Genomic DNA, 72,089 nt, shown 5'->3' on the forward strand with positions numbered 1-72,089 from the left:
CGTTCTGATTGGACAATGAAGAGAGTAGATGTCGCACGATGCCGACTGGTGGTACGGTAGAAGATTTCGACCTCAGCTCTTCGTCAACTTTATTGTCTGTTTATACCATATGGAATAGAGGTTTTCAGCATGACAAACCATTATATATATATATATATATATATATATATATATATATATATGTATATATATATATATATATATATATATATATATATATATTCATATTATATATATATCATATATATATATATATATATATATATATATATATATATATTACAAAAAATAAAAAAGCTGCATCGCTTCGGCGATCCTAGCTCGCATTTATGCCAAAGTTGATTTACATCCTTTGGGTTTATGTCAGGTTAATGTGTGGTTAATATATATATATATATATATATATATATATATATATATATATATATATATATATATGTGTGTGTGTGTGTGTGTGTGTGTGTGTGTGTGCGTGTGTGTGTGTAATATAGTTAGTTATGTGTATATATATATACACATACACACAGGAGAAAGTCAAGAGAATGTAAAGTCTAAGTAGGGGAAAAGGAGAGAAAATGAAGAAGAAAAAGAAGATGAAGATAAGGAAGAAGTTGAATTCAAATGATTTTTAAAATGTAATTTTGATTACTTATGATAATGAGAATAGTAGTGTTCGAAATTGTTAGTGCATAATTGTGTTTGTTTTTCTGTAAATGTGAATATTGCGCAAAAGTTAAGATGAATGTTTGATACTATTTTTTATTCTATGTATTTTTACTATCTTGTACATATTTTTGTCTAATTTTATAGTAATCGTTCAACCTCCGGGCTGCAATGGAGTAAAATACCCTTTCAATCAAATTAAATCAAATTAAATTCACACACACACACACAAACACACACACACACAAACACACAAGTATGAATATGAAAATGTATATCTAAAACATTTCGATACAATAATATACACACACACAAACACACTTTTTACACTTATACAAACTCTGAAAAACCGCTCTCCACAACGTCCATTCTCCGATAACTAACTCTGCTACTTGACCATAGCATGCTACTTGACCATAGCATATCTACCAAAAAGAAATACACAGAGTTGAGAATCGATTATGATGTTTTCAACAACCATTTTTTTTTGTCCACAAAATTGTACAGAATGCACTTTGAATGCACAGAAACAAACAAAAGAAAAACAATTTTTAGTGTACATATGAATAACGAAGTAAACATTCTCTTGTAAATATATAATATGGACAATATGAGTCACTTCATATAACAGGCAAGGTATAATATCACTTAAAAGACAGAGGGGGAGAGAGAGAGAGAGAGAGAGAGAGAGAGAGAGAAAGTAGAAAAAGCCAAAGATGTGCGAGACGATACAAGAGCTTCAATACAGATCTAGTGAAATACAGACTCGTCAAATATGAAACAAATCGTAAAATCCATCTTTATGGCGGCATGAAAGGCAAAAAGAAAAACAAAATGAAATCGACAGATCGAAGAAATGAGACCGAAGTAAGATACAGGCCACCGCACCCTACGCGATTCGTTTTGATGTGATGCTTTCACCAACGATACCTCCCTCCCATCCTAGATTCACAAACGATTTCTTGAATAGCGCCCCCGGTAGACGGAACTGTTCGCATATGAAACAATGTTCCATCGGGCGGGAATCCATAGCATGCGGTGGTCTGATGGCAAGGGTGCGACGCAAGAGGCTTGAGCCACCGTTTTGACACATAAACTGTACACCTCCCGGGATTAGTCAGCCAGAAATAGCTCTCAGATAATAACTCAACGTAATTATGACATTACGATAGCACATGTAGGAGTTGTTAGACCAAAATTTAAAGTCTTTTGACAATTAATGATCGTATGACGAATAAAATCCACACAAGTATTGACGTATAGTCGAAAGGGGTAAAAGTTTATCGACCGATCCTTTAAGCAAGCAGTCGTTTGTGAAGTATATTCTACAAATATTTCAAGAACTCGATCACAGAAGTATAACCATTCCCCGCAATTATATCCACAGCTATCAAGAAATAAACGAGCAGTACAAACGCCCACCTTCACCGACGTAAGATCGTGATAACGATACTGCATTTGCACAACATCAGACAGTCACTTGTCTTGTCTGTATTAAAGAGATATTACTCCAATGCCTTTATTGTTGTAGTTTTTTTCCTTCCCTTTCATAGCTTTTCATGTTTGGGACATGTCTAGGTTAAATTGGTATACCAGTAGGAATAGAAACATGCACACAAGAGCGATGATCATAATAATAACGGCTAGTCATCCTCACCAGAGAACGACTGGCACCCCGAACACACGGGGGTATGAGGAGTACACCAAGTCACTTACGCACTTACTTTTCTGACGCGTTACTTGGTCTGAGCGTCATGTTGTGGTATACGAGACCAAAACTACTCTAATATAATATAAAAAAATCATGGTTGAAAACGTAAAAGTACTTGTACTGACTACGTGATGTATTCTTATCTCTTACTTACGTTACCCTGTACAAGATCACACACAAGACAATGCCCGGATGTCAGATGACGTCATATAAAAAACAATTCTCTCTGCTTCCAGAATCTTCCCCCTACGAGAAAACAAGTTTTCCAAGTTGAAGAGTTAATGCTATCGCAGTTTCGGCAAGATCGATGTTTGCTTGAATTCCACCTCTCGAAGACAACACAGACGCGCGTTCAGTAAGTTGTGCGATGGACACTGGTTTAACATGAACATTTTCTGTTCCATTCTCCACATTTCAGACCGGGCAATAAATTTGAGCACTATTTTTTTTTTCTTTTTGCTTTGTACGTTTTAAGACGGCTTAACCGTCTTTGTTGACTGAGCATGATGGTGTCTGAATAAACTTTCTATATGGCACCAACAGAAGATTTACCTGGCATTAGTAGAGACACAACCTGTGTCGAAGGAGAATACCTATGAACAATTCATGTTAACAAACAATACACATTTAAAAACTTTCTTACAAGCATTCTAAACGCAAGAAACAGTTCATTGGCACTTTAAAGAACGGGTGCTAAATGAAATTGCAGATCAAATCGCATCACCTTGGTGATGAAGTCCCAAACTTGTGTAATTTGAGTCAGTAATTTTGACGTGGTTGTTGCATGATCAGCGACGTAGGGTTGCAATAATCAAGCCTATCACAAACAACAAAACAACTTCCACAGGTGAAAAGCATTAGTCATATCTAACTGACACGGTGCAACATCAAAATACGTTCAAGCCGAAAAAAAAAAACAGAACGGAACATTAAATGTCACTATCAACGTGATGACAAGAAAGAATTTTTGTTTTTAAACAATAAAGACTGCTTCTGAAGTCTACGATACTATAAGAGCTGTGACATTTTACATTTTATGGAAGGACGTGAAGTGTTATACGCTTTTGCAAAGAGCAGAGACAAAATAAGTGCTTGACGTTTTGCAATTACATGGAAAAAGGGGTAAAAATAATGGTCAAATACACTGTATATCCTTCTTGTAATAGGCAGTTGGCTTGATATAAATATAGTTTTTGTGCGATTTTTATTTTGTTTGAATTATTCAGCCTTGTCATACTACGATGAGCAGGGTTGCCGTATAGGACCCTTTGGGCCTCGAGTGTTACAAGCACGTTTTCATTCTTGCTTACCGCAAGAAATGTTTGACACAGCGATTGCGACTAAAAGAAAATATTAAGTTTGACGGACATTTTCTGGGAAAACCTTCAAAAGTTAAATAACACATTACTTTAGTACTTATTTCCACACTAAGAGGGTGTCATTTCAGAGATAGAATGGTACACAGGCGTAGCCGTCTGGACTTTTCATCACCTTGTAGGTTTTCCATGTTTTATCCACCACAAAGTAGAAAAAACAAAGCTCAAGATAATACGGTACAACAGAATTAATAATGGCATGCTCTGAGCATGAAGACGGTTAGATTAAGATCTTATATTTCATTTCAATCTACTATTTCATTCGGGACACGTAATCTGTCTCAACAGACAAGTTTTGATTTAAAAAGAAACACCATTTCATGGTTGTGCTGATTATTACAGCTACAGCAGAAACACTTAACAATTGTATAGTGAATATCTTAAAGCAACGACGCTGCACTATGGAACGAGTGTCACTCGGTGATAGGGTTTGACCTTGACGGTTCATTTAATGGCCCGCGTTCGAGACTCAGCTTAGCTGCACTGCCTCAACTTTCCTCACCTCTACTCCCAACTCTTCGAGAAATTTCCCTTAATCCCACTGAACATCCGAGCATAATTTGACCTTAAGAAGAGAGGGCCTGTCATTCAAAAGGTCATTTTGTAAAGAATAGTATCATATCCTATATCCACTAACGTGGACAGAGGCGTTCAAAGATTTGCACGATCGTTTTTTCCCCTTCCTTCTTTGCTGTTTTTATAAGGTGCATTCTGAGCTAGTTGGCCACGCTGCTCGCACTCTGCCACTTTTCAGCAGAGTACTGGGCCCCGTCTTATAAAACTAGCAATTGAAATCAATTCAAAATAATTATCATAAAACTTGCGACTGATTTCAACTTGCTATTAATCGAAAATATCCATTATAATATATAGATCAAACTGAAATTGCGATCAATCTGATATCTAAAGTATACGTTTAGTATATCTCGGTCTGACAAATCAAAATTTGCGGTGACCGTGAGACTACCTTCATGGTAAAGAGTCATATCTCCTCTATCTGATGATACCGTTTTTATAATTTTAATATCAGGGTTGAATGATTAATTGCAAATTCAATGGCAACCTCAACTTTGCGATTGATTTCGTATTTGCTGCAACTGACTTAGAATCAATCCCAACTTATGACAGATTTGCGATCAAGTCAGTCCGAAAAATATCGCGATTGATACGAAAATCGCAACTTTTCACGTTTGTTCTCAATCGCACAGTTGCAATTGATTGGGAGATTTATATGATTTGAATCAAATGCAAGTCTTTATAAGACGGAGCCCTGATCACACAACATAGTTTTGTTTGTTTGCTTCCATGATAAAATGTCACATAAGTATATTTATAGTATATACAGTCTTGTCCATTAACTCTTTGGTTTGCGTATTCAGCAATCTCATGCATATCAAAATGCTATGCGTACACCCCGCCTAACTTTGTCTGTCCCATGGGGTTAGCAGTACAGGGGAGGCGTACGCACAACTCCAGTCACACACTGATAGACCCCGCACAGACCCTTGGACTCCAGTGCCCCATTGTAGCTCTCTCCTCACCAACGTTAGCGTAGTTGGCTGCTGTTACCATGGAGACGGGCTCACCTCCCTGCTGTTCTCAAGGAAGCAAACCAACAATTGTAGGCGATATGCTACTGGTCACTCGCACATGATGTACCTTGGGCGCGACGGTGCGTTCTGTTTACGTGGTCCAAACAGTGTCATACACTTGCAAAAATGTTTCATCTCTTCATTCTCCTCCCCATTCTTAGTCTCTTCAGAAGTCTCCCCGCTGGGAAATAAACGTTTCAAATGTCTAAAAATCATTTCCGCTTGCTATGGAGCATCTCCATGAGGAGGCTGTTGTAAGGGACCTCGCCGTTGAGGTGCTTGTAGTACAGGTATTCCTCGGCGCGCTGGCTGATTTGCCTGATTTCTGGCAATAGTCTAAGCATCAGCCGGAACTTATCGCCAACCGTTGGGTACGAGGTCATGGTGTGTTCCAGCAGGGCGGCGCTGATTTGGTCTTGACAGCCGTCGATAATGTGCTTGTCATGAAGTGAGACTATACCTAGGCAGGGAAAACAACGGGGATGAATGCTATAAGAGAAATGGTCTTTGTGATATAAAATAATCAAAGACTAACCACATGAATTAAATGAACAGTATATGGAATGATACAGATGCGTTATCTTGTCAAACAAATCTCAAAACATCTGTGTCTCACAGGCAAAATGAAATTAGGGGAAAACAAATGCCTAAAGCACCGTTCGGGGAGAAGGCATAATGAATTATGCTTGCTGAACCACATCCTTTCCATAAAGAAAAACGAAGAAGTGAATACGTGAATTCATTTGTAAGACAATGCTTGCCATGTCGTTATGTTCGAAACATGACGAGAGAATTTTTTTTTTTGTATTTTGTTTCACACTAGGTCAGCAATTACTGAATACTTTCAGATACAGCAAGAATGGTTTTTTTTTTCGTGTGTGTGTAATAATGACAGGAGGACTCTGCCGACCCCTTCACGGATGTCCACTCACCAGGATTGAGCAGGATCATGAACTTCAAGCACACATACTCCTTGTGGTCGATCTTCAGCTCGCGCATGCGCATGACGATGCTGTTCATCTGGTCGAGCACGTCGCCGAGCCCCATGTGCGTGAGCGTCGACTGGTCCAGCGTCTGGCCGGTGATCATCAAGATGCCCTCGCCGTGGTGGTGTATTTGGCGGTAGAGGTGGTCGAAGAGGAGCAGCTCGCTCCACGAGTTCTGCAGGAGTTTCATCTGGTCTTCAACCTGATGGGAAGATGAGATAGAGTGAAAGGATGGACAGATAGAAACACAAAGGGGGAAGACAAAGAGGAAGAGAGCCAGAAAGAGAGAGAGGGAGAAAAGAATGGTTACTTATTTGTTGTGAAATCTATATCGCGACTTTTAACATCACTGTAACCTGCATCACTTCTTTCATGGACAAAAATTCAAATACTTATCCTAGTCAACAACACAACAGTCCCCAAAAGAAATGACTAGACATGTGTAGAAGTTGATCTACAAGAAAGAACATGAAACCAGGACCAAGTAAGGCACATTGGTTAACAGAAAAGAAATATATTATGTAACTGAACCAATTAAAAAGGCTTAATGATTTTGAATAGTTCTTGGGTACAACGGTATGGGTTTATATGTGATCAACAACATTACGAAATGAACTGCTGGCCGTCCCTGAAATTTCATTGTGTATGTCATATTACTGGGAGTGTTTTCATAATTTGGTTGCCTTTTCTCATGATTTTCGCCCATGCTGCAGCGCACAATGAAACGACTGAAAACTCGCTAGCTCACGAGAGAGTATAGAATCAGAACATGGAAAGTATTAGACATTTAGATGTGATGGAGGAAACGCAGTGGACATTATGACATGTGCCTCTTTTATTTGGCGAGTTGGGCAGGTGTGGTGAGATGCCACGTTCTAATGATGGCTGCCGTGAGATGGCACGATTTGACCAGTTCTCGTTTACACGAGGAAGCGGACACTTGCCCGCGTTGTGACTGTCACTTCCCCCTCCAGTCACGTGGCAGGCCTTGTCATGTGAATGGAACATGTGGGAGGTTTTCGTTTCATGTGGTTATGATATTGCTTCTGTGATTTTTAACCTACGTTGATGAACATTGTATGTTTTTGCTTCCATTGATAGAGCGAGACGCAGGGCAATTCGTGCTCTTGTAAGGCATTAGCCTCTCACCCCGTATGTGTAGAGAGGTTGAAATTCACATGATAAAGACCAGTCATACGGCTCAACAACCGATGTGACTATTTAGACTGCTATATTCCATTTCATAGAGCAAAATGCCTCCACAATAAACGGATAGCAGCCTCAAGCCAAGCATGAAATGAAGTGGACAAAGCTCCTTAAAAGATATCTTATCATCTTGCATATCGGATCCTCTACGACCAAGCTGTACAGTGGGACCATCTCTCCCTCTCTCTGATTTACTGGTTCTACATTATCTGCTGTTTCTTGCACAGAGATTATGAGCTCAAGTCGTATGTTTCGCAGTGATTCTCCAGTCAGCATTACATTAATGGCCCATCAAACCAGCAATCCGTACATAGATCCTCGCAGCCTACCACACGGTATGTCCGCGTGAATGACGTAACATTACGTAAGATTGTCTGGGTCGAGCTCTATTCGAGACATACGCGGTCACACGCTCACACATACCCTGGTATACACATATAAAACACATACACACAGTCATGTTTGGTGCAGCTACATGCATGGTCCAGCGAATCAATGGGCAACTTCATTCATTGGTGGGTGTTACATCGTCATCTTTTCTTTTTTTTTTTGTCTTTTCCGCCGACCACAAGAGGAAAAATGGTAAAGAAGGCGGCTCCCGCATATCGGAGCTTCGTATTGTCCGCTCAACGAGGTGGAGCAAAAAGAAATTTGAGACTTCTATCAGCATCCCAGACATGGTATTGTAATTCGGGTTATGCTCAATTGTTCCTGCTAAACATACTTCTCCCAGCCCCATTGATTGGGCTATTGATCAAACGTCTGCGGGTGCTATTACGTAATAGGTCTTAATAACAAATAACGGCAAACCGTTACGATAAGCCGGCGGAACGCCTGGGATTGAGGAGACGCTGGATGGCTAGCTGTACTGCTCCCAGCCAGATTATATCTTCCAGCGAATTTTAGACCACAAACCGGATAATGACGTACTTGAAAAGCATTCAAAGTGCATGCTAGCACAATGTGGTAGCAATAAACTACGTTTAAAATGTTCTTACACAGATCGCACCAGTAGTATGATTTGCTCATGCAAACTACTCCTCGGACAAAATATCGTAAGATTTAAGTGAAAGTGAAAACATTTATTCCATATATCTCCCTAAAAGGCAACAACAAAATATAAGTCGCGACGACCTACGACTTTGCAACATTCCTTATGCCCTGTCATCAATTTTGTCAACAGGACACCCACGCGCAAATTGAACATACGTTTTGTTAATGGGACACAAACACTAAAAGAAGCCTTCTAGAAAAATATCAACAGTGCGAGAAACGAGGGGCGGGGATGTGACAGCAACTGAAGGTTGCCTCTAAATAAGCAGTATATGGATAAATTCCCATCACTACTTCCAAACATTCGTTTTTCATAATATTCTGCAGAAAAAAAAGACAAATTACTGTTTAAACCAGTGTCATTGGCGATCTAAATTAGCTCAAATTTCTTTCTTCGCCGACTACGCTATCCGCCTACATTGGTTTGTCATGTAGTAAAATCGAATGTCAACTGTATAGGTAACTCGCTCCAATGAGTAATATTCTGTATTTCTCATATATACCTACCATCCGATCATGGAGCACCATAATCCGATCATTCACATTGGATTTACCACGCTTCCTGAAAGTGGTCGAAATACTAGTAAGCTGGAAATCGACATGGTACGGGATAGCACAAACAGGAGATTGCGTAAGAATGTTCCATCTCTGGATGGTAATCGGTCGGTGTTATGGCAACATCGTTAGTTTGGGGACAACCTACAGTGCCCCATCAATTCTCGCAACTAAATTGCATACTTCACCATTCAATAATTCTGTATCAACAATTCTTATACTTGTCTTCTTCGAATTATGTCCGCGTGATTGGGAGAAACGATGTGATTTTATATGACCGCATGTTTTTAAGCAACCTAGGAGATACCATGAAGTAGCTTCATGGAGTTACTAAGGGGGAGGGGGTATTGTGAAGGTATAGGTACTAATACATGAATCGGTCTGTTTCCCTTCCAAATTGATTCGATACGTAATCAGCGACAAGAGATCCAGGATGGGACAAGTAATATTTATACTAGCGTCACCAGCTGGCGAGGGGGCGTGATGGGGCGGGGATGAGCTGCGGGCGGCAGACAGGTATATGAGCCCCCGACTCAGGATGGACACATTTTTCTTCTCTTTTTGCTGACGATGTCAGATCGGCAGCAAGAGAAGCTGACAATCACCCCATATCTTCTCTGAAATTATCGCCATCTCACCATAAATTCCTTACCCAACCAGCCATTTCTTCCCACCCTCCTTCTTATCGGACTATTATCACAGCTGTTGCCTGTGATAGAAGCTGTTTTTCTGGAAAACCAAGAAACTCGTACACCTGGGAAACGTTCCCATTCGTTTCTTCCTTCCTATGCAATTCCTCAGATCCACTGTATAAGAAACAGTTGCCAAATATCCTGGCAAATACAGTCCGACTAAATTAATCAGTGAGAAATTTGTGCACTGGTTGCAACAAACTCTGCCAATCTCGAAGAATAGCATAATCGATTTCAGCTGCACCTATTCTTGCCCTCTTCCACAATACACTGTCTAAATCTAACCATGGCATTTTGAGTCTTTTGCGTAGAGAAAAATATTTGGAGAATGCAATGTGCAGATATGTCTTTCCGCTTTGCATACTACTAGTAGATAATACATTGCACTCTCCCCGCAAAAAAACAATTGGTTTGCAAATTTTACGCGACAATCATTTGTGATTAGGCTGAAGTGGGCCTTAGAGAGTATACGAGAAACAAAAACAAATTTGAATACTGCTTGAAGTGCATCTGGTCATCATTCTATTTCTATGAGCAGCATCAGCCACGGCTGTGTCTCTACTTCCGTATCTACATATTATCATCAATAACACCAGAAAAAAACCCCACCAAAATGCGTTCATTTGGCTCCATGCTCTCTTGCAATCAAATTCGTGTGAACAATGTAAAATTAGGAGGGGGAGGGGGGACACGCTTCGTAAATTAACGAACGAATAGCTGTAATTGTGAAGTCATTCACTCATTCATTCGCTCTTTCATTCACTTATTCATTCATTCATTCGTTCCCGGTTAGCCTTGACCTGTCCGCATATTGCCACTGAATAAGGCGGGCGACAAACGGATTTGCTGCTCAATAGGTGACGTTCAAACCACTGCAATGGCCCCAGAGAATATGTATAAGCGCGTGCATAATTTATGACGGTTGGATTTCTTGAAGATTTCGTTCAAGGGCATGTGTGTGTGTTGTGTGTGTGTGTGTGTGTGTGTGTGTGCGAGGGGGGGCTTTTAAACGTGTCTGAATGATTGTGACGATGGGTCATAGTGGATTATTGAAACGTGGGTTACGTAAGTATGCATCAGCATGCTCATGTATTTACATACACGTCAAACGAATAAATTTATATTTATAATATGTACACATCATACATAGCTATTATGTATTAAAGGTATTTATCTATAATGCAGCAGAGTATTGTAGAAGAAGAGATTTGATGAATGATGTTTGAGTTGAGGAAAACGATGAATTTTAGGTTCAAGCACAATTTTTGTTTTAAGAGACTTCTGTGCGAGCAACAGGGTTTTGAATCATTTCGAAATAGCTGGCGAAATGGCAGTGAGTTCACAGACAGAACATTACCTATCACGGCGAATGTCACGGCCGGGCTTCACCATATTAACAGTGAAGTATAACAGAAAATACAAACATTAAGAAGAAATGGTTTCTCTTTTGATAATTTCTCCTACACGATGCTTCAAACAAAATTTCTGTCTACCAAGCAAATTGTGTCTTAACTCCAACTTATACGATGAAAACGTAAACATATCAGCATGCAAAATTTATAAAAGCAGATACTATTGCTGACTACATGTAGAAGGCCATCTCTTCCATTGCCACCAGGTACCGGACGGCAGGTGACCCAACAAAAATCGTTTCAGACTCTCATTCCAACTTCAAAATCCCTGTTCCCTTGCAGTTTATCACAAAGCAAGTACGCAAATATTGCTGGAAAGGCTTGTGTAAGGTAAGCCATGCCATATCAGGTGGAAAAATTCTTGGCGTAGAAATAGGTGAATATTTAAATCTTTAATAAGACAGTCAGTGCATTTACTGTTAATATCCTATGACCACCTTGCTGATATTCGTTTCACGTAGATGCATGAAGGAATGGCTTATATCATAATGGTCAAGGGATAAAAAAGACACCATCAAACACAGCAAAACGAAACAAAACTAAACAAAACCATCTAAAAGGCACACAGAGAACCACGCAAACCATATAATTGACCTTACAATAATTTAGATACAAAATAACTATTAGCTAATGAATGAGGTTACTGCATGTTGCATTGTACGATATGGGAAATATCGAGTAACCTTTACCGTTCAGATTCTGAAAAATTGATGTCAGTTGGTTCTTGGACTAGTTCAAGATCGTCCAACATTTACATTAAGCTACCACTCAATTTGGTCTTGAAAAATGAGAGATGCAATACTTAAAATTTCCTCTTTATCTTACTTGCTCATGGGCGTCAGATACAGATTCCAAAAATAATATCGACATGGATCAAATGCCATGTGACATTTGCAAAGAAGGGAAGTTGATACCCGGGTATGAATGGGGCAAATATACACCAGTATGGACAAGAGGAAGGGGTGCAATGCCAGAGCAAATGGAGGTTACTCGAGAGAAGGAAGCTGGGAAGCTACGACAAAGTTGGGAGGGACGGGAAGAAGCAAGGAGCAATGAATACCTTCAGTTCTTTGAAGAAAAGACTATTTCTTGCCCAGTCCACAAATGCGAAGAGAGTCTGGTCTGCTAACTTGCATATCATGCTAAAGAAGTCCCCGGGCGCGGTCATGCCCATAGCTGTCTGGAGATAGGACGAGACCTTGGCTTGAAGCTGGACTTGGTCTGGCTCACTGCGCAGCAGTTCTAGGATCAATTTGGGCGTGTGGTCTGGCTCGGCCTTGACGGAGAGAGGGCTGGTGCTGGAACCCGAGGGCGGAGGACTTGATGTAGGGGGCTGGATGGGGCCCGTCGTTGTGTAGTTGATGGGCTGGATCTGCGGCGGCACCCCGTAGCCGTTCTGTTGAAGTGACATGGGCTGAGGGATGTTCATGATGGGTGGTTTGTTGAGTGGATCCCTAATGACCACCGCTGGGGGTGGATGGAGCGCCGAACTCCTGGAGGCCGCTGCGTGGATATTCTTGATGGCCATGGAAATGTCGGGATTCCCCGGAGTTGAGACAGCTCTTGCACTGGCTATTAGCCGGTTTCTCTGCTGCTGTTTCAAAGCTCGGTCTCGTTTGTACATCGGGCCGAACTTGTTCCGTCCACCCCTCATTCGGTCAGGCCGCACGGCTAGCGAGAAGAAAATTGAACGTGGCACATTTACAATGATTTCATAGGGAAGGGTTATTGTAAGCATACTGTTCCTAAGATGTTATAAAACCACTTCCTCATTATAATGTAAAACTAAAAGCAGGATTGCACAGTTGCATATATTAAACAGTTCTTTCCATAAAAAATCTAATCCCTGCATTAAGCACTATTCAAGTTTTGGTATGAGGAATATGTTATGTAGCCGAATTAAACAGTCTATTTAGGCATATATCCCGAATATCGTCTCGTCACATTACCCCTCCCCATGTTCACATACCATTTACTCAAGCTAGATGCTTATCTATGTCTCGGCACTTTGAGCAGGCTTCTATTTCCTGCAGGGTTACAATTTTCCTTTCATAAAGCAGAAGTGGCATTTCAGGCTGAAATGAATCTTTGCATCAAGAAATCTACCCGACTTTGAATTTCCCCAGTGATTCAATGTTCGTTGAACATATTTGTAACATAAACAAACAAAATTAAAAATACATTTGGAAGTTTGGAATATTATGGTATGATGAATGATTTTTGTTGTATATATATATATATATATATATACAATATGTGCTTTCATTTATCATCCTTAGTTCTTCTTCTCGACCAACCAACCTTCTAATTTCATCCCAACTTTGAGGCACTTCTGGAAGCGGCAGTAGGGACATCGCTTGCGCTGCGTCTTGTCGATAGCACAGTTCCTGTTCTCGATGCACGTGTAGACCTTCTTGTTCTGGACAGTCCGCTTGAAGAACCCCTTGCAACTCTCGCAGGTCAGCAGGCCGTAGTGGTAGCCGGACACCTTGTCGCCGCACACCGGACACTGCTCGTCGAACTCGGGCTTGACGTCCGACTGCTCGAAGTTGAAATCCATCCGCAGCGTGGGCGCTGCTGGCGACAGAAAGCAAAATAAAAGAGGCACATTGTGGAGACCACGTTAGTTGGCATAGTCAACGAATTTCATCTCTTCTTTATGTAGCTGGTATAAATTTATATGTATCCTGAGATTGCTCTGTGAAAGACTGCTCTGCATTTCGGGAACATGAAGTATCCCATAGACATTTTCAATTTTAGTAGCACAGGTCCTATAACATATGCTGTTTGAATGTTTACATGGTGATAGAAGTTTGCGGTAAAAACCAATGCATTACTTCTGTATACACTCATGTGTTGCCGGGAACCTCTCTCCTTTCTGATATTATCATACATAAATAAACATACATACACATGACTGCTATATCAACGTGTGCATATACACCAGTTTATAAATGAATATCTGTGTGAATACGCATACACTTTGGGTTACATTTTACTGATCGAAATTAGGTTAAGCATTTTTCCTTTTTTTCACTATTATGCGTGAGGGAATGTCTTCCTGTGAATATCATGCGTTTTATGTACGGCCAAAAGAATCGCCGTACGCCAGATAAGAAACACCCCGTGGCGTTCGTGGTTTCGCCCAGTGACGCCCCGGGCCCCGGCGGGTATGGCAACGATGGGTGTCGCCATCTCGGGCACACCGCGAGTGGCGCCCAAACGTCGCCAATGCGGCAATCATTCCACGTATTGGCACGAAACTGAGCGGAAAGACGCGTGTTGGATAGTTTTGTGCATGACTTGCTCCGAACCATTTTGCAAAACAACGTCTCGCAGAAGCGAAGATGTCTCCCTAGCTCTCCCCTGGTCGGCCTCCTCCAACCGAGTGGAGTGGCGTGAATTAGCGGTAATTGCTTGTAGCTCAATTCATGGACAAGTTGACAACAGGCATCGATAGTATAATTACGGTATTTGAACGCCTCTAGGAAATGTGAACATTAAAAGAGGGACAGTTAGTTACTTTACCTCTTTGTTCCCAATTTGAAGAACCAAATTTGATCTCAATAACTTAGGTAAAAATAAATGAAATATGAAAAAAAGAACACTTATCGAGCAATAATTATCATTTCCAAACGAGAAGATCTAAGAAACAGTGTTTTGACCAAATGAGAACCCTTCACCGAAGAACAATGGGAAAAGACATCTGAGGGATACCCTATCACACACACACACGCACACACACACAAAAAAAAAATACCGGGAAATAACACACATTCCCTGCCCTAAGGTCAAAAACCTCAATATCTTTTCACTGAGCGAATGATCTTGATCATAAACAATCTATCCCACTTTCCACATGATGTTATTTAGATCCTCACTTATGGTGGTGGTATACCACTTAACAATTTGATCTTTTAAAACTGTGTAAGTTGGAATGAAATAAAATTGCTATAGGCCAAATGAATAAAATTACAAACTTTCATCGAAATCTTCAACGGTAAAGTTGATACGATGTAATTGCAATCTCATTGACCTATTTCACAAGAAAGCTGGAAAAGCGCCAATCTAAATAGCTATACTAGAAATGGGCGCCACGAAATTGAAACTTTAAATACAGAGTCCAGTTTTGTAAGCAAAGGGAGAGATATGTCACCTCAAGACCAAACCTCTTACCTCTGACTGAAACTAGAAAGATAAACAGACAAAGACGAAGAGGAAGATGAAGAAGAAGAAGTAAAAAGAAACTAAGGAAAAAGCATGGTCCTATCGACTGAATGCAGATCATAAACAGCGGGACAGCGGGATGGTCATTAATCATGCCACACACAATGTGGTGGTGGGTTTGACATCTTCTTTTTTAAATTAATGTCTGCAGATTCAAAAGCACCAGCGGAATGATTTTGTCGTTTCTGTTTCTCCTTTTATTTACCAGTGGATTGCCTTTGTCTCTGTTGCATCACTGAAACAAGTCAGTGTAAGATTTTCCCCCATCATCTTATCTACGTCCAGCCTGATGCGCGGTCCGAATCCAGGAGAAAATGTACGTAGCTCGGTTGCATGATTAAGTGCGCGCTGCAACCAGGAGCAGCGTTGCTTGCTATAATCCGTTCAGAGCACGGTGTGTTGCTCATTATAATCGGGTGTGGCAAGAGAAAGAGAGAGAGAAAAGAGAAGAGAAGACAGACGTGGCTCAAAATATGGAGCAGGAATCTCAACCACGATGATAATTATGCTGATGACCACTTACCTATACAGAGCCATGCAACAATCACACACATTAAAGACGCGAGTCAAGAGAGAGAGATACAAGAAATAGAGCTAAAGGAATGGAAAGATGGTTAGAGAGGGGAGAGAAGCTATAGGCGAAGGGGAAAGAAGATGAATTGAAGAGCCTCAATAGAGAAGACGTACGAATGGTGTTTGTAGAGCTATGCATGTAGAGTTATGATTTGCGTTCTCCTACATGCCGCTTGGATGCAATTCTTATAAATTATTATATATGACGAATGGCGATAAACATATCCCTATACCTATAAGCATACTTATAGTCGATAAATGTCAGCTAGCATAAATAACCCTCTCACTTTAACAAAAAAAAAGGAAAATAAAAAAGTGAACAGTGGTAAAGTCAGGGCGATGTCAAGTACACTATGTATATCCTCCAAGCATGGAGCTGTAGATCCATACTCCAAGCCTGCTGTTCTGTATCGAATTGGTCGGGAGAGTAATACATGTTTACTATCAAATTTGTGCCAAATATAGAACGTTAGCAATGGTGACGTTACCACAACGCTTCCAACATTCTATAGGCCTACATACTGTATTGCTATATGACATTAGATGCATAAGTATTTTTCTTTTTTTGTGTGAATCTACGAATACAAATGTCTTCAGTATTCAAACAATAAAATTGGGCGGTTCTTTGTCGGGTGTGACTGTTTGTGTGGATATCATAGATGTGGCGTTCTATGAAATTGAATGTAGGAATAAAATCATTATTACGCAGGTGATTGTTCAAGGCAGACAACAATCTGCAAATGCCATGATGCCTACCCAAGATGAACACAAAAACACCCGTTTCTAAGCTACCTTTGATTGGATCTATAAGAGGGCAGGTAGCAGCCAGTAAATAGTCTGTTTTGTGCTGATACTTTCAACGTAGTATACGCCCACATCGCTGTGTTCTCTTTCTCATGACGGAGAAGCAAACAGTGGAATGCAATGCATGTTGTAATGATATGGCAATAAGACATGTTTTCTGGTTTCTGTGGATGATCATCATGAGAGCACATTCTGTACCCGAGGATCTATACGCTCAGCCCTTTTTGATTCACCGATGACGTGCTTAGCATTGAAAATATGAAACATGGCTGATTTTGTGACATCCCTTGTGTTCACGAACAGAGGTTGGCATTGAAAGTGTGCAAGGGGTGAGGGGTAGAGAGAGATGCATAGAAGAGGAAAAGAGGAGGAAGGAGAGAGCCGTACGCCGTACGATTTATTCAGTTCGGCAGACAGTGTAATTACCGTCTTGAGCCGAAGCGAAGAAAAACGGCAAGATGAATAGTTGGCATGTACAGCAGTCAAGCCCGACCGATAAACGTTGAGCTCCGAGATCAGTCAACAAAATGATGGTAAACTATCATGATCCATCATAAACATGCATGCCTTCGCTCCGAAAAGACTCTTCTTCTTCGCCATTGACCGAAAAACGAAAGAAAATAATCTCTGCAGTGACACGAGACCAAGTCTTTTGAAATATCTTTTTTGAACGTTTTACGCGTGGATACAGTCGACTGCGGATTGTTATGTACCCAATATCGTGTAGACTAGTCGCAGGGAGGTGGGATACCTCCCCGCTAGTTGGGTGTCTAAAGCGTGAAACGTGATCATACATCACTTTATACACAAATCATGACAACTTTCCACGAAATTTGACGATTTTACCAATACCATAATCCTCAGAATGATAGAAACCATCTGTATTTTTCTCAGTCATCCTTCCCGTGTTCAGAGGAGGATAGAGACTGTCGAGTGGAGAGAAGCAATGGGAAACGGTTTACATGTTAGAACGGCTCCGCCATGTTGTTCAAAACAAAGAAAGGCTATACATAATCATTGTGTCTGGAGGACTCTGCTCTGCTCTTCATGCAAAGCGAAATGCCAGCTGCAGCATCATGAGTGATTTATGCTGCTTTATCTTCTTCCTCATTGTGAAGGAATATTATCGTTCGCCTTCATCTACAAAAGTATCACAATTTGGGTTGTCTCAGCATTGTCCATCGGACCAAGCATGAGAGTGTATGGCCAGCAGCGCACGGTTTCGACCTCATGGGTCATATCAACCTGATGCGCCCCTCGTTAGGCAGCGGATAGTAAAGCGAAGATATTTGAGATTGGATGAGACAACTCAAGACAAGCTAAAACTGCAGCAAACCTTGCGATTGTGGCGCCATGACTCACGATAGAAAACGAGAGAGTCCGGCCTTTCCTGAGAGAAAAATCTCACATAGATTCTCTGTTGCATTTTCTCATAAGACTCATGCCACATGTCCAGAATGGGTCCTTGATTATAGAACCTTCGGGCAGGAGCGAGGACAGACGGGTCACCATCGTACACGTTCTTCAAGATAACAAGTGTGACGGATTTGTTGTTTTCATCACATTTTCGTTTTTAAAGTCAAAGTAATGAGAATTATGCGTGTGAGGGGAGAGTTAAAATGAACATTTGAGCTAAAAGTAACAACATTCGTGCATAACTGGACAAAAATGCCTTTAGTTACAGGTATCATGATAACGCCATTGACTCTTCTTAAAGGTAGGCCTTTGTGAGGCACCACGTTTCTCCGCTTTGTGGTCTATACCGACTTGGGCCTACATTTGGATCTTGCTAGAGCGGACATGGCGTGGCAACATGTGAAGGCAAAGCAAAGACTAGACAACTGAGTAGAAGATGGTAGGGGACACGCCTACCCGATAGCAGCGACCAAACGCTGTCTCACAAAGCATGATCGACTGGCCACTTTACACCAATCTCCCATGATGGAGGAGCAGATTGTGCCGAGGTGATGCACGTGGGTAAAGTGAGGGTCATCCGGTGACGATGAACCGAACTCGACGGTACACATATCGAGTTTCTCCTCTCAAGTTCTCGTCCAACCGTCCTGCTCGGCACGGCACGACTAAAATTAGTTCTCTGAGCTCCCGAGAACGAGAGAAGGGGGTGGGGGGGTATCGCTGAAAAGGAAAGTACAGTGAACTAAAACACAGCAAGGAACAGCCCTCCATGAAAAAAAATGAACGAAGACCCGAATTCTTTTCAAGAAAGAATTGTCAGTGTACCTGCTCACTAGAAGCAATTTGGTATCCGATGACGCTTTTGGATTCATCCGGCCATCCTCCCAAATGTTTTGCTCCTCATCATACTCGGCCATATCCTTAGATTATAGAGACCTTAATGATCTACAATCCTACAGGGTGCTAATGCAAACTGATGTGCCCAAGAACAAGCCGTGGGTTTCCGAATAAGAATAAGAGGAAAATGTTAGCTGGTCTTGCAGTTGACGAAGCGGAACGAGTCGTGGATTGTACATTTGCAAGAAAAGAATCCGATCACTTTAATTAATTCCATCAATGATTGCACCTAGTATTTTGAATAATACCCTCAAGATCAACGTCTTGCTAATACAAGTACCGTCAGGATAAAAATGTGACGTCATAATGTCCTGACAAAAACCCGGCAATCACTGACCTGAAGCAATATGGATGATTGGTAAAAATTGTGTTGAACCAAGTTGCATAGTTAAACATAAAGACTTTTTTCAACTTTTCCTCTGACCCGCTTCCCCTTTACTAGCACCAGTAAGCTCTCAAGGTCAAAGGTTTCAAGTCATAATTAAGTAGACCATTTTAGATATTTAAAGACTACATTTCCAGTCTCAGTAATAAATCAGGTGTCGTGAAGTTAAGAAGGGAGGAGTTTTTCTTTTTTGTTGTTGTTACTCCTTTTAATAATCATTGCAACGTCAGCGGTTCGTGTACAGTTTGTTGCGCATCTTTCTTATCTCGCCGCAGCAGTCTTAAAGTAAACATTTTGTGTATATCTATACTTCAAAATGCTGCGGTTTCTGGTTTTCATTGGCATAGGCAATAAAAACATATCCATCAACGACCGGAACACGACTACGAGTTTCTATTCAGTGGATGTAGGGTACCAACAAAGCAGCGCATACTCAGTATTGGAATTTACCTGACGGGTTCTTTAGTTTTGGTATCACACCGGAAGGTATGAACTTCCTCCTCAGGCAAACGAGAAAGCGTTAGGGAATAATGGCGGAAAAGGTATAGGCAATATCGTAACCAACGTTGCATTACCTGCAAATGCACTACCTTTTTGGGCAGAGTGAGACGACGAGAATTTCTCGATTCAAATAGAACAAGTAATTTGTATCATCAAATTCAACATTTATATCCAACTAGAAATAATGTATGCCACACTCACTAGCTCTCTTTAATTATACATTTATATACAAATATATACACACACATATAATATGAGTTGCTTGCATTGAATTGATCAGGAAACATTAAAAATGCTTGAAATCATCGCTTTGTGTTCAGTTGCCAAGAAGATCATGAGGCTTCTTTAATTGAAATATACACAAGCTTTAATATGGTACAGAAGAATGAGCTGATATATCATGCACGAAGAGCTAGTGATATTAACATGTCAATGGCGATTACAGTTCACGAAGATCCCCACTACGGGAGCTCGTCTATCGCTCGAAACGTGACACATTCAAATGGATCACGTGTATGGCTGTGCTCCTCGAATCTATGGACAAGAGGCATATACATGTACGTATATGTATGGAGATATTGAATAGATTAGCAAATCAAAACTCCTATATTATTCAAACAGAGAACAATGTCAAGAAATGTTCAGTTTAGTCGACATTCTCCTACCCTCTTTTCAGTCTACTTTTTTTCCTGGTAAAGTCCAAATGAAAATGGCTATTACTGTCTAGCATGCCCCAGTCTACTCATTAGATCACTACATCTTCAGAAGTCCTCATAGCTCATGAGAATACCTTCAGTTTTTGAAGAGAGTAGCTTGCCATCGCGTGTATACGTCAATGTGTTCGACAAAGGTTTCTCACAACCTTTAGCTTTAGCCCATATATAGAACATACAATCGATATAAACACCAAGCATGATTTCCACATGAAATGCGATTTCTCAGCTTCTCTAAGGCGTTAGGCAAAATTTGTGATATTTACAGAAAATGACCTTTGTCTGATCTGCGTCGACTATGGATAAGGACCAGAGAGGCGATGCAGCCTATACAGATAGAGTTATGTCGTCTACTTATAGAAATTTAGTATAGATGTTGTTAGTATCAACTCTGTTCGATTCCCCATCCTCATCCCTTCCAATGATGCAACACAGCGACGCATGTGATGTGACCACGGTCCACAGTGTTGCTTTTGCCTCAACCAGGATAACGTTTTCGAATTTTCCCATGTAGTCACTCCAAACAGCGCAATGATGCTTGTTTTTATTTCCCCTTTGTACAACCAAGGAGCTTCACTGAAATTCCTTGGTACAACGGTACGGTCGTCACGTTTCTGGTAGAGTGCTCCCTTCCTTGCCGTTATATGGCTCCATGAACTTGAATAGTATTGGACTGCATTGTCTTAGACAGATCACTATTAGTGGCTCTATCATTCAACTACACATATTTTTCCCCTATCAACACAGATCGGACCTGTAATGACGCTGTGTCAATTGCAATAATTAATGGATACAAAATTTGTATCTTATTATCTCTGTTTAAAGTGATTGATCGAAATTATTTAATAAGAAGTGACTGCGGGGGACTTGATATATCAATATATAATAGGAAAAATATCACACGAATGCCATGAAGATGTTCCTTTCAAAAGATGATGATGATGATGTGACCAAGTTACTCGACACAAACCATAAAGGTGCGCCAAATAAAATGAAAAATGAGTGCGGTAAAAAAAAATGAGTGTGGTATGTGTATATTATACACGTTTGGTCCAAGAGTAAACAAAAAACAAAAAACATTTCTATTGTTTAGCTGCATAATTATATGAACAAGTACAGAATGCATAAAAACATACGCATGCACACACATACATACATACACACACACACGCACACATACGGATACGTTGCGTACAAAGAGCATTATGTAAAGTGAGTACAGCACAGGCATCTAAATTCTAAAAGATACTTTTTTTTAAATTAAATACAGTATCTCGTTTAAGGTTTTAACTACGCCCGTACATGATTGATAATTTCAAGTAGCGCCAGCTGAAGTTATGGAAGGAATAGACCAGAGCAAATTCGGGAATTCGAGCGCTCATTTTAGACGATTCCCCTCAGCTCAGACAAACCTTCCGTCACATAAGTTTCAAAACAAAGCCAGAGAATAGTACGGGATGCTTAATTTTCTATAACAAGAACATTACTAGGTACACAGTAGGTTTGGTGATTTAACGCATGACAATGCAACATGAATTGGAAGGCAGATAAGCAGAAAATAGAATATATTGGTAGCGCATGGCATGGCGTTGGCGAGAACTCAGTCAAAACACTCAATGAGAATACACTGACCTTGACCCAAAGGCGAGGGCAACCCATCAGCGACGAATCCCCCAGACGGAGCCGCGTCTACCGCCATAGCTTTACGCGTTACGTGTTACTCGTAAGCGAGCGAACGAGCGGGCGAACACAAGTGCGTGAGCTCCCTGTCCACAGGCCAATCCCAAGCAGAAACACGCACACAAATTCGATAATCAATCGATAATTTCTGTGTGATTCCTTTTTGTCGGACACACATGACCTCAGAAATTTCTAGTAAAGTATACCCCTTACGGATCTCTTGGCATTAGAAACCCCTGGTTCCCCTCGAAAAGGTATAAAACTCCATGTGAAACGATGCTACCCCGTGGAATCGCGGGAGAGTGTAGGCTCTAGCGCGCAGAAATCGCCGGGTTCCCCGCATAGCTAAAAAAAAAAAGTATGCTAATCCGTGCGTTGCTGCGGTTGAACGTGATGAGAAAATCGCACTGCGCAAGTCCAAAAGTCAGCACTACATATTCATATATGTAAATTAACCTTAGTCACGTTCGCATACTTAACGAGTAGTACGGATGAAACCGCATGTGTGATTGGTCAATTACAGAACACTGAGGGTACTCAATAACAATAGCTAAACCAATCAACGATTAGGTTGGCGAGGTAGTTCAGACGGTGATACACAACAAACCCTGGAGGAACGCTGCCTTCCGGAATAAATACACTAGCACGCGTACGTGAAATCATGCCGTCGGGATTGTACACACGCGGAAGGAAAGTGCGAGCTAACTCTGAGTGTAGGCTGCTACGGCTTGGGAATAAGCAAGAATTCGCGCTGAACTTGAGATTATGTCAGCATTGGACGTAAATACTCAAAATCACATTGATGGACTCCCCCTTCCTAGCTGCACATTTGCTCCAGGAATGAAAATTAACAACGTAATATATGCAAACATCACAGGAATAATTAACATCTCATACCTGGCCTGCCCGGGAACCTACTCTGGTAATATTTTGGAACACTTCACATTAACTTTAAAACAATTCTGTTACAGAACTTTAAAATTGATTATTATATAGTACCGGCAACAGCAAACATCACAACATACATGGAACACACAATAACAACTTTTTTCAAGTAAAGAATAAGGTAAATATTCAATTCGATAACACTTCCTAAACTTACTTTTTATGTTGTCAATCGAAATATCCCCATATTCATCCATCGAATATGGTCCAGGAAATAGATATTCGGTGTGCTCCGGTAACATCGGCATGTTGTAGCGATGATACGCGTTGTAGTCCCGGTAATGCGCAATTTTTACTGCTTTTGGCAACGATTTAAGCGAGAAATTGTAAATTGTGGTATGGTCTACTGCCGTCACTGGTGCAGGAAATGGCACTTCGCAAGTATGAAATTTATCATGAGTTGCTCGATTTTCCAGAGAAAACGAAGAACTAACAACGGGCTGAGAATGATAAAATATAATATTTTTTCGTAGTGCAAGTTGGAGACAACGTATGCTGCAAGAGCGGAAAACGTGAGTCGAGTAGCATCGCGTATAAACACACACACACACACTTGCGGACCACTGTACGTGAATAAGGTAGTAATGTTCCACGGGGCATAGAATTCGCTTTATAGGTCGACATTCGACATCAGGCTAGGCAGCCGCATCCAAGGGTACGTGCGAAGAACAGACCAACTGCGCATGCGCCTAATGTCTTGGAGCTCGGAACGAGCCAGTCTTTTGCTTTTAGTCTTCTCTCCCTCTCTCTCCCTCCCTCTCTCTCTCTGTCTGTTGTTGCACCGTCAATGCGTAATATTACGTGTATGTGTGTGTATTATCGTGTGTACGACAGGATAGCCTGTTTATATCTCTCAGTGTGTGCGTTCGTGGGTGCGAGGGTGTATGCGAATATTTCTATAAATATGTTTATGAATGCCTCTCCGAAACAGGCATCACGTTCACATTTTCTTGAAGATTATGACACCCGACCAAGTCGTCGCAAGTCCCGTAAAGCTCGCAGAATGAAGCTGGGGGAAGAAAAGGTCCGCCCAGGAAAAACGTGGCGTGTGATCAGGGCAGACCATTTGAGATAGATCCGAAGAAATCACAGTGATGCGCCTCAGTGTCCCACGCCTGACAGTCCGCGACATGTAGAGGAATGGGGGAAGGGAGTCCAGTGTGTGTGTGTGAGTGGACGGACTGAGGGTGGGGTAGGAAGGAGATGAGATAGGGTGGGGGAGGGGGAGGGGGAGGGGGAAGCCGGGTGAGGGTGGGGGATGTGGATAAGGCTGGATGGGAAAAATGTGTTCCTCAGTCGGTGACTAGTGCAGTGCTGTTCTTGCAATGGTCACGTAAGAAAAATAATCTTCCATCCACTGAAACGGCCACCAGGCAAGATCGAAATTATCTTCCGGCTGCTGCCAGAAATACTTTCTTTTCATTCCTACGAATTGTCGAAGTTTGAATTCCACTATCATAATGTCTCGCTTACAATTACTCAAATGGGACTCATAATCATATAAGATGATGATGCTGGTGGTGGTGGTAATGATGATAATAAATGATGATTGTAGTGGTGGTGTTGGTGATGGTTATGATGATGGTGGTGGTGGTGGTGGTGGTGGTGGTGGTGGAGGTGATGATATTGATGATGATGATGATGATGATGATGATGATGATGATGATGATGATGATATTGATGGCAAATATGATGATGGAGGTAATCATCAACATCGTTGGCTCCATTGTCATCAGACATGGAAGCCATTAAATAACTTTTGTCTTTTTTGTAGTTTTGTTCTTCAGTTGCAAATGCAGCTTAGTTTTCAAGAGGGCTTGAAAACAACTGCATGGCTGCTTTTCAAGTTTCACTTCGGAGAAAAGAATAAAAGACTGACACTATATAGCAAGAACACTCAGGAAAATTCAGCCCGGCTGGCCCCCGCTGAAATATTTGCGTAAGCGCTTGGACATACGGTTCCACTACTTCATGAAAAGGATTGGTGTGCAGAGGTAGAAGTTTTAAGGAAACTATAACGGGCCTTGGTTTAAACCAACAAATGAAATGGTTATATAGACTATAAGAAATTATACTTTCGTATCTACTTGTGTGTATGTGTGTGTGTTTGTGTGAGTGTGTATGTGTCGGTCCACGAGCACCAAACTCCAAACACGCACGCACACACAAACACGCAGTCACAATCATCACAAGATTGAAAATGTAAAGTCTGAAAGCAAATAATATTCTCAGGCAAATAAATGCTCAATGAAATTATCTATATTTTAAATTTATCAAAATGCAAGCAGTACTAGATTCTTGTCAAATAAAATGAATGTTCAGTTTAACATGCGGCAGACCAGAAAATGGTTTCATAATGCCTTGTGTGCGATATTTGAGAAACAGGTAAGACCTGTAAGTTAACTAAACTTCGGCAGCAATTCATGAAAGTTTAACATGGTAACACGGTTAGAAAGCAATATCACATTAGATTGTGCTCTTCGATAAGACAATCTTCGATGTGTTGGTTGATATTTACACAATTGTTGATGATTGCGGTTTTCATCGCGGTTTGTTATTACAATGTACTGAAAACTGGTATGACATCGGCCAAAAGAGGGCGCTATTACTAAGTCTGCTACGGCCAGTGTCGGGTCTTCCATGGTGATTTTTTTCCCCACTAATTTCTCGGCTAGTGTTCAGGCTGCTGAATGATTATAAGCAAATGATAAATCAATTTATATTTTCGATGCAATTGTCATGAGACTTTTTTTTTTCATCACCTTATTCCTGATCGGATCATGGTGTTTCAACATTCTATGTCTTTTTGATTCTTTGACTCGTTTCACGATGTTCTTTGATGGTCATTCGTTTGCTGTTGTTTGTTTTATTGATAGGAATCCTTGATTTGATGAAATTTGCAACTTATCATTATCAATTCCCTTACACGTCATATGAACTTGTTCGTCTTGAGAATTCATTTTCTAAGTTTCTGACGTGCAGTGTCTGGCCGAACATCCACGTCTGATGAAAGGTAACACAAATTATAGTCGGCTTATACTCAAAAGATTTGCCCCGACGTTTTGAGGTTGGTGAAGAAAACCTTTTCAAAATAACTACTTCCTTTTCGATCTACTCATGTGTAGGCACTTATAGACACTACATAAAATGTATCAAAACAAGACTAGCAAACGAAGAGATCGCTGGTTGTTCTCGAATTGCGTGATTTAGAGACAAATTTAATGTAAATAAAGTAACAAAATTTGAATCGAAAATTCATCGTTACACCAGAATGCAGCTACTATAGCAGCTCCATGGTTACACTTGAGCTATTCATACGTAATATTTATTTTCTGTGTAATAAGAAATTATTGGTTTCATTCCTGTGTTTTCATGTCTTTTGCTGCTAGTAGATAAGTATATGGTGATGGGCTTCCATGACCGAGAATCAACGATGTACTCTGTACTTTACATACTTCTTTACTTACGTATAGGAATTAACATTCTATAACCTTGTTACAGCTTGCGCACATACACAAATGACAACTGCTTAATACTAAAAAATCCTGTCAGAAATCCTGTATTTCTGTGGGTAAGCCTTGGCTTATGAGAATAGGGACTCGAGCTGCCATGGTGTTTCTTGTGCAGCTCTTTTTTCCCCTTCAGGTTGGATTTACGCGACTGTTTTCTTATCAGCCTACGGGATCAGCTCCACCAACACATTTGGTACGAAGAGAGCCTCACGGTCGCAGCGAAAGGAGAGAACCCGCCAGTGCAATGAAAAGAGAAGCGGGGGACACATTGACACACGCAATGTCAAGAAAGCGCGCGAACAACCAATGACTGACGCGCCCTGGCAGATGCGTGAGATAAGATCTCGGGGGATGTCACCCTAGCTTTGTTAAATCGTGTCCCACTGAACAGGAGAATTTACACCCCTTTCACAAAACAGATCCATTTAAATCTTGATTCATTTCTGTTTTCTGTTATCACTACTTTTTTGTATCAAAAGAAAAAAATAATGCTAGCTACCATAGAAAGTTAGTTACTAGTTATGTGTCATATCATTCTTGTTTAGTTCACGACTTTCCTTGCAGTATACAGAAACATAAAAGAATTGTCCACACTTATGTAGATTTGTTTATTGTAACAACTTCGATTGCATCGCATTTTTTGTCAACACATTAATTTGCTGACAAAAAAAGTAATGCTTGCATTTACAAAGAGCAAAAACAAAAACCCACAGTCAACAAAACAGAGCAAAACAAAGATTTGATATTTCGTTATTAGATTTCTTTACGTCGACAAACCGGTCATAAAGTCTTTTGGTTACTTTTACTGTTTGATAGCATGAATATTTCCATGGCATATACAAGTGTTTGCTGATAGAAGTGTATAAGGCCTGTAAAGTTTTGAAGTTCCACTGCACCTACAGCACTCATGACGGGAATGAAAGCAATAATCTCACTCAGTATTTCGTTTTGACATCTGTAGAGTAGCCGTAATCCTTAACATTCTCTGCGAATCATAGCTAAAAGAGTTACTCTCTAAAAAATCGAGTGAAAATGGAGTGAATTTTGAGTGAAATGTTCATTTTCACTCATTTTGGAGTGACCTCAGGGATCACTCGAAGATTTTAGAGTGATCCCTGAGGTCACTCCAAAACGAGAGAAAATGAACATTTTCACTCAAAATTCACTCCATTTTCACTCTAAATTCACTCTTTTTTGTATTCACTCTTTTAAGAGTGAATATTTTCACTCGATTTTTTTTTAGAGAGTACGCAATGGGTAACAGGGCACTCAAAACACCCTATGTTGTCAAAGAAATGATAACTGTAGCACAGACTTGTGCAGGCATCAGTCAAGTTTCAAGTTTCTTTATCTCACCAAAGCAAAGAAGATGGATTAAAAACAAACGCATACATCAACATTAGAGTACGATTACAAACATATCAGCTAAACAGTGTAAAAATACAATATGTGCGGATGGGGTATAAAAATAACATAACAGAATGACAATCATATACGTACATAAGTTTACAGGCATGCTAAGGTAGGCAGTAGCCAGAAAAGAAATGTCCCTTATTTTCGGCTGACCTTATTATGGTCATGCGATTATATCACAATATACTGTAAGGACTAAAACGGAATCCTTCCGGAATGCCAGTTCATTTGACTGTTCAAGTAGAAAAACAATCGAAACCACAAACTTTCATTAACATAAATAATATGATATATTACAGTGTTTCAAGTGTTTTCGTAAAACTTCAATATCTTGGCCGAAATCATTCATACAATTTATACAGTACAATGATTTCATTCACCTTTCCAATCTAAGTTGCCACTACAAACGATGTTATAAATCTAAATGTCAATGATGTATCAGCTATATATAGATTCGGTTACAGCTCGTTATTCCGAAGGTTCGTTATTCCGAAGGCTCTTTATTCCTAAGATTCGTTATTCCGAAGGTTCATTGTTCCGAATTTCGTTTTCGGATTAACCAATCTTCGGAATAACAAACCTTCGGAATAACGAAACAAATTTTCGGATTAACGAACCCTTTTTCATTTTCGGATTAACGAACCTCTATAGGGAATTGCGTGTTTCGGATTAACGACCCTTCGGAATAACGACCCTTCGGAATAACGACCCTTCGGAATAGCGAACCTTCGGAATAACGAACAGCACCCATAGATTCTGCCCTTTACAAATGCATCAATGCAAATATCTTGATCAAGTTGTGAAGGGCATGCTGTTTCTTCTTTTTTCAAGAATCCACGTCAATGAGAGGAAATTCATCAAAGATGGGTGTGCAAAGCGAATGGAGCCTTGTGAAGGGATGGGAATCATCAGCCATATTATTTGCATGTCAATGTTATCAGTATACCCCTGTTCTTGGAAGATAAAGCGCAATTTCGAGACTACATAACTTTCCATACTTTTAGTCCGTTTTCAAAGAACATATCCGTTGTTCTTTTTGTCTGATCTTGCTCTATTCATTAGACTTGGCCCTTGGAGTGGATACTAAGGTGAAATGGACAACTCTCCCCAGATCAAAGCTGGCGTATGCATCGGACGACTTGGAGAGGGGCCAGAAAAGGGGATATACAATATATAGTACAGAGCGATCATTCCTCGATCATCATATTAGAAGTATCTCTAAACCTAGCAGAAGTACCAGATGAGTAGCATAGACTGCCAAATTGCGGAGACAATTGTGTCAGGTACACATTACATGTATATTATTACGAGCCAACATAATTGTAAAGTGAATGATTTTTTTTTTCGTGATCTAGTAAATTTCCATTTGTCCTAATCGTTACTCTTTAATCCTGAGTTTCTTTTGTGTTCATCAGAAATCGTACAGAAAAAGGAAACCTGAAGTACAATTTAGCTATATTTACAGACTAAGATTGTAAGGTATAAGCATGATTAATTTGTCACAAAAGTGAAGAATTCTCTTTCCCTGTTTTCAATTCATCTTCACCTTGAGTAAAGTTCTACCCTCATAACGAAGGGACTGCTCTGCAACAAAGAGTTAAAGTTCGCGTTACCTTCTTCATGGCCCTATAAGGCCTGGTTTGTTTGTCTGTTTGTTTGTTTGTTTGCTTGCTTTGCTTCCTCTTTTCTTGTTTACATCTGTTTGAACATGTAGGCCTACTAGTAGGCCCTATAGCACATATGACACATATCATGTTTCATGATATTTTTAGTCAAATGCTAGTTTGGATATGATAGAATATTTTCTATTATAATAAGAACGTTTTCCACATTGCTCTTTGTAGCTTGGTTTTAGAATAGAACGGTCATAAAGCGAGCAAATTGTTAAATAATCATTTACAAAAATCCAGAGTGCTTACATACAAATTGTACTCTTACGTCTTCAAGGTATCAGTGATTACTTTAGTAATTGAACTAGATACAAACACTGATGGCTTTTACTAATGGATTTTAAAGTTAAAGGAGAATTCCGGACCAATTAAGAGTTAGTCTGATAAGAAAGTGCACATTTTTATAAGCACATGGACCGTTCAATAATTGATCGAAATCAGACAGAAATCAATGAAGTTATGATATTGTAAAGTTTCGCTAACTTCACAAAACAAGTCTTGAACAATCAGTATGTATATGCAAATTAGCTGAGTTGATCCTGTCATGGCCTCACAACTATTGCAATATATAATTCGTACACAAAATCTTGAAATTTAATGTTTTTGCTGTTGTTGTTAATATTTTAAGTTAAGCCTCAGTCACAAATCCTAATTATATATCTGACTGATCATTTTATTTAAGTTATACAACAAGGAATAACAATATTTTGCTGTACACTTACAATTTACAAATTTATGGTTGCTATATTTTGCAATTTACAATTTGCAAATTTATGTTTGTTATACACAGGGCCAGCGGAACCGGGAAAGGGGGGGGGGGGGGGCAGGGGGCTCGGGCCCCCACCTTTTGCACCTATACATTATAGGATACATAGGGTGTCACCACTTTGCCCCCCCCCCCCCCCCCACACTTTTTTACCCTGGAAGTGGCAGTAGAAAAGAACAGAATGAAACCTTTGAGCGCGGTAAGGCCGTTGTTTTTGCTTGTCAGCTGAAGAAACCCGGAAGTGGAGTGAGAAAGATGAGCCGAAGACCTTTTTTTTTTTTTCTTCTTCTTTTTCCTTTTGAAAACGTGGCGCCGGCCATGATATATTACACTCCACAATATTTACACGTTCTACAAATAACAGTTGATCCTGTCATCGCCTTACAACTTGCCATGTAGAATTTGTGCACAAAATTGAGAAATTTCAATGTTTGTTGTTGTTGTTGTAAGTTATGTCCCAGTCTCAAATCCTAGATTTATGTGACCAATCATTATTGTAAAGTTATTCCGCCAGGACACTTTTACAGCAGAAACAGAATTTTTTTCCAGTTTTGTTTTGTTTAGTTTTTGCATGAACACTATACTAGTATCAATAGAAAATTTTGAGGTGATTAATCACGCATGATCAGCTCACGCATTTTCATATTCATATCGATAATGTTCGAGAACTGTTTGACAAAAGTTACCGATACTTTGCAATTTCATGATTATCTTCCCCACTTTTTACCCGATTTGGACCAAATTCTAACTGTAATGCCTATGAAATTTTACTCTTTCTTTTTAGCTGAACTGTTCACTCGTCCAGAATTCCCCTTTTAATCAAAGATACACACACATACACACTCACACACACAGAAATCGTGCACTCTATCAAGCCATAGATACCGTAGAGACTCCGTGCTCTGTAGAAATGGATACGAAGTTGATAGTTACTTATTTCAACAGTTTATGTTTTAACATGGTATAATTTCATCTATATACATATTAATTCGTGTGCTGGGTAAATAATCTCATACATTTGTGGTGTGTGTGTGTTGTGGGGACCGATCGTAAAGAAAACAGAAATTATGGAGATATGTTTTGTAAGAAATTATTAGAATCTTCATTTGATTTGATCTATTACTTTTTGTAATAACTTTTTTCAAGGTGTCGTAAATAGTATACAAAGCTTTGAAAAGTGAGAAGATTTCTTATTTCAACTGAGCCGTCTGATACTTTGAACGAAAATTTGACAGGTGCTCTTTAAAGTTCGTCAGATTTTTTTTTTTTTTTTTTTGGGGGGGGGGGGGGGAAGTTGTTGAACTCGAGAGAGACACAAAGCTGTACCATTTCATTTCCACGACTGGAAGCTGTCTTCAGAATTCAATCACCTCTATTTTTTTCATTGTTATCATCAGTAGAATGCAGCCTAAACTAAAATTCTGCACATGAATACATGAATGGATAAATAAATATTGAATAAGTTAACGAACAAGTATCAAGTATGTAAATTGATAGATATGTTTATGCATATCTTATTGTTCTTTTTTTTCCATTCGTTTTTGTAATTAATGATGATGATGATGATAATTGTCACTGTATATGACGAGAGGTTTGAATAACTTAGACGACTTATCTCGGGTAACTTGTCATTTCCTAAAGGTATTTCCCTCTTAATCTGCTCTTTAGCAATTTCATCGTAGATATTGTTAGTGAGGAGTAAAGGTGATAGAACTAGAAGACATTTTGACCTGCTGCTATGTGATAAGTGCGAGGAAATGGCGTATAATAAAGTGAATCGCATCAGACCATAATACAGTATTAATTTTCAAATCTATCGAACAAATAATTGATAACACGTGATTGATAAGGATATTTTCGATGTTCATCTGTGAAGCACCGATGCGGTGGAGATATGCAAAATAGAAAGGTATTGCATTACTCATAATAAGCGAGAACTCGACATTTATGAAGATTGATTTCAAATTCATTCATTCACTGACAAACTCATGATGAAATGACCTCAGTTCTTCCCATCAGCGATCATTCATTCGACTGCGTCGTGAAACGTATCAAATTTCCACCGCCCAGACAAACACACACGCCTTAACTCTGTTGCAGACGTAGATAAAAATGCTTGATAACCATCCGATTTGCTCGGATGAGAGAGATTCAAACTGCACGGGAAATCGCACGTAAATTACGACTTCGGAAGAGAGTGGATAGGCTTTGATGATTCATTTTGCCAGCTTTACAGTTTTTTGTTGTTTTTTTTCAACTAGTGTCAGATAAGAAAGTGCCCCGAAAAAAAAAAAAAAAGAGGAGAAAAAAAGATCATGGCTCACTGTGCTCGGTAACCACGTCATTAATGCGCGCATTCGTGCGAGGGGCCCTCACGTTTAGCCAATATCCTGTCGCTTTACACGCCGCAGCCTGTCCGCACTTCGGGCGCACAGACAATCACATCGCCGATTACACACAGACACACAGACAAACAAACACACACACAATCAAGACATGTATTGCAGTCATTAACAAAGAGCACAAAAGATTCAAAAGCTTTCGAGAATTCACACAGACATACACAATTTTCAAATTTTGTTTTTGTACCTGTTTTTTTTCTCTTCCGCTGTATTTCAATATAGAGGTAGTGTCTTTATGAACTCTGTTTGCATCTATATCAACGTATTTTACAATTTTTGTTTCAAAAGCTTTCAAAATCATTTTACTGTGATCTACATATTCAGTGCTGAAATCCATACTTCTCTCTAATATAACGTGTAAATAATGCGTCTTCCGTTCAACAGAAAATAAATCATTACCTTTGTCTTGTGTGCATTACGATTTCTATATAAAATCTTTACTATGATGTAAAACTGGTTATTCGTCGCCTTATTAATCTTGTATGTTGACTTTCATAACAGACGGAGATTTCAAATCCGCTTCTGGTAATAAACGGAAGCAAAATTCTGTCCCCTCTCCTCCGTGAGTCACGCATTCAGTGTTCCGTGTGCTGCCCTTTCCTTCTTCGCCCTTAGGTTTATGATAAATGTAAAAGGTTAACTACCAAACTGCCTGCCATGCTACACCGATTTGATAATTACGATAATAATCTTCTTATCCAGGGTAGCCTCTTCAATTTCGCCACTGTTCCACCAATGGGCCCTGCCATGATTATTATCTGTGTGTTGCCAGGTATCCATTTACACACTTGGATCTATAGAGGGACATGGTGGGTAAATACATCTTGTCCAAGGATGTATAGGCGCTTGACGGAATTCGAACTCAGGTCCTCCGACTGAAAAGTCAAGAGTCTTATCAGCTATGCCTTTGATTGCCCCCACAAAACTGGTTGGAACACAAGATTATTTCTTCATTACATCTTAGTTACTTTTTAGTGTTAAATTCTATCTGAACATACATTCATTATTTTTGCAAACTATTTATCTAAGCAGCGATGTCATGATATTACTAAGCTACTTGATCATCCTCTTTGAAAAAATAATATTTTGCAGCGTGATTTTGGTTACTTCAGTTTTGAATACGTCCGCCTTCCTGTCTGTAAACAGCAAACAAGATAAGCGATCGAATGCAAACGAAAAAGGACCTTGATTTGCCAGAATGATTCGAGATTTAGTCTTGTAGTGACATTAGTTTATCTGATTTCAATCTCCTTATAGAAGTACAATGTACTCCTTTACACTCATAGATATACTCTATACTTAAAGTTATGGCTGTCAAAATAACGTGTATTTCGATTTTTTTGTCACCCAATAAATATCAAATAAATCAAATCTCCCTATTACGCTGTATCTTGGTTTTTTTTTCGTTTTCACCTTTTTGCTATTAATTTTTTGATTGCGTGAAAAAAAAGTTCCGTCTTTATCACAATCTATCGCAGGAATATAGGAATTGTACAAACAAGCAAAAACAACACACTCTGAATTGATACGTGTTATCATGTTTTGTTGTTGCTTTGTGGTTATCTCTAACCCCCAGCTCAGACCATCCGGAAGACTAAAGACTGGATTAAAATTAATGATTGTCTCCAGTCTAAATGATAACAAAGACAGTCACCTGAAAAGAGAAAGATAAATTTATGCGAAAAGACCGATGCTTGCGAAAGTAGGTCATTACAGTCGACAAAATAAAGCTTGGAAAAAAATATGTCTGATTCAGGCAAAAGTAAAGTCCGGTTATTGAAAAAGCATCAAAAGATCTTAAAGTTACGTGATGTATCAGACTATAATTTTCGTTATTCCAAGATAAATGCAGTAGTATGCAAATCATTCCAGTCAAGTATGCCGAGATGATGATCAATTTTGATTAAAAAAAAAATCATGTCGGTAATAATTTGTTTGCACCAATTTCCAATTACCTGTAGAAAGATTATTTCTGCGAAGCATTCAAATGTTGCTGTTTTTTCTATGTGTGGGTGTGTGTGTGTGGGGGGGGGGGGCAGGCTTTAATAATTGTTATTATAGTTAGGAGACTGTTGGAGAATGTGTTTGATTTTGAACATGTTGTATGAAAGCAAAAATGATCATCATGACAAATCAAATTTCAGATTTCAAATGAATCACATAAATGCTCGACAGATAGTTATCTTTTATGCATTAACATCATTACAAAATGCCTCCCTCATCTGACATTCTTTTCACACAATATCAATTCGTATTCATACCCAGCAAGTACGTGAAACATTATCCACTTAAATGCTCCTTGATAGATATCATTAGCACATTTGTCCTTAGACATCATGGACCTGACATATGGAATTCATTACCGAATTCCCTCAAACAGATAAACTTTCGGACTTCCTTTAAAAGAAGTGTAAAAGAAATATCATTGAATATAATAGAGGTTTACACAATTTTCTTGTGTATTGAGTAATGGTAACTATTTTTACACATAATTATATTACGGTAAAACTTGATATAAAGAATTTTAAGACACATTTTGAGGGAAATCTCGCCCTTTCTTGTTCCCATCCCCCCCCCCCCCGCGCATGTATCTACACCTCTTGTATTTAATTTACAAGTATTATACAGACTATGGATTTCTTTCAGGTTTGTCACGCTTTCAAGCTCTGCTTTTGTGCCAACTCCTACAACCCCATGAAATATAACAAAACATTGAAAAAAAAAGCCATTTCCCATTGACTTTGGCAAGCATGTGTCAAAATGTCCCCTTACTTTCATATCTTGAACATATATCATCTGTATAAAATTTGTGTTCGTGATAAAAAAAAAAATGCAGAAACCAATAAATGAACGCTGTTTGCAAGATCGTATTCTACCACTACATTATACTATCATTTGTCACCTGGTAATATTCAAATCTCATTCCAAAGTTGACGCTGTCGAAGTTTACACTCTAATAATGATATTTTTTTTCTTTAGTGATTTGTCATGGCTAAGTTTAAGTAAGTACGGAATGAGCTGAGTTAGATAAAGTGAGTGGTACTCGAGTCAGAAAAACAACGTTTCGCACGTGTAGGCAGGTTTCCAATGCATGAACAGTACCTTGGAAATTCTGAAAAGGAATGTTTCACGGTCTCCTCTTTCGACAATGCATGCTAAACTGTTCGAAGTAATGGGGGCCTATTGTACATTCAAGGCCATCCGAGGTGATATGACATGAAAATAGCCTCTTTATCCAATCTGTGTTATGTCGCAAGGTTTTTAACTACTCTTTTTCAGGTTTGTTTTATATATTTCGGTCGTAGATCTCTGTTTGGTAAATTCAACTTCAGGCTCTTTTGAAGTTATTGCTTTAAATCCATATAATGAATAAAGCATAAAGCACACGTTTAATCTTTTAAATTAAAATACATGTATATCGCATAATAAAGAATCATGTTCACACGTTTAATCTTATATCAATTTTTCAAAACTATAACAACCAGATGCGAAGACAATTTATGCAAAACAGATATTCTGGCAGATATGTAGAGCAATGAATTCATGATAATGTAGTTTACTCAAGCACGCTGTTAGTTTATCTCTCTCCAAACTTGACATATCATCAAGTTTATTTGTTTTGCTTTTGCGTACAAATTTTTTTCACAACTTAGATGGTAAAGATCACAGTGATTTCATGTATAACACAATGTCATGTTTAATCTGATTTGGTCTTCATGTTTAGAAAGTACTTTGTTTCATCCAAACAGCTAAATCCATGCAACTAAACGGCCTTTTTCTAACCGGGCAATAATTTCAATACAAGAAATAAAAAATCTGTCGACAACAACATAGAGTGAAAAAATTAAACCAGCCACCCACGGACATGCTGTCGTGGAGAGGGTTGATCAATCAAAGTGATATTTTCCGCTTGGTATAGTGACACCCAAGTGGGAATTGCTTTTACGCACCATATCGTGTTACCCATTCAAAACTCAGGCCAGAATAAGGAAGGGCTGGAGGAAAGAGTTTCTCAAGTGGGGAAGAAAGAGTAGTAGATATGTGGGTAGATGATACATGATAGGATCTGCGCTTTTTTACGACACGCAAACTAGATAGGGACAGCTTGAAAGAGGCATCAGAAGACGGTGCCATCATTCTTACAAAAAACCCAAACATCAGTTGTTTGAAACATCTCCATTACATATGGACCAACTCACAAGCACACACGAGGTGCGCGCGCAGACACACACAACACACACACACACACACACGCAAAAACAACGAACTAAAACAGGCATATTACATACAGATGAAAATTCGAATCATGAGAAAGTACAACTGCTAAGCATTTCATCATTCTATGAGTCTCGTTATGATAGCCACTTTTTAGAAATTTAAGAGTAAATGGCAATTCTCGCAAAGACACCTATGAACACATGCAGGACTATACTACAGACACGATTCTGGCATTCAAGCGAGCTCTCTCGATTTTCCATGTTATATTAATTGACTGCTTTTGGTGTTGCAGTAAAAGTTGCAGAATCTTCGATCATTTCCATCTTGATGTCATTGTAACACTGTTTAAAGAAAATGGAAAGAAATTGAAATACAAATTCTTTAAGGTGCCTTTGTTTCGCCACCAGAAGGAAAAGCCTAATTTCATTTCAAATTTATACTCAACTTTACGCGTATTCTTTGTCTTCATTTCCGTGGGCGCCTCTGAATAGTAAAGATGCCTATTAATCGACGGGTAATTGTGACTCAGTTATTGAGAGTATAATCAGTACCTCAGTAATAAATTACATTAATAGAACTGTTCCACGGTCACAGAGCAACAGCTGCTGTTGTTATTCTTTTTGTAAAAAAAAAAAACCATAATGACATTAGGAGCATGCAGTTTATGTTGGGTTCCGTTGGTTTGACTGTCATGATCCTTGCAAATGTTCGAAATAGAAAACTAGCAACTTTTGGTAAACACGAAAAGTCATACCAACTTTCAAAAAAAAAAAAAAATCCAGAATTTGTCATTCGTTACAACTATAAATTTCACGTAAGAACTCAATAGCAATCTTTTGCATGCTAAATTATGATATTATAATTCATCACGTTTTATTCTGAAAGCTGATAAAAGCTAAGCCACGTCGTTGTTTATACCTTTAGTTTACATTATAGATATATCTCATTATCTATTTCTATTTCCGATTTTTTTCTCATCTCATTTCGTATCATTATTTGATTTGGTCTGTATTCTCTTATCCGCTGTCAGTTTTTTATTCGTATTTTCAAACACTGATTATTCGGGTATGAAAGCCAAACATGCTGTCTCCTACGTATGTTCCGTCATACTTATTTGTACAACCTGAAACGTAAATTTCGATATTGACCATTACTCATTGAAATTATTGTGTATATAAACAAATGAATATATGTATAAATAAATTAATAAATGAATGAATGAATGAATGAATGAATGAATGTATGTATATAATTTATATATACATATATTTACATAATTTATATATACATATATATCTGATTTATACGTACATATATATCTGATTTATATGTACATATATATATGATTTATATATACAATATAAGTTTGTGTGTGTGTGTGTGTATGTGTGTGTGTGTGTGTGTGTGTGTGTGGGGTGTCATTTTGTTTGTCTACTATTGACAAAGTACGAAAATTTGTGCTCACATTATTTTCAATGTATAACCTGATATGAGAAGTATGAAGTGAATTGAATAGAATTCAATAGAATTTTGTAGTAACTTCTGGGAATCCAATAAGATGATTATGGTTACTTATAATGTGCTATATCCACAGAAGTACTCAAACCGTTTTAAAGTGGTGAAACTGGAAACTGATAAAAATAGGGAACAATGCGTAACAAACAATATTGAACGAAACAAGCTACATAAATACAAAATGAAAAAGATGTGATTGTAGTTTCACTTTAAATAGATCAATACTGTGAGTTTTCCGAATATCTAATGGTAAATCTATGACTTACTAGCAATACTTCTATATGTAGATTCATCATATTTCACATGTATTCCTCCTCTTATTTGTTTGTATTTGATAATTAAATGTATTATTATGTTTATAATACAATTGTAAAATATGGAATGATTAAACTAAATCAACTATACTACATCAGATTTCTCATTATTTGAAACGAATAAAATTACATGCTCCATTAGTCGTGTAACTTCCCTCTCAAAATTAAATGTGAGATATGAATATCATTTTTAACTCATGATGAATTGATGAATTAAAAACAGCAAGTAAGGCAATGTCAAAGAATCATGCATAAAATGTGACATTGCAAAAGAGGGGCAGTACAACATGACTGCTGCATGGAGTTTGTGGTTAGAGATACATTTTATGCACAGATAAGGATTACCCCTCACTTTTGTGAAGCAGCACCGCAAATTCTTGATCATGCCATATTCTACAGGGTAAACTGTGTGTGTATGCATATACAACACCCTTGATATCATTGATTAATAGAAAAAGTAGCCTCACTTGGGACCTTCCAAGGAAATAAAATTCTCTTGCCAAGGAATTGTTCGTATTTGAGTCAAATGCTGCAAAAGTTCATTTGCACACGCAAAATACACCCGCACCTTTGCCAAAAAACGTGTTCATGTGAATAGCCTGCTCAGGTTGAGTCATTGTGTATTGTTAGCTCATTTATTTTCCTTTTCCTCAGCACACTTGAATCAAGAAAGACTCCTACGCTATGAGGGTGAGAGGAACACTTCGTAAAAAGTCGTAGTTAGGGACGTTGGGAAAGGCAAACGACGTATACAGAGGATGGACTACTTCCAAATTTCACTGACAGCTGGCAGAAGGTAGGGAGCGGATGGCACAAGTTGGAGAAGATGACAAGATAATACTAGTGAAAGACTCTGGCATGGGATACGGGGCTCCGGCAAGAACAAAGTGATAGCGATTCGGCTTTGCTATCCAAAGTTGGCGACATTAGCAGTCAGGTTTAAGAGCAGAGCTATAATTAAGAGTGTTTCAAAGGGGGTAAAGAAGGAGGAAAATAGGCATCTGGAGTGTGTCCAAGCACCTAGACAGATCCCGAGTTGTGCGATTATTATGACAAACCTGCCATATGATACTTAGTAGTCTATTTCATTGAAATGTTTATATGCCCTTTGATATTGCGATTAGTGGCAATTAACGATGGCATATGAATAGTAATTTTTAAGATTCTTGAAACATTCGTGCATTCGTTTCAACACAAAGAGAGTAGAGGTGAAAATAAGAACATTGAAATTATCATTTTTTTTTTCTCTTGCCCTTTGACGCTACGACGACCATTACCCTTGACACTCTCTTCACCCGAGCCTGAGCGACTCCCCTCCCCCCCCCCAACACACATACAAGTTTGTTTTTTTTTTGTGTGTGTGTGCAAATGAAATTATGCCCCAGATTTAACTCCTAATATGTACATGTATATGTATATCTGATACATCATTATTTTGAAGTTATCAGCCAGGAATAGCATGTTTAATACTTCTATTGCAAAAAAACAAGAAAGAAAAGAATTGTCGTCATGTGCGGGTTTTTTTTTATCAATGGAAAAACGAAGCAATGATACGATCATCTTATTCTTACTCATTTTCATAATCTTCACGATCATTCAAGAACTTTTCTGGAAAAATTAAGGAAACTTCATCATTTCAAAACCTCCCTGTTCTTCGTCCAATTTTGATCAAATTTTCACTGTTGCGCATATAAAGTTCAACTCTCCTTTTCAGCCTATAACTTAATAACCTAGTCCGAAATTCCCGTGAAGGGAATAGGAACAATTTACGTGGATGTAGTGAAGGTGGCTTTGATTGCTGTTGAACTCTACTAGATAAAAGACGTTATGTGCATGATTACAAAATTTAACTGTGTCACTATCATACGGTGATAATCAAATTTTGAGGAATTCATTCCAGACTGCAATGATTTTGGCTCAAGTATGGGAATTCTGTGACGGAGAGAACTTTTGGTTGATTTTTACGTCTTTATACTGACTCATGCATGCGCCCGTAATGTAAAAGATTGTAAATTTATCATCTGTTTGAATGATAATACATACATGACATAGATAAATAAATGGATGCGTAATCAACAACAAATTGACAATTGTTTAACTGTAAATGTATACGTATATTGTTTGTTTGTTTACTGTTCTTATATCTCTTTTAGGTAGAATGAGCGCTTTAAGAGTCTCTCTATTATCATTATTATTAGCAAATATTTAATGTGTAAATGATATAAACGCATACTTGTAGACGTACATATAGGCCTATTTATATTATACGCCTAACATTTCAATGTGTCCATCTCGCGCTGACAATGGTTCATAAGCGTATTAAGTAACGAAAGTGCAATTCATGATGGGCGGTGTAGCCATTACTAAGGGCTTTTTGTTTTTCAAATTTCTCAAGAAAAAGAAAATGCGAGAGGAACTGTGGCGTCGCTGTACTTCATTCGGAGCGCACTCCAGAAATCAGATAGCACTGTCCAGGATACGATCTTGTCTTCTATAACGACAATGTTAAAAACGCTGGTTGTGTATATACTGTATCCAGGACGCAAGGGAGGATATGATCTTTTTATCTATTTTCATTGTTAGGGACGGGGGGGGGGTGAGGGACCTTTTTTCTTTTCTTCACAAAAGAAAGTAAGACTCGTGATTTCCTCTCCACAGGAACTTCTGCATTTTTTTTTCTTCTTTTTAAAAAAAAGGACGTGTTTGGGGTCACTGTGATGTATATAAGCGGAAAAGGAACATACCCTTCGTTTCCTTCAAGTAATGAGGATCTGAACAGAGGGCGACGTACTTTTGAAGCCAAATAGTGAACAAAGACTGGGAAAACAAGGCAGTATACGTCACAGGAAACAAAACTGTTTTCATTGTTCCTGAGGTTTGGTCAAATCAACTCTGCTGACCGATAAACAGCGATGTATAGCGGTAGTATAATTTCAGGGAAAACGCTTAAATTTCAGAAAGGATTTCCGATTATCCTACATTGCAATTCTAAACGGTGTCTCTCAATGGCTATATATTCTTGCTTTGTGTATGTGACAATTATATATTATGGTTGGCAGTTGCTCCACACATTTCGAATCCTTGTATACCGAATACTAGTATGTATCAATTCAGTACTTAAAGGGATTGTGTAGTTTTGGTTGAAATGGGGCTTCATATCTATTTAATTTTTCTTTAGTGAGATAATGAAAAATTACTTATAAAAAACACCCACCTTTTTCACAGGACCACTTTGTTTTTGGATATCTCAGCCAATTTCAAAACCGATTTTCATCAAATAAACTGTGAAATTCTCTTAGAATTGTACACTTTGTCATACTTCATAACTAGTTTCTCATTTTCTTAAAAAAGTTCAAAACCTGACGCCCTAATTCGATCCAAACTATACCATCCCTCTGAATTAGATTTCTTTGATGTTCAGTTGAAACTTTTTTGCACACTCTGCTCAAAATACAATTTATCCAAAATCATTGTATTTTCGTTTGCCGTCTGCTGGGGAAAAAAACACACTGTGTTGACTTTTGAGTTATAAATATTATAGTCTAGTCAGGTTTGGTACAAATAAATACATATGAGTATCATTACTTGACATTTTAAATGCAAAATGAATTGCTGTGATAAGATTAAAACCCTAAATCTATACTTACAACTGCATGGAAGAAAGCGAGTGCGGGTGACTCGTGGCGGCTGTCAATCATGAATTGCAATTTTTCTTATGAGTTTGTTAATGATCCCCGATGCGGGTTTCACCAGGGAGTGAACTGGTTTATTACAATAAGGGTTGCTCCCTTCACACATAAAGTTTGTCTGAAGCTTGGCTGACACAGAAACACCTCATGAAACACACACTACATTTCTGATATATGAGCAACCATACGTGCAAAAAAAAAACAGTTTGATTCCAGGTAATCGTGGAAATAAAATCCTTACTTTCGTTTACATATAATAAACTAGTGATCTTGAATGGTAGCATAAGTAGACAAATAACGCAGGTGGTGGAGTAATAACCATGTCGATCTGTTACTCAAAATGCCTTTTTTTTTCTTCATGTTGAAGCCGTTCTGAAGAGTAGACAAACAAACAAACAAACAAAAACAGGTAAAAGTTTCATCAAATTGGAGAAAATATGAGAAAGCTCTGGATTGCTGAAGAGCAGTACGTTTTTATTCGAAAAAGTGACATCGGTCACAATCTTTTTTTTGCGAACCAGACGATTTTGCCATCGCCTTCCGAAATTCTTCAATCGATTTGTCCATAAAATATTCAAATCATACCCTCTTTGTGTAATTGATTCAGCAACTGTTTTCCCTTTCCTTTGCAAAGACATCCTTTCGAAGCCACTTCAACTCCAGAACATTGTCAGTCAGTGTTCTACATTGATTCACCCATTTTGTTTCCAAAAGAGTAACCATGGGTAACAACACAATCTGCAGCTGCATACCAGTATAATCAAGATATCAGTTTCACAGTTGGCCAATGGGTCTATTTTTTAAAGGTAGAAGTTCTCTCGTCGCAACCCTTGCAATTTGCTTTTGACTGTCGTTTCCATTTCAATCTTTAAAAGAGCATAACGATTTGACATGGCAATCAACTCAATACAATGCTGCGTGAAACCCTCATCAATCAAGATATTGATCCATTCATCAACTTAATTTTCCCAATTAAAATTTTGGCTGTGCCCCTATAGGTTTGTGTAAGAGGATGAGGCTAATCAAATCCCGACAATGTTATTCAAATTGGCTGTTTATTGTATATGAATCATTATTCATCCATATTTTCCATAAACATGACCGTATGAACAGACTTGCCCTCCTTTTGTTTTGAATTGCTATTAGCAACGTGGTGTATAAAGACTGAATCAACTAATCACCACATTGAATATAAAGAGGCGCCACACTCCGGAGTGTCGACCACAAACGATGAAATTGGGTCAATGACGATGTCGTATTTTTGAGACCAAGGCCGATTCTCGATTTTTCGCTCCGATTTCAGTCGCCAGAAAGCTGGAAGAATTCCCTTCCTGGAGTGTTTCCAAAGTTATTCGTTGGCGAGAGATACACTGTCTTTCATTGGTGGGCTGCTCAATATCAACCACGGCTAATTTGAATAAAGTATAACACAGTTTTTACTGCTAATGACCAGTTTTAATTACGGTGAATCTGCAGTATGTTATTTGTGCAATAACTGGGTTCATTGCCGCAAAATATACAAACATTGAAAGGGCAATAAAATATGACAACCATAAACATGTTAATCTACAATAATTTTATTGGTATTATTGTCAGGTAATCATTCATATTTCAAAACTCGTCGATATCGACTGCAAAATCGACTGCAAAATTCACAAGAAAGGCTCATGACAATCATTATTCTATTTAGATGTGAGATGTTAATATTCTAGTTTTCTAGTTTGCGTGTTGAAACGCTGATCTTGATGACGTTTCAAAAATATGTGACGTCACAGCAACAACTGATGGATGAAACGCAGTGATGTCATCATGGAGAAGAAGAGATCTACATTTCCGTCTGTTATTTTCCTCTGCGGTTCAGGTGGTAACCCATTTTTTTTTTGTTAATTTGTGCCTATTATTTTATCCCTTTTGATTCCTTGCGTAAGATAGCCAAAACTCGTATACATGGAAACCATTCAGACAGAATTTCATTGTTTATTGTTGTTTTACAAAAATTCCCAAGATAGCTCGTTTGGATGCTCAAATAAGTCGAATACACGCAGTTTAATAAAGTGACTATCTCGGCGGGCTTATTAAAGCTTTTAGAGAATGTAGACAGTACACAGTAGCAGTTAATAGGAAAAATTACTAAGATCTGATGATCGAAATTATATGACACGAAATAAACAACGTGTGAAAAATTACGGAACAACATTACTCCTTTTGCCTTCTAATAAATCTATAATTAGTTGTGCCTTCTGTTACACTGACAATGACTGATTGCTTTCAGTCAAGGCTCTATCTTTCGAAGATTGTTCCGTCAAAAATTAGCTGTTTCTTTGTCTTTCAGAAATGTGTTTCCCAAAATTATTGTCTTTCCGTTCCAATATATTATTTGATGGCTTCAAAGTGACATGAAATCATGAAAATTGCAACGAATTCTTTTTACATCTAAATTTGCTTTAGAATATAGAGCGATTATTTTACACATCATCATGTAAGATTAAGAAATATAATATCTTTTATTAACATCTTTTATTAACAGCAACAAATCTTTGTAAAAAAGGGCTGCTCTGGCTGTTACCTATTAAAGCAAATGTGTCAGGATCAAAACATTTTCACATTTGCGCATACATTAAGTACATTTCATAATAATACAGTATTTTATTATATTGAGATATTCATATATTCATATTTCATATTGCTAATTCTCTTTGTTCCTTCTACCAGTCAACGTCAACGAGAAAAGTATTCATTCATTGTCTATCGATGTTTCTTTTTCGAGCTGTTATAGCATTCAGCCAACTTTTTTGAAAGATCCTTAATTTAGTCATTTATCCGATCGTCTGTATAAAGAGTCACCAAACTTTCTTTCTGCCATCGCTTATTTTTGTACTTCACTCCCCCCCCCCCCCCCCATGTGAATTTTACAGCCGCTTCAAGGGGTATCAGACTAATTTCTGTGAGACAATGGGCCGACGGGGGTATTGTTACTCAGTCGTAAACACCAGGGGCATCGTGATCAAGGTGGGAACTCCGCGCACTTCAAAAGGTTATGCTACATGGATAGTATTTAGCAGTGTGTTCCCCTGAGAACGTACTTGACACTGAAGTGCGCGCGTGCTCTGTTGGATAAGCCAAGCGCGCGGACCCGCGTTACCCGCGAGGGGCTATATATGGCTCACAGTGTGTATTAACTGTACATCCATAGAGCGTGACCGCATTGACCTTGGCGTTTCTCTACCTTCCGGACGCACTTGACAAGTCAATCGGATCTGGTTTGGCGATTGAATTGTGTACTTATTGCACGGGGGCGTGTTGAATAAAATATGGCGATGAGGTGCACATTAGCACACTTAAACGGAAATCTGCTCGCGAGCGTATTGTCTCTCTGTTCCGCGTCCATCAGATGCCTTGCGCCCTTGGCACATCAAGGCCACGCCTCCATCAATAATGAAGCGTGGTATAATGGTCTTCAAATGCATTGCTACTGTATATAGTTGAGATATGACACCTCGTGTATAGGCCTGAGATAGTCTGCTGAGAACGTGACGAACACTTTTTGAAAGACCCATGTGCTGCAATTTTGCTGCTTCATCCCGTGACTGTGGTATATAATTATATTCTACGAATTCACTGATAGATTATGTTCGTTGCAAACAAAGGGTTAAACCTCAAAAGTTTGTTCTGGATGCTTGAATGCAGTTCAGGGTGCATGCGTTCGGGGTGGAGGATGGGGGGGGGGGGGACATTGAAGTGGTGGAAGGGCTTCTCCCGTCTAAGAATAATTCTAAAGGTATTGTTTACCATTGGGAGCAGTGACTTAAAAAATGTTCGAGTTATCACATTTATTTCGATGCACATGTGTAGATCAGTTGTATCACAAAACATCCAACCATATGAAAATTTCGAAATAATGCCTGAAATATAGGGAGATATCACTATTTCTCTCAATAAACCATACATGTATAGACGGTTTATTCTAGAAACGATTCTATCACAACTTGTTCATTTTTGGTATATTTTATCAGCACTTAACATTGATTGATACTGCTTAACATTTTAACATTGGTTGTTTCCATCCCTAACTCAAAAGCTGGGTTTTTGTTTCATCTGCATCAAAATGGTAAATAATGCCTTTAAGTACAAATCTGATGCTGTGGACTGTACTCTGTACATTAGACTGGACTGAAATCTAGCCTGCAGCAATCCACCTGACATTACTGAGGTCACTGTCGCGGTATGGTCAAACTGACCCCAAGGTTTCCGATTGTCTATATGGGGAATCAAATACTCGCGATTCGGGCATTTGTTCATTCGACAATTACAGAATTGTTTCATGTTACTCAGGAAGCGTACATAACTCATTTGCACTGCTATTTCGTAAGACTACGTGAACATTCAAGATGAACTTAGATGCCCGAGTATTAATTAGGCCTATATTGTCAACTTCAACATTGCCATAGAACACTTGTAATCAGGGTGATATCATCAATGAGCAAAAAAAGGGTTGCATGGGCGTCATATTTTCGGGAGATGCTACAGTCATATATCAATAAAAGTCCTTGATTCATTTGCAAGGCCTCTTAATTAGGCCTATAATCATATATTTCGGGAAACGAAGAAATCAATTAAGCCATCAGAGAAAAGTTGTGATTTATGAAGCCCAATTTGTTCAGAACCCCTCCCTGAAAATTTGATTCCACCTTCTCCCCCCCCCCCCCCCCGGTTTTTGTTTTCATTTTGTTTTGTTTTCTCTCAATGTTTTCAGAACGATGACTCCACTGAATATGAAACAATGACTCATCGGGAGTATACATTCATGATAGGGAACCACCGGAACACCATGCCGTTTGGAAACGGACCTGGACCTTTTCGCAGAAAAAGAACCATCGAACAGAAGAAGGCAGTAGTGCTCGTGGCTGGTTAGATCAAGGTTCAATGCTCCCTGTCCCCATGCCCCTCCTCCCCTCCCCCCCCCCCCCCTCCCTTCGATTGGAAGAATCTCTGGGCGGGGCCCTCCAAAGTCATGGGTTTTCTTGCATTTCTACACATTTGTTTCTCTTTATTTTGTCACACGTATGTCTGTCACACGGTCACTGCGTTATTAGCGAGCCTTAGGTCTGCGACAAGATCGGTGGATGACTCTAGTCTAATTAGGCAAAAAATGGTGTTCTGCTCATACGCGAGACAGGTGTTTCCATAAGGGAGTTCATGGTTAGTGCATGTCTCATTTGACCCCTACACCACAGACTTTGAAGTAACATGGACATGTGTTGTGATCAAGAATTCCTTCTTGAAGCATGGCATCTTGTATTAAATCAATGTTGGGAAAGTATATGGAGAGATTTTGCTAAACAGTGTTGATGAATGACTTACACCTGTACGTTCTAATTTCGTCTGAAACACATTCATTGTACTGACATAATTCAGATTCTCAGAGTTGCTCGAGACTTCTTTACGTTTTCAAGTCAGTGGCAAATACACAGACATTCTCATTTGACCTTTGTTCTGCACATGCGCAAATTACAACCGTGAACTCCCTTATTGTCATCAACTCGGGAGGCTAGGTTGTCTTAGCGTTCGCGTCGCAGATCTAAAGCTCGCTATCCCCTCAAAAGGACGCCACCTTCACAACGCCATGTATACATGTGAAAAGGACCGCAGCAATGCTCTCGTTCTCAGAGGCCTCTGGTAGCTCAATACATTCATGTTCATTCATTCATTACACTTCCAGCCACGGCGTTCGCCAATTATCCCGCCACCACATCGCAAGAAGCGCTGAAATACTAGTAGTAGACGCAAGACTCGGGCCTGCACGTGAATACACTCATATTTAGCCGAACTCATAATTGAATTTACAGGAAAATTATGAGGCGAAAATAATATCCCCACCCAAAGTGAAGCATACACAAAACAACAACAACAACAACAACAACAACAACAACAACAACTACAACTACAACAACAACAACAAAACAACAAAAACAAAACTAGCAATATAAATCTAACCTTTTATTGCCACTGATTGACACATTGCTTTCCAACGAAGTAAATAAACACCGATTAAGAAGTGTCTGAGTAATAGCCATCATAAAACACTATGGGCATATATACTCTGATGGGATTCGAACTCACAACCTCAGGATTGCTAGATGTGCTTCTTACGTCGAGATATTTTCATTGCAACTATTTGACGAATTGCCGCCCATCGAAGTAAATAAATTAACTGATCATTAATTTGCATAAATCCAAACTAGATTATAATAAGTCATAGTAATCACTTATTTCTATCTATCTGTCTGTCCTCCTTTTCAATGTTGTTTACTATTTAAACGTTGACTGTTGCTGTTGTCACTGCCGGTGTCGATATCAAAATACTGATATTTGCATCGTTTTAAACTGTGGCAAATCGGGGAACGGAAATGGTGGTGACATGGTGTCCCATTTTCTTTTCACGATCGGATTTTGAGAAGAGAAACGCAGGTGATTTGTTCTCCCTATATCTGGGGCGCAATCCAGGTAGGCATAGTACCAAATGACGTGCGGCAATGAATGAAAATTAAACCTATCAAACGCCAGCGAGAATTGGGTGCAATGACCTCCGACGGTGTTCGTGCAATCAATTCATTTATATTGTCATTCTATCAAAAGAGGCGGTGTCGTAGCCATGGCAACGCGTACTCTGTAAGTGGATTGACCGCAGGGGACGATCCAGTGAAGGATTCCCGTATACGGCCACCATTTGCCTCATACCATTTCCTGGTGTGGAATAAACAAGTTCGAGGTTGGTCAATACCTTTTCGTCACTACAAACTAGAAAATAAATGTGAGTAGGCGGGCATTGTTTTCTGATCAGTTGCTTTGTGCGATAGGTTCTTTTACCTTACTGCTAATGATATACAAACTCCATGTTTTTCTGATTTCTTGCTGCATAACAGTAATGTATAGATTAAAGTTGATTTTGAGGGATAGCGCCTTGGAGTTACCAATCTATGGCCACTGTTATATAATGTTTATTCTCTGAGTCGTAACAACGCGAAGTATTCGAAAAAAAAGAAGAAAAAAGAAACCAGCAGTATAGCCTTCTGCTTCTTCTTATTTGTTTTCTGATTTTGTTTTAATCTTTGTTTAATTTTCCAAGAAATATCTCCCTGTTATAGGTAAAATGCCCTCAAACAAAGAGGAAAAAGAAATCCTCATGAGAATTGAACAGAACAGAGAGTTTTGGTGTTTTAAAGTTTTTAAGATACGTAGTGGTATAGGGCCTATTGATGAACATGAAAAATTAGACTCAATAATAATTACAGTAATAAACAACATTTATATATATAGCGCTTCATATGGGCGTTTTCGAGGCGCATTGATACAGGACTATATTATGGCTGTATATCATAGCTACCCTTTATAAAATCGTCATATATAAACTTGGAAGCCCGTGGCACACTGCGACAGGCTGTGGTCTCCTAAAAGGGAGTTTCCCTTTATACAACATACATATATCAGTGAGTGTGAGGAAAATCGCACAATTCGTTTAAAGAGTTATAATAAATTTTCAAAGTTTTGGTTAAATCCATATACCGTCAACGCTGGATGAAAAGACTACAATGTTTCGTGGTACCACATTTGGGTCAACAATTTGTAGAAAATATAGGCCTAAATGGAATTCAGCATATTTTCATTTTCCAGCATAAGAGGAATTACCTTTAGTATGTCTGTTATAAGTCGAAAAAAAATGTGTAGGCCTATACTTTTCATTAAAAATGAAATTTTGTGGAATTCTTTTTGAACGTGTGCAAAAGAGTTAGAACGTCTCTATATTTGTTTCTTCTCTTTTATATCAATTCATTAAATAGAGGACTTATGATAATATTGTTCATTTTTGTGATTGAGGAGTGATTGAAAGAACAACGTGCGAGAACAGCTTCATACAGACCACACCGTTAGCTACATAAATATGGTGTGACCTCTCTTCCGGGCAGTGGAATATTTCTTCTTCTAAATACTGTACCTCTTGCATACCAATGTGTGGAAGTAAAAAGGGACGTTGAGGATCGTTCAAAATAATGTGTCTGCTTCTTTTTCTTAGTTGAAAATATATCTTTCAGATTGTATTTTATGAAATTCTTCCATATTGAAAATGTAAACCATTTTGGTCGTTGCAGACACTACATAGTAGTTTGTCATCGATGACCACTGGTGTTTTCAGCATCGAAGCCCTATTTCTGGGTATACAATGCTAGAATTGCAACTACCTCAGACCAAAGTGTTTGCACCAACCATGCACCAACGGCCTTATGGCAGTATCGTCCTACGGCAGTACCCCGCACCCTCCGTCTTACCATGGACCTACGTAGGTCCATGGTCTTACCAAGGAGGTATGAAAGAACCTCCTTGGTCTTACCAGGGAGGTGGAAGATTCCACCTCCCTGGTCTTACGGCCGTAAGTTGTCCCCTGGCTGCGTCCTTCGCGCGAGACACTCATAAATCCACACGTAATCGATCTCGCCCGGCCCCTGCCGCGCACTGACCATACGCCCCAGCGACCCCAGACAGCCTTGGTGGGGGAACATTTCGGACACAACAAGCAGGTCTTTCTTTCATCCCAAGGGGGTTCTTTCCAGGCTGAGCTCCTAACAGCAGAGCGGTAGACGAGATATAATTTACACCATTAATTGAAGGCTAGTACCCTTGACGAATTTTAACATGGGCCAAGTACTGGTAAAGCAGTAATCATAACTTAAAAAAAAAAAGAGGTATAAAAGCGTGAAGGTGCTTCGGCTAACCCGGGAAGGCTTGATGTAGCTATATATAATATGTAGGCCTATGTATTCATCGATACCTTAACCCTACAGTGTTCAGGACTACATGGAACATAAGACGTTGGCAAACCATGCACGACAAAACAATATAATGCCAAACAAACAAACAAACAAAACAATGCCAGTTTTGAGAAATAACAAACATCATTGCCTTTGGAAAGTCATCAGGTACCTACAACGTAAAAATCTTCCTCAATCTAATTTGCACTACAGGAATCTGATCTGGTTTTGGATAGCAAGGCTTCAAGGCGAGGTAAATTGTAATAGACAGTTAACAAAGAATTAAAAAAGGCAAAATATATTTACACTGAAGTCTACATGACATCCAGTGAGCGTGTTTTGTTTTTGTTTTTTGCAAAGGAATGTGTCAACTATTTCATGATACTCTGCGAGATTTATTCTCGAATTGGGACACCAGAGCCTTTCTCGCATCTCCGAGGCAGCCTAAGCTAAATCCTCAACAAACTTTTTCCCTCTTCTGCGAGACCACTGTATGGCTCACCATTGATCCTGCAGGTGCGATGGAGCGCACACATTTAGTGCTTTATTGTCACACCGCCTGTTATTTTCTATTGTGGCGGCGCTTTCTCCATGAAGGAGCTACTATTCTACGTGAGCGGCACAATGAGGTAGGAGTTGTGAGGGAGACCAGCGGGCTGGAAGGCCCGCAGGTCTGGCACGATTTCTGTTTTCCCCCAGACGGGACAGCGCTGTCGTCCACAGAATGAATGAATAAATAACATGAAGTGTATCAAGGCCAGTCTGTCTGGAACATTCGTGCCAGACAATACCTCCGGCTGGTCATGTGACTGACCAGGTGACTTTTGGCTGGGCGGAGACAATTTTTACTCTATTTTTAACGCATCGCGCAGAAACTATGTTCCGGAGTCATTTTCGTATCTTTCAGTATGGACTACCGATAACGCTTAGCAATTTATCATGTTTTCCTTTTCTGCGCCTTATACGATACTTGAGCAAAAAAAGGTCGGAGTTTTCTCTCTACAGGCGTCTTCAAGGCGAGACAATTCTTGTTGTGATTTTATGGACTTCGACGCATAAATATAAGCCAAAACTATACTATAAATCTGGAAAGAAGAAAGAGTCAGATATATATATATTTTTTTACACGATGTTGTTGAAAGAATGAAAATGTCCTGAAAGCAATGTACGAAATAGACCAGAAAAGAAACAGAAAAGGAATCAGTGTTTCTTCAGAAGAGAAAATGTGTTAAATATGTTTATGGTTCATTCATCTGTACATCGGTGTCTGACCTCTAGTTAATGCACTCAGATAGAAAAAAAAAATGTCACGTGGTTATTTTCACGATGTGTCAGTTTCGATCCCTAGCCCTATCATAGCCCATTTATGTTGGGCTGTTTGTTTTTGTTTTGATTTTTTTGTTGTTGTATAAAGTTTTAAAAACTGTTGCTAAAGTTGGGTTTGAAATTAGGCCCTCTGTCTAGATTTGGTCAGTCAAACTGACTCGAAGCTGTACAGAATACTCATCTATATCTCATCATTAGTTAAAGTATGAGTACCTACATGAAGTAGGCCTAATGATTTGAAAATGAGAGGTGTTGAAACATTTACTATAGAGTTAAACTATCCCAGTGGTAATGGGACTTTCTACTGGACACCAGAATTAATACTCACCTGTCGCCCATGTAATTCCATTTTTTAAATATTTCAAGGTCAGTTTAGTTTTATATTTCTATAGAGAACAGCATACATTGAAATATAGAGTACTTATAACACACACACACACCAAAAAAAAAAAAAAAACTGGTGAAAAATTCACTTGAATTTTAACTTATGCACAAAACTATTCCAATGTGAAGATTGACGTAACGGTCAAGTTACACTAGTATTGGTGACTATAATCCGGCAAAATATATAGGAGGAATATGATGGAGTCTACACAAAAGGAAGTTTTTACTCATGCGAGAGATATCATTTCTTTCATTCAAAATGTTCTCAACGATTGAATAATAAAAAAAAAGAATCATAGTTTATGTCTATAATATCAAGTGAATAAGGCGCGTATAACGTATGTATTGCCATCCACGGGATTTGTCTCAAAGTTTATTCCAGAGTCATAATCGAGACAGGCATGAGAATATCAACGTGTAGGCCTACATGTAAACAAAAAGAGGTGTTTTGATATTAGTGATCATTTAAGTTTTTGGCTTTTTCTTTTTTTCGCTTTCGTTTACACCTGCCACACCCTTCCCACTATATATGACCATTCTTATCTTATGTGTATTCTTTCATACAGTACACGTGCTATTCTTGCATACATTAATCATAATACACCACATCCCAGGAATCTTATACTGTTCTCATACATCCATGTATTGCTTCGATGCCTGCAATGAAATGAGCGATTAAGGGTGTTTTCTGAATGCTGTACTGATGAAGGAATGCTGTATCTCTACGATTTCTGGACGGGCTGTGAAAATAACCAGAACGAAAGATGCCGAATATTGTTTTCATAACTATCATGGTACTGTTTTTCTTCTTTTTCTTCTTCTTCTTCTTCTTCTTCTTCTTCTTCTTCTTCTTCTTCTTCTTCTTCTTCCTCTATTTTGAAGTCCGATCTATGATCGAGATGCCCACAACTCTACAATCTTATCTTTTACGTGGGTCTTTCTTTTCCAGGAACAGTGATGGGGGGGGGGGGGGGGGTGGTTACATATACCTTTTCCTTTTCCGCTGTCAAATGTTTGTTTACACATTTTTTTTATTACATTGATTTGTTGTAAAAACTGTATAAAAATGTGATACAATACTGTATTGGAAATAAAATTTGATTGGATGTGATGATTTGATTTGAACAATAACTTGGCGCAGTTATCGCTGATATACTTTGTGTGATATTATGTTCATAGAGACCCAAAAAACACCCTAAGTAAAGCCTTGTGTATTGTGTATAATCTGTACCTTTTTATTAATAGAAACGACTCTGTGGGAAAAAATCTTAAACAGTATATACCATGTCCCCACAGAAAGAATCTCTGTCTTCATTTTAAGAAATCTAATCGAATTTATCAAAGCTCGCAAGTATATCTTCATGCCGCTCGTGGATACATCTTGCAAAGTTATACAATGATAGGCTCTCATTATGCATTCGAATAAGTAGTGGTCGTATTCGAGGGGCGATTACGATCATGCGTGGATGTAAGTCCAGTCTAAAGCCGAAAGAGCCAAATTATACAAGATACATAGCCAGTGAATAATGCAACAGGTAAACAAAGCTCGGCGCTGACAAAGTCCGGCCTAGACAGCGGCGACGCATTACCGTAAAATATGCAGGTGACAAAGGAATGTGTTTGAAATGGAAAAAATGAGGCAAGGACGATTGGTCAGGCAGCAATCTGTAGAAACCATATTCATTATCATCCGTAATGATGTCTGTTTCTTTATTTTTACAGGAGACCTGACGAAGAAAACAACTTTAGATCAAAATAACAACAACAATCCATCCAACCTTTCGGAATGACTGACGGATGTATATGTAAAGCGTGCAATAAAAAAAAACAAGACAAAACACATCAACAACGAAAGGCGCATCGAATATGAAGAGAATTGCGTAAAACATGACAGAAAAAACAAAACCTATGACAGGAGCACAACTAGATCAGCCGACAAAAATCTCGAAAAGTAAAAAGACCTTGGGAGAGACGAAACGCGCACGTTTTATCTCAAAATAACCAGCTCCGGAGTCACGTATCTCACCGCCTCTCTACAACTGATTTCCATTGCGCGTATGGCAAAGTTCGTTGTCGGGGTGCATGATCGATTATACCATCACGTAAGATCGATCAAGCCTCAACTTAATTGTTTGTGTCCGTCAAGCTTTGAAATACCGATAGAAAGACGTGAAACTCTTCTAATTTACGACTTATGTACAGGACACTGCAACCATGGCTTATGGTCAGTTCAAGCAACCTACGATAGCGTCGGCAAAATTGAGCTGACACTGCTTCTTCAGCAAAGATTCAAGCCACTGTGTGCGCAAACCATCATCACTATTCTGATCATGAAGTGGTAGTCAATCTTCGACAAGGCATACAGTTTCCGTAGCTGGAAAGATATTTCTTGATCTCAAAAAAAAAAACCACAAAAAAAACACAAAAACACAAACATAACAAAACAAAAATGAGAAATGGATTGTTTTGTAGCTGCTTTGCGCTGTCACCAGCTAAACTAACCCCTTCTGCTTCTTTTCATTATTGTTTTGTTCTCAAGGCACAGGATAATAATTTACGTGCATTTATTTACTTACCTTTCCTATCGCTCACGTGAGATTGCGCACCAAAAAAAAAAAAACAAAAACAAAAAAACCCGTTAAAATCTAAGAGATGTTGGTAGTTCGGCAAAATATGGCTCTGTCCTTAATCAATTTATTGGCATATCAATGAGAAAAGCTATCATTCATGCGCAATGTTGAAGCGAATACTGACAGATGGTATTGTACGTGTTGAGCATTAAATCTTTCAAAGAATTAGTTTTAGGACTATTTATTAGGTAACTTTTTATCGAGGTTTTCGTTTCAAGGGAATTGATCATGCTAAGCCGTTTATAAAAAAGGAATCCTCAACTACTGCAAACTTTTCAATAAGGAAGCTAACTATTTGGTGGTGTGTGATTTTAACTTTGATACATCTGCAGTGTGCATGGCACTTCCTCATTTCTGAGCAGCAAATCAAAGAATTTATGAATAATTTGATATGTTTGATAAGTCTTCTTCAGTAGTCTTTGATCGACAAGATAGTCAGTATCACGAAGGCTCGAGACTGGAAGTGGTTCAAATAGTTACACGACGAACGTCAATCTAAGATGATCACGTTGCGCTTCGGCTCCTGATCCGCAGTGATTCGTTTAGAATAGTGGCTTAATTTTCTGCCTTCTAAAATCGATGATTAGTGAAGACAACCATCTTGTCTTTAGAAGCTGCCTGTCTTGCTATATCCATCGCTGATTGACATGTATCGTGTTCCTTGAGATGACAAGTGAGATATTGCCTACAAGGAAAGGGGGGGGGGATGAGATGAAACAATGGCACATTAACACAATGTGTCATGAACCAATGATTACGTTCCAGACGAAGTGTTGATATTTTCGCCTATGACCTTCTTATTAACACTAAATATACGCCGTTTTTAAAACCACAGGCTCTAGTGCGTAATGGTGCAATGGCCATGGAGAAAAAGAGAAATGCACATTAATGGAAACAAATCGATGGATGCAGAGAATTTTTGAAGGGTGTCCCGAAGGTAGTCTGCTGCAAGCTTTAATTGGAAAATTTGAGAACTAAGATAAATTCAACCATGATTGATGTCGCAGGTAAATGATTTGTGCTAATGATAGATAAGGAAAGAGAACCAAGGTTGCAGTGATCGAAATGAACGAGTGCAATGGTTAAATGAGCCTGGTCTAAAAAAAAAACAAAAACAAAAACAAAACAAGACAAAAAACAACAACAAAAACACGATAGATACGGGGGCAGGTATATCAAGTCAAGAGAAAAACCTAACTTCATTTCATTTCATTTTATTTCCACAACTTGCACAACTGGTAAAAAAAAAAAAAAAAGAATGAACGATACAGGACAACATGTCAATCATATGCAATACAGGGTGTGGAGGAAGAAGCAAAGGCCATTGACCTGTCAAGGCTTCTCCCTAGTAAACAGTAACAATCATGACACAACACCAAAAAAAAAAAGAACAAAACAAATCAAAACAAATCAAAACAAGACAAAACGAAAACTACTGATATATACATATATTAGCATAAAGGGAATTATTACAGGAAGGCATTTTTGCACGTATATGATTTTACAACATTGACATTTAATGTAAAACTATTTTGCCTTCCACATAGAATACATCTCTCGTATGATGACATAAATCAGTACCACGAACAGTTAGACACAAAATGGGTTGACACGAATATCAGGTTGATTAGCAATATTTGAAAATAGTGATTGGATCAAACAAAAATTCATAGAATGTCAACATGGATAATGTCAATGGACAATTCATCGATGAATAATTACTTTGAAATGAAAAAGTAGAAATAAACTATGTATGAGTTCATATACAATGTAGACAGATCATATTCCTTGCTTAGTGCATTGAATAACTAAAAACATATTTGCTGCTCTTTTAACAACGGCTATTAAGGAAATCAAGGAATATCCACAATGAATTAATTCAAACGTCTGAGTCTTTGGAAATCAAATGATCAGGAAGAACGCGTCCACATATTTTTTTTAAAAATATAACTCGCTTAGTGACTTACAAACCTGGGAAACTGAAGATTTGATGGCATATCAATGGCTATAAATATTTTACATCATGACCGATTCCGGGAAAATCAGACAACCAAGAATGTGTTGCTTTCCGGAAAGCATGCACTATCAAAGTTTTCTATATTTCGATTCCAAGCAAATCCTGTTTTTCTGTTTTTAAGTGGACCTTCGACAGTTCTTTCATAAGTGTGTCAAATAATAATCCCAGTTCAATTTCTTCCTTGTTTACACCGTTTCAGCGGAATTAAGAGCCCAGAAAAATAAGAAAAGAAATATCGGACTCACTTGCTCTAGCGACAGATTGACTAAATTCGACTGCTGTAGCCTTGTAAGGGCTCTTCACATAACGTTCGTCCTTCTATTGTGTCTGCAGCACATGCTGAAAGCTCGAGGCGTGGTCCACACAAACACGGAATCACAGTTCTCATTCTACGTGGAGGATGTGTGAGGTTTCATTTTGTTCCGTTTCCAGTAAAAACGGTCACGTTCCATCGTGCTCATCAACATTTTAACTCCACATTGGAAAAAAGAAATATGTGAGGTTTCTTTCCCTCGTCATCCGTAAAACACCAAAGCGAATTCGCATCGGTCGAAAAATGTCTGAAGAAGTAAAAGATTGCTCTGCTCGTCTCGATGCTACTACAAGAAACAGCAGAATTAATCTTCAGAAGAGAATAAATAAAAAACAGCAGCGAAAATAGCTTTTCCATGTAAATTAAGCAAAAATAGCGGTAAGCACCAGAGAGAGAGACAGAGAGAGACAGAGAGAGAGAGAGAGAGAGACAGAGAGACAGAGAGAGGTGGGGGTGGGGGAGATAGCGGAAAACTTTATCCGTTCAAGCTCACATGAGATAATACGCACAATCCAACACAATAATGAAAATTTAATTAAAATCAGACAAAATATGAAAGTTATGAAATTTTTACATTCTCTCATATAATTTTCCAAGTAGACTGATATTACTCACTGTCAAATCCTATTACATGTACTTGCAGTCTGGTGAGGTGATCTCAAGTTTAGTTTCTATATTGCACAGAAATCTTTACTAAAGAGGAATCTCGGCCATGTTACTATAGTTTGTTTGCAGGCTTTTAATTTTTCTTACTTGATTTGTGAAATACCAAGTATTAACATGACTTTGCAAAAGGTTTATCAGTTACATTGTGTTACTGCTGCATTCTCAACTCAGTAATTCAAAGAGAAGGTAAGCTGTGAAATAAATGACGAATATCGAATATGTTTGGAGGAGTCACTCGATGAATAAAAGCAAGGGACTCTCTTTGCAGTCCACTGCAGCATAAAAAGAAACTAAGGGTGTAAAGTTGATGGAATTTCCCTTCAATTTTATTTACGTTATTATCCAAAATGGCGGCTTAAAGTGTAGAAGTCTCCTTAGCCAACGAAGACGGCACTGTTAAAAATTTGAATTGATTTTCTACTAATACTGCTGCTTTCACCCAATCCACATTTATATTTGGGATTTGGTTTCCGGTAGCGGTGATAAATTCTTCTCACCTTCAACTAGATAGTTCCTAGGAAAGCCCAATGAGTTGTATCTTTCACGGTGAGGAGATTTCTCTGAGATGGAGTCATGGAAAAGGCATAAATAATTAGCAGTTACACACTCGTTAGAAATGAGTAAAGCGAAAAGACAGAGCTTGAATGATTGTTCTTATCACTGTTACTTATACTATCCACAAGAACTTGGCGACAATTTTGCTGCGATTAGAAATGTGAATCAATTTGTTTCCACTCACCGATTGTTTTTTTCCAACAAGAATGCTACAGGATCAGCAATATTTCACTGCGCCCTTACCTTCAAAAACATTAAATGCTTCTGCTTTTATCATCACTATTAGTAGTTTTTGCTTAAATTGTTTTCATTAAGTCGTTAAATTTTTACGATATCATTATTTCCGTTGTCATCACCTTCATGATCCTCATTGTCATAGTTAACAAGCTTGGTACCTCGATACCTGCATATTTGCGATACCGACTCTCTCATTGTTCATTTCACAGTAATTCATTGAATGAAATGAGTAAGAATGTGCCACCTCTCTGACTTACTTCAGAAATCAATGTACGGTCTTCTTGATAACCTCTGTCTATCAAACCCGTGTTTGCTTATGTTTCTTTCTTTCTTTTTCATTCAATACAGCACTGTGCATTCAAGAAGCCCGTAAGAATAAGGACACGCACATGCGACGACCTGTGGTAAATGGAAACTGATCACTGTGTTATGTTAATAGAAAGAGTTGTGTTTTGGAATTTGATTCATTCCTCTCTTTTTCAGTATTACACTTGGAATTAGGAATGCAAGTCCTTCTGGAAACCAGCGAAAGAAAGTGCAGTTTCGTGGGTTAAACTCTTTGCCCGATCACAAATTGACAAACGTAGAAACAAATTAGAACAGACTTGGGAGATATTCCCCTGATCAATCCGCTCGGTGAAACGCAGCGAGCGACAAATTTGATAGGGCAAACAGAAAAATGAAGAGTGCGGTAAGAGGAAGCGGAATGGCGCGCTCCCATTGGTGGAATGATCGCAGAAGGCAAAGTTTACCCGCCTGCCATTGGCCAATTACAATGCAGCTGTCAATGTCAGAGTCATTTATCAGAAGTGGAGGCCAGCTTGATAAGAAGTTTTGTTACTCGCTGCACTCCTTTGCCTACTTTCTGTACGCATAGTTGACAGGAAACAATTAGTGCACGCACGAGATGGAAATAAACTCTAATTTGATATCAGTATTGCACTTGATAAAGTTACAATAAATGGCATGAACATTGCAACACAATCCGTCGATAAAAGCCTCAATCTATAGATTACAAAGAAGTCGACTATTTAAGGTATTTGATAATCTTATTTCAATGAAGAGATTCCTCATACATTTATCCAGCTAATCCCATATTATACTACGGTGTACTTTGCCGATCAAAAAGTCAAATCTGTTCCACAAAAATCCGAATAAGTTTCTTCCCCCTAATAAGTATTAAAAACGATACATATGTCATCATAACTTTATTGAAGTTAATCAATTAACAAATGAAAACATAGAAAGACGTAACAATTAAACACAATAGAAATACCAGAATCATTAGGCCTACATCAATACGTTGCCGTACAAGACGTAAAAGTGAACATGCAGGACAACATACATACATACATATTGATGTACAACTTATTTATTCATCAGTTAGTATACTGTTATATAGCCAAGTCCACAATACGATCCGTTTGCATGCCAAGGGTTCCCCGTAAGGGACTAAGAACTAAGAACAATCGTGAATTGATCTTCAGGACAGGTAGTGCCTTACATAAAAATACTTTACCTGCAAAATATAAACATACCATAGTATATAAATCATGGGGAACTAAGGTATACACTTTATGTATGTATGTATATTTATTATATATCATATATATTCCTATAAAGGAGAAAAAGAGACAGACAGACAGACAGACAGAGAAGACAGGAGAAGAAATGATGTGCCGGAAGGGGAGAGAAGTATATGAGTGTAAGTAAGATATGTGAGGAGTTTTCCTCGGGAAGATCAAGGGCAGGCATTAGTTGTGCGTCTCCCTTGGGTTATAGTTGTCTACATGAACTACCTATCTCCAAGGAGCCGTCCCGCCCCCCCCCCCTTACTCTATCCTTTTCTGTCACTTTCCTCTCCATGTCCTTGGTATCAAGGTATAGGACAATGACAACGGTCTGATAGTGCCCTACCCCTCCCCCTTGCTTACTATTCTTGTACGTATAGACGGGGAGCGATTTTAGCGGGAACAACGTGCTAATTAGTGATTTTATCTGATGTAATAAAGAATATGAGCTGGCTCGGCCTTGAGCGAGGTCGGAAAAGAGATATACCCTTGTATGTGTTTGAAATACATTAATATATTATCTCTATATCTATTTACTTAAGATATAGGGCCTATATGAATATTGTATATGTATATATATATATATACATATATATATATATATATATATATATATATATATATATATATGTGTGTGTGTGTGTGTGTGTGGGTGTGTGTGTGTGTATGTAGGTATGAATAGCTCTTTATATAATCATATATATATATATATATATATATATACATATATATATATATTGTGTGTGTAAAAAAATTAGAGCATTTGCGATTAGGACGACCACGTGGTACCATTCATTCCATCACTGTCATATTTGAAACATGTGCCTTACTATTAGAATTATGTTTATGTTGTAACAGTCTAATAAATGTTATGTTTCTCATTCCCTCCCCCATATGTCAACTCTACTCGGTCACTTCGCGCTTGATTCGTCGACTTTCATTACTATCATTACTCTCTTCGTGTATTCCCTTTCAAGATGGAATCAAACTTTCATTGTTGGGTGATGGTAAATATCATTTTTAAAAAAGCTGTTTGTAGGAAATTCATCACAGGAAATGAATGAACTTCTTACTCATTTTGTTGATTTGGTTACATATGGTTACATTATGGCTATGCTTAACAACTTCCATGCCAATATTGTGTCCGAGGCAATAAGTACACATTTTCAACGAAGCACATAATTATATTCATCATAAAAGTTAGTGATTGACACACTAGCGCGAGAAAATATAAACAAACAAAATATAAACAAACAAACGAACGAAGGAACAAAGTAAAAGGAGCAAGCCAGGGACATGCTATGATATCACTGGAGGGAAACATCCAAAAGTCGAAGTAATCAAAACATTTGAGGAATTGAACGAATCTAGAGCTACACAATCGCGGAATACCTCAACTAGTTTACTTGTCAACTCTCCTATTCTATACCCCCCCCCCCCCCCCAACCTTACTGTCTCTTTATCAATCTCGTGTTAGCCTGTTCGGATGGCAACGCCAAAGGCAACTCTCATTTGGCATGGCCGTCATAATTCTTTCTATATCTGTCATTTCGCCATTATGTGCGCCATCGGAACGCGCGAGTAATATAGTTTTTTTTTTCTTCTCTTTCTCTCTCGTTCTCTCTCTGATCGACTCCGCCTGGTTACTCTGCCGAAGCTCTATGAATTTCAGGGCCACTCCAAGTCACGTTCACCGTAAAGTCGTGCGAGGGGAGAGAGCCGTGCACGTTTTCCGCGGCTACTCATCCGTATCAAGCTCTTGCAATAGTCTGTCTACCCAGACCATCAAAGTCAGGTACCACTGATATTATCATCAGCATGGGTCGACTGACAACTTTCAAAATGTCTTTATAGGTAGGAGAAGAAACATGACGAAACTTTGACATCGTATGGTAGTCTTTTTCCAGGCAATGACTGTCGTCTGGAGAATCTGAATGAAGTGACAAGCGCTTCCAAGTTTTAAAAGTAGGTTAAACGCCACGTTAAAACTGAATGAAGCAAGAAGTACAGATAATGTTGCGTAGCAACAATGATTCATTCTTACTTTGGTGAAGCATGTCAAGTTAAGACGCTGGTGAACAATTATCAATGTATCGAACATTGTGTTATGAGCTTGTTTTGCAATTTCTCTGGCTTGAGATTAGACTAGGGAGGTAAACAGGAGAACTCTCACGTTTTTTGCGGGCTCACCAGATCACACGACAGTGCTTTGCAAGTGTGCTAAATGTATTACCGCGTCATCTTCATTCAACAGTGATTTCAATCAATCGCGATTTAGAAAGATTAATTTAGGAGAAAATCCCTTAAAATGAAATATCAAGACAAGATTGAGGATCGCCACGTGCCGATTTTAACAAGCATCCAAATCTAAGTATATGCTTTCATGTTTGTGTACTTGTACGTGTTCCCGGGTTTGTGATATACAGGATATCTCTTTAAAAAAACAAGTAAAAACAACTTTGATGTTGATATCACACTTGTGATTAAACTTGTTTGTGAGTGGACAATATAAAGAAATTGAATAAGAAGATCTAACCCTCCTGATCAACAATTTGCCAACGTCGCCAGCTGATAAGAGATAATCATAACTACAGAGGGCGCTACATCGAATCGTTACTATACCCACGTATTTTGGAACACTGCTGACTGGCCCATGTGTCACTGGGTGTAGGTCCATGGTACTTTGTACGTGTCATACTAGTCCCACATACGTCAGACTTCAGGAGTATACGACGCAAAGGTGTTTTTGGAATTATGTCGACGTACACAATGTAATTTTTTTTCGTTTGTTTTTAAATACCTAAATCACGTTCATGCCTAGTTTTCTTTGCGTGCAATCGACAGGGACTCAAAGAAGTAGAGTGCTAAAGTGTAATTGACTTTGAGGCTACAAAATATTCCCATATAAACAGAATGAACAGTGGCATTCAATTTATTTGTGAAATCAACTTTCTCGAAAATTTATGTTCTTGCCTCAAGAGAATTTCACATAAAAACCCCGATGCAGACACCAAGACCTACCCAACACACATTCATAGACAAACACACTTAAAGGCACACAGTGTCAATTTTATATCATTTCTATCCCGTCCTCAGAATTCGCCGGCTGTTGGGTATCCCATCAGCTCGCCAGCAATCGGCGACAGGAGCCAATGGAAGTCCGTTGACCTTGACTATAGAGTCACGGTTGAATGCTCACACTGGTCAGGCGGCTTCGCTTCACTTTGATGCCTAATGTGCAGCCTTGGAGTTGGGGGCGCGCGAATATGAGGTTCTGCAAAGACACTAGAATCGCGTCCAACAGGCCTCTGCTTGGGAACCGTGTCCCGACTTTTTTTTTTTCTGAGCTGTTTTATTTTAGCACCTTATTCATTTCTCAGAATACGATTTCGCTTTTCGATATTTTAGACTTATTGCACGAAATCTCGATGCCAATTCCGGTTGCTTCAATTAATCCCGGAAATCGGAGCCACGGCAGTATTGAGCCTCCCCTTCCCGTTGGTCACAAGATACTGACACTGCAATCTGAGCCTTCTTTCGGGTGTTTTCCGACATATAATTTTGCTATCCTAAAAGCGAACAAACGATGAAATCAAATATATCAGAAAGTCACGTATATTCACATGCGTTTAGTATCATGCTTTAGTGATTGGAAGCGTGATTCCACCCAGAGTCATGCAGTTGAAGTACACTAAATTTGAAGCCATTGACATCAAAATAATTGGTCATTGATTTTCTGAGTTTCAAAACTTTCTTCACCGCCTTGACTGGGTATATATCATTATTAACTGTTAACCTTCAGTTCCTCTTCTTATGACGCACTAGGAAGCCCAAAATGAATTATAGGCGACTGGCTACGTTTAGACAAAGAGCTGAGATAGGGCCTGAAAAGTCACGTAACAAAATGGTCCATAAATCTTGATCAGAAAGACGTACATAGAGAGGACACGGTGACGTTAAAGCACTTCTTGGCAGATGACAACATTTTGTTTGGGCGCCTTCTTTTTGTCGAATAAATAGCGACACATCTAAAGGGGAAATCCACCCCAAAAATAAATAAACCCCCAAAGAAAGAGAGAAATATTCCCTACAGAGCGATACAAAAGTGACAAAAATTAGATAAGAAATAAGGAAGATATGACATTTTGAAATCTCACATTTTTTTTCGGAAAACACTTCTGGACCAGTCCTTATGAATATTCAAATCAGCAAGTTGAGGATGTTACGCCCTCACATTTTCTTATACATTTCTATACAGAAATGACTAAAATCTCATTTCAACTGTGTAAATATAAAACTTGTCTTAAAACCACCCGAAATAAAAAGAACAAATGTTAACTCTGATACATCTTCGTATGGGAGCATTTTTTTAAACTTGTATTATCTAAAAGATATTTTCCCCGAATTTCATACATCTAGACATGAAAACTGGTATCTTCCTTATATCTTATCCGATTTTTGTCATTTTTGTATCATTCTGTAGGGAATATTTTTCTCTTTCTTTTGAAATTCATTGATTTTTGGGGGTGGATTTCTCCTATAAGTGTTACTGAAGTACACTTTTCGACAATAATTTTAGGTGAAAAGCGTATCTACGAAATATGGTTCAATAGTCTGCAAGATGAATGACAATAGCCATGTAGCTGTCCGGACTCCAGGGCCCCAGTTCATCCCCCCCCCCCCCCAAAAAAAAAAAAAAAAAAATGTTAGGATAGAAACTGTTGCTGGAATGGCAACTTCCCATAGCAAAAGCCAATTATGAAGCTAGATTCTTGTCGTTACCATGACAACTGCCGTTTCTATACAGATACCAACTTCTTTTTTAATGAAATAGAGACCACAATGACCTGTTTAATACCAAATCATTGCTGAAAACTCATTTATTTACTCAATCCTAATTTTTTTTTGTTATATCATAATATGTACATAATGCTATATCTTACTTCAATATTTTTTTCCGAGTTAATGCGCTTAGAAACATCAGTCTTAAGCGCTATATAAGTGTTATTCATTATCATTATCATTATTAATATCTGACTAGATGATGTTAACTACAGAGATTTCAGGCTTCATCACATTGACTGAGTAGGCTGTTTTCTTAGCGTTGCCTATCACATGTCTTGATGTTGAGCTTCCCATTAATGAGAAATGAAGACTGGAATTTTGAAGTCGTTTCCTTTAATTTATATGTCCAGATGTATATTTGATACCACTTTTGGAAAACATTTTTGAATTCATTAAGTTTAACCGATGTAACCATTAATTCACTGAAAAAAAAAGATACTTTACTGCATATATGTGATACTTCAAAATCAAAATCTAATGCAATCGTATTATCAAAGGTGTGGAGAACGTCTGTACGGCACTATACCTGGTAAAATTGGATACACTGTTGAGGTTAAGTGGAGAAACGGCATTACAACGGGGAGGGGGAGCGGGAGCTAATAGTTATGGCAACATGTCAGTACATACAATTAATAGAGAAGAGAGTGCTGTTATTATTATCGCAGTTTGTTGTATTTTCGATATGTCCCTAAACAGGATGGTAAATTTCCTGATACATTATAGCCAAAGATTGCGAAAATAACAACTATTTATAAAAAAAGCATCAAAAGATGTCAAGGAAACTGAAAGCCTATTTTTGTGTTGCCGGTACTTCGGAGCATATTGGTGAAGATTGCAAAAGACCGGTTAAAGGATTTTTTTTTTTTTAAAGGTAAGAACTTCTTGCAGCAACAATTCTTTTTTCATGGCTTCGGAAAGAAATACAGCAGAGAGCTTTCTGTATTCAATCCATGTAATGCAATACAAAATTTTTCCGTGGAGGGGATATTACACTAAGCGTATCCACTGGTATGTGCAGATTACCTCAGTCACGGATCGTAGTTTGCTTTATACGTGTATGTCATGTTCCTTACATTTTTGCTTTCTTTTATGCATTTCTATGAATTCTCATTTTTATCTTTATTCTATTGTTGTTGATATTGTAAACTGAAGACTACTATTTTGTTCTCTTTTCTTGGTATTATCAACCTGAAGCTCAAATGTGCCATGTGTTCACAAATCTGTTATGACATCATCCTACAGAGTACATGCATATTTGGTAGGTGATGGAAATGTTTTGAACAAAAAAAAAGAAGAAAAAAAGAAAGACCATTAAATTGTCCTAATTAATCTATTGTGTGTGTGTGCTTTTTTTATATTCTACATTTAAGAAGAAAGGAAATCTATCTTAAGTACTCACTAGATGAAACAAAACCCCTAAAAGTGTTGTCACAATTAGTTAAACATGATGCATGGTGAAAAAAAACATGATGTATGGTGAAAAACATTCGTATCGTCGTCTTCGGGCAAATTAGATTTTGATTGTATCTATCATTGCGGAGTTACTGGTAAAATACACTGAAATCTAAAATACATTAACGTAGTCAGATTTTTTTTCGAGTTTTGATTTCGATTTATACATTTGTAACAACATATTTCCTTAGGTTTGAATTTCTTCAGTTTGTCTTCCCCTTTCTTTCATTTAACATACTAGTATTTCCTCCTTTAACAAAACACAGCAAAATATGAATGCAATGTACATAACTACCCCACGCATAGATATATTCTCAAATGAAAAAAAGAAGAAGAAGAAATCTATAGGAAAACAGTTATAGGGAAAACAGAAATTTACCGTATCGTCCAATCATAGTTCAATAAGCTACTAAGGGATGCTCAAGGGGATGGCAGGAGATGACTCGATGTAATTTGGGAAAGAGTGATTTGTTCCTGAACAGCAGCTCAGAACTCACAATTTCCTGTAAACCATGTATCAAATGATGAATCATTTGAATGTTGTTGAATGGGAGTTTTAAATGTCTACTGATATTTTAATTCACAGACATTCAAAGATATGGCGCAGTGGGGAAACCCACAAGAAAAACGGAAGCAATGGAATTATTTACAAAGCTTGATTCTTTTGGCAAAACCACACATAGTACTACTTCTTCATACTTATCTTTACATTGTACATTCACCGTGCAAACAACAACAACAACAACAACAACAACAACAACAACAACAACAACAACAAACGCCCTCTGAAACATGTTCACAGACTTTGGTTTTGTGTCACCTCCCTGGTTGATGTTTGTGGAGAGAGAGAGCGAGAAATGTAGGGCTGCATAGCGCCCTCAGTGTCCACACTGCCACGACACAACATCCATAATCATCGTATGATCAACGCATGACATAGCACTTATGCATGGGAAAGCTGTTTACATACAATGTCGAGAGGCATGACTGTAAACTAATCAAAGTAGTAATCCTGAAATTAAAGTTCGGAGCTGCGATTAAAATAACTTATGTCATGAATCATGAATATACACGCCATATGGACGGCTCCTTAGCAGTAAAAATAGTGACCGGTAAAAACCGACTGAATCGGGTAAAAGTTAATTCTGGAAGGACATGATATCACATGAATGTCAGTGAAGGAATTTGATATTCTATAAATACAGTGTATGTCAAATTAGCTCTGTGGTTCCGAAGCTGCCTGCGCAAAACTCCGCAAAACAAAGCAATTTCCGAACGGCAATACGTAACTGTCGTTATAGTCACGTGGTATGTGATATGGCCCACTGGGACAGCTTGACAGGGTGATGGCAGGGCGGCGGCTTTAATGCAGTCGGTCAAATAATTTTCCCGCTCTTTCGACAATGTCTGAACAAATCCCTTCAAATTTCTTCACCTTTTTTCCCCTCTCCTTATAGCAATCTGCCTCATTCTGTAGATTGCTTCACATGATAATGTGTTTGGGTCACAAGAGGAATGTGGTGGTGAGTGATAATTATATTGTTTCATTAGAAGCAAGTTGAACATTATCTTCGACGTTTATGATCTAATGCTGATGCGTTCCTAAGATTGTTTTCTTGTCATGCATGAGAGGTAGAGATTAAACTCATTATGATTGACTCATTCATTCAAACTGCACTTTCAAATTTGATTTGATTAAAAGAGTAAAGTCAAAGAGAGTGACAGAGATATCTTTGTTTTTTAAATAAAAATCGATTTGAAATGAGAGTTGTTTTTTTCTAGTTTCACCAGATATGTGTGTGTGTGTGTGTGTGTGTGTGTGTGTGCTTTAAATGTGACATGATACAACCTAGGTGATGGCAACATGGCCTCACAAACTTCTCACTGACCTACTCATATTAATCTTTTACAAACTTTCTTTTGGGAACTGAAATCAGCAAGAAAGGCTTGTGTCATTGGTGTCACTAACGTTCTAATTTGTATTTTGTATTATCACTTATTTTTAAGAAATACGTTTTGACTGTCATTTACTTCACGAAAAACAAAACGTCATTGTGATGTTATAATCATTGTAAATCAGTCATGTTTTGTTTCTTTGTTTTTGTGCACACAAAGTGAAAATATATTTTAAACAATCAATCAGTCACTCAATTAATCAAGCAACCAATCGATTGATAGATTAATTGATTAATCAATCAATCAATCAATCAATCAATCAATCAATCAATCAATCAATCAATCAATCAATCAATCAATCAATCAATTCTTTGTTGTGTTCCAAAAACGTAGCAGTGATTACATCATCATCATTATAACTAATTTATCATGCTGTTGGACCAATATCATTAATTTGTGACAACATGTGAAAAATTGACATTTAGTAATCTTATTTCACGTCAAGATTATAATAAAACGTCTGTACAGAGTTTGCTGTACTTATTGACATCATTATGAACTTAGTATTAACTTGAGCATATTGTGCAATGAATATATTGTGCTCGAATACGTGGATCATCTAACTGGATTACTTAAAAGAAATTCAAGGCATCAATCCTCGATGGTCATTTTATTTGTCTTGCTTTTTACCTCGACAGGAGTGTCCAGCCTTTCGGTTATATCATTATTTTTGTTACGTCATATTTGTTTCACTCCTTGCTGGATGGAAAATAAAAACTGAATTGAATTGAATTGAACTGAATTGAATTGAATTGAATTGAATTGAATTGTCCAGCCTTTCTGGAGGAAATATGTAGGTAAAACAGAACTTGGTATAAAGTTCGTTTCTCCTCACATTCTATTGAGGAAGGTTACAGAAGTCACTACGGAGATCAAAGATCAAAATCGAAACTATAGAATCGAGATGACATGCACAGTAGCAAACTAAATGAACAGAAGTCAGCAGAAAATGAAGTGTGCATCTTCTCTATTGGAGAACAAGATAGGCTCTTCTATCATTGACCTTTGGTCTCGACCTTCCTAAGAATCACCATTCTCTATGTAAAGGCGATGTTTTCTGACTCATCTGGGATAGGATAAAAATAAACGTCGGCTTTGATCTATACGGTAAATATGTTCAACTCTTGCCAAAAAGGACTCTCGAACTTCGAAACACGCCGATCAATTAAGGGAGCACGACCTTTGTTAAAGGAAACCAAAGCCTAAGTATAAATGTAGATTGAGTGAAAGCAGCAATATTACTTGAACACTTCAGTGGAAAGTTTAGGAAAATCGGACAATCGCTTCAAGGAGACTACTACACTTTATGACGTCATTATGACAACAATATAGAAAACAATATGTAAATTCAACATATTTTTACCATTCTAGAATAATGAAAGAGTACTTTACTTACCTCTTTCAGAAAGCAGGGGGAATACTGTTACCTTCAATATATGTCAGGAACAAGTCGATGGAAATTATGTGTACTTTCCATGAAAAATGGAATTTTTGGATTCTCTTCATATTTTCCTCACATCGTTGTCCATAATGACGTCATAAAGTGTAGTCTCTTTATCCAGCAGGAACTGCACTGAAACTTTAAAAGTGCATAACTTTTGAACGGATCGTCCGATTTTCCTCAAACTTTCACTTATATATTCGACTAATATTGCTGCTTTCACTCAATTTACATTTATATTTGTTTGTTTGCTGGCTAAGTAGACCATCTTTAATCCTTTAATTATCAAGGAGAAGGGGGCCTGCTCATATTCAGCTTGCACGTATAATTACCGACACACTGAAATTTTACCTCATAAAAGGCATATTTTGTAAGAGACTAAAAAACTATTTGAAGCGACTTTTTAATTCAAAGAAATGGTGATCAGCCTTGAAATGGAATGGACCTCGAAGGAAATTCGCACTCATCTGGAATAACATTACAATGGCCTCCTTTCTAACTGACATTTGTTATTATATTTTTTAGTCTGTTTATCAGCATTTATTGGTGCTGAGAAGATTTAGGTTCGGAAAGGAGCATTTTATTTTTTATTAAGGTTAGACCTTCAGACATGAAGGACGTGGGCCAGGCATGAAGGGTGAGAAGAGGAGGAGGAGGAGGAGGAGGAGGAGGAGGAGGAGGAGAAAGAGAAGGAGGAGGAGAAAGAAGGAGTAAGGAGGGGAGGAAGAAAGAGAAAAAGAATATTATACGTTTGATGGTCAGTCGACCACATGCTTCCTTGCACTAACCGTGCGAGGAAAAAGTTAGAATGGGGTGAAAACGTTCTTTCGCGCTGACAACAAATGGGATCAATAAATAGCTCATGTCATGAACATTGTGACCAGATCGATATCCACACAAGATGTTCTCATACTCGGCGACATACCGAGTATAATGTGGTGGCACTAGATGGTACGGCTGTGTTCTGTGTGTGTGTCTGTAAGTGTTTGTGTGTGTATGTGGGGGT

The 72,089-nt window shown here is 38.4% G+C and overlaps 1 protein-coding gene across 1 annotated transcript; it reads right to left on the reverse strand.

Annotated features, from left to right (window-relative positions):
• Positions 1-5,287: 5,287 nt before the first annotated feature.
• LOC139718408 (nuclear receptor subfamily 5 group A member 2-like) lies at positions 5,288-23,650 on the reverse strand. Its single transcript, XM_071629882.1, has 5 exons — positions 23,545-23,650; positions 13,548-13,823; positions 12,307-12,917; positions 6,275-6,530; positions 5,288-5,802 (listed from the first exon to the last, which is right to left on the reverse strand). Exons 1-5 carry the CDS (start codon positions 23,633-23,635, stop codon positions 5,555-5,557), a joined length of 1,482 nt encoding a protein of 493 aa, XP_071485983.1. The 5' UTR covers positions 23,636-23,650; the 3' UTR covers positions 5,288-5,554.
• Between the last annotated feature and the right edge of the window lie 48,439 nt (positions 23,651-72,089).

Source organism: Diadema antillarum, unplaced genomic scaffold (assembly GCF_040938485.1).
Source record: "Diadema antillarum isolate AM-2024a unplaced genomic scaffold, OU_Dant_1.0 scf00000094, whole genome shotgun sequence".
Lineage (NCBI taxonomy): Eukaryota > Metazoa > Echinodermata > Echinoidea > Diadematoida > Diadematidae > Diadema > Diadema antillarum.

Bases quoted from the DNA above. Each gene is read 5' to 3' on its own strand.
- LOC139718408 (XM_071629882.1), bottom strand. From the start codon at position 23,635: ATGCCGATGTTACCGGAGCACACCGAATATCTATTTCCTGGACCATAT. The intron at 6,531-12,306 runs GTATTCATTGCT...TCTTCCCATCAG, and splicing joins TTTTCTTCAAAGAACTGAAG to GTTGAAGACCAGATGAAACT. The intron at 5,803-6,274 runs GTGAGTGGACAT...TTCCCTGCCTAG, and splicing joins CATGATCCTGCTCAATCCTG to GTATAGTCTCACTTCATGAC.